Source organism: Pollicipes pollicipes, unplaced genomic scaffold (genome assembly GCF_011947565.3).
Source record: "Pollicipes pollicipes isolate AB1234 unplaced genomic scaffold, Ppol_2.1 Scaffold_4881;HRSCAF=5763_pilon_pilon_pilon, whole genome shotgun sequence".
NCBI lineage: Eukaryota > Metazoa > Arthropoda > Thecostraca > Pollicipedomorpha > Pollicipedidae > Pollicipes > Pollicipes pollicipes.
Genome location: NW_023596576.1, coordinates 42,946,974 through 43,011,048, shown reverse-complemented (window position 1 = coordinate 43,011,048; position 64,075 = coordinate 42,946,974). Strand labels below are relative to the sequence as shown.

The window sequence follows — 64,075 nt, the reverse complement described above, 5'->3', positions numbered from 1 at the left end:
TCGCCGCAGGTGGCCAAATAATTGGCACAAAGACTCCAGTTCGTCTCAACGGGCCCATGCTAAAGTTAAGTTGGAGGGCCCACCGTTCGGTACTGGGAGCCCTGACTGGCATACGACCCTTCTATTGCCTCGATGTGAGCACTAGGGTGTGTCATCAGTAACAAAACCAAATGAGACAAAGAAATTCTTTGGCGCCAGATCCCAAAAGTACACGACATAGCAAACGTTCTTCCCAAAAACTTAAGTTCGTGAGGCGCGAGTCCATCGAAGTATCACCGAAAACCGACGCCCGGCGTTGCAGTCACCCCATGCTGAGCGGCGTCCGCCGTAGCAGGTAACACCAAGCTATGGGCGACAAGCGACACAAAGTACCTTTGCGTATAGAAACGATGCCACCGAGCGCTCCTTAAGCCGTGGTACGAGAATGTCCCGGTCTAAGGCCTAATATGCGGATAAGACATTGCCCGGTTAACTGCCATTTGGCGGAAACTTTATGTGCTGATGAGTATGGACTCGTACGAGTATGGTGGTTAGTATTGTTTTAAAATTTCACTTCTCTAAGACAACTCACGTCATGCAAACAAAAATTTGTATAGCATATCATTCAGAATATATTGTCTGGTGTACAACACAATACATACAAGCAAGTTCTGCAGCCTGTACCACAGGACGTAGAGCGGGCGGGCGGAGGGGGCGGTAGGGTGACTCCATGCACATCTTGCTCCTTGCCGAGCCTGTGTATTCGATGCACCGGCCCAAACAGCAACCGCTCACAGACTGGAAACCCAAAACGCGTGTTGGCTGAGATCGCACAGTGGCAGAAATTCCTTCGCAACTGGGCCCCACATACTGCCGAACCTCCAGCTCCAGCACCAGACGTTCTCGGCAGTACGGCGCTACGTCGCACTCCTAGTGTGAGCCAGATAGCGCAAGATGGCCAGCGGTGCCTGCACTTTGTTCCGCAGCTTGCAGTCGCTGAGGTCTCGCAGTGGAGGCTGTGTGACTGGTCCGTGCCAAGAAATCAGTTCGGCGTAACTCACGGCCTCGAAGTTTAGAAGTTTACCGCTGAGATGGAGAAGACCCTGGGCTGAAGAAGACCCTCGGTTTGCTGCTCACGAGCGACGCGACGATCGGATTGGCTTGTTCGCGGACCATGCGGTTCTCATCTCACACAATTTCCAGCAGCAGCTGTTCCGGACGGACCCAGTACCCGTTACGCTGGAGGACCGGCTGCACCGTGACCTATGTGTGTTGTGTCAGGTCGCGGGGCAGCGCGATGCTCGGAAAAAGTTGCGTAAGCTTAAGTCGCAGCCGCCGTTTTGCCGGATCGCGGACCATACCGACAAATAGTGGCCGACCACACGAGGTTCTTGTGAGCGCTGCTGGAGGTCTCAGTAAAGATGTGAACTAGGAGCAGACGAGCGGCCAGTGTCAACCATCTGAAAACAAAAGCGAATATATTAGAACAGTTGGCTACGAACTGGTCGTTAGATAAGTAAATACTCAACAGTGGGCACATGAAATATCAATGATGAACTTAAATTTGATTGAACTTGTTGAACTTAAACACTCATTACTATAAATTCGAAGATCATGCGTTTTCATATTTACTTGACGTGGTTCGATGGTTCAATTCGCCGCTGGGCTGCCACGTTTCTAACAGGGTCGTTTTGAACGCCGGAGGCCAGAAGGTACAGCAGCTGCTGGTTGGTGCTCAGCTGCTCAATCAGGTCGATCAGCAGGTTTGGTACGTGCCCCGACCTAGGCTTGAATGCCACAACGCCCGCCTCCCAGACCTCTCCGGCACAGGTCCTGCCGATGGGTCCAGAACAAAATTCGATTCCGTGGTCGTGCCGTCCAAGCTCAGCAGCAGATTGAGGGGGAGGGGTTCAGTTTGTTGCCGCGTAGCTGGCAGATGAACCAGTGTACGGTTGACTCGGTGGCCAGCTCAAACAGCCGGAACACGTCGCCTGTCGTTTCGGTGTTGACGGCCGTGCCACCGCAGCCGAGCCCGTTGATGTGACCGTCACACTGCGGGCTCATTGAGTGTAGCTCGTTGAACAGGTGCAGGGTGCGGCCGAACTCGGACGTAAGATGAGTCACGTAGCGGCTGTCTGGCTCAGTGATGACAGTCACGTGTTTTCGACGGCATTCGTCGGGCTCCGTGTGACTCATGTAGCTCCCGCCTTCACGGCCGTCGGAGTGGAGGATGCTCAAACTTGACTGGTGGATTTCCTCAGCATTTTGACGAGCCGCCTCTTTTCTCCCTCTGTCTCTTGCGCGGCAGATCTTCTTAGTATCTACGATATGTAATTGCAAGTAGCCAGTCCGTCTCTGCTGTCTTGTTGAAAGGCATTGGTGAAAGCAGTAGCGGCCCGGTTCGAGCCACCGTAGCTGTCAACCGCTAGAGCGGTGTTTGTCAGATCATTAACGTTATAATCTACATACAGTGACAGTGGTCTCGACCGGAACGGACAATTGGCGTCGTCACCACCTTCTACCATGTACGGAACCGTGTAAGCGTGCTCTCGACTGGCTCGCCAGCACTGAGACCACTTGGTCCCGGAGCAGGTTCGGGGTCAGCACTAGCAGCCAACGCTGGCTCAGCAGGCGGCGCGGGCTCAGCAGTCAGTGGGGAAGGTGATTCAGGTTCAACAGGCAGACACCGCCTCACTGGCGGCCGAGCCACGACGCCCCTGGAGTTGTCTGGCCGTTCTCCACATCTCGCGAGCCTCCCTAGTTACAATCTTATCCCGGTCATATGACCCCCTGGTAAGCTTCCAGTCCTTGCACTGGTCCTTCGTGGCAGCCTCCTGATACACTGTGCAGGCATCTGGGCATGGAAAGCTGTTCTGAGGCTTGCACTTGCCTTTCGCGACGTCAAGAAGCTTGTTGAATTTCGTGGTGGCGGCGTTGCTGTATCACCCTCTTTCTTTCTTTGATTTCTTGCTGATATCTCTGCTGGGATAATTTCATTCCCTCTCGATCAGTTTTGTCACGTATTTGAGATCATGAACAGGGAACGCTTCGTTGGTCCACCTTACCCTGATTTGTACAGCCGCGGTCTTACAGGCGGTATCAGTGAGATTCCTTTTCGATTCGCTCAGCCACATGATGTAGCGCAAGGATTTCCCGTAGTCGGCAGCTGGTGGTGGGACAGTAGAGCCGGGTGGCCTATCACAAAATGTTGTTTTGTGCGCGACCATGTAGCCTTCGGCATTCTTGTTTGCATACAATTGTTCGAAAGAAATGTTTCAGTACCGGCAAAACTAAACTAATAAGCCCATATCTCCCACGCAAAAAGCACATAAAATGCAAATCAGCATCACAATTATGCGTTAGCAACGACAAACTTGAGCCTAACCCGGTGTGCTGGAGCATTCTCATAACTGCACAGCTTTGGGTTTTACCAAAAATTGATGTTCTTTACTAAAAAGTCAGCTTAAAAGCTGGTTCGCAATGTTTTGCTGATATTCTTCACGTTATCTATTTCATACTTTATCTGCCAAGCACCAGCAGTTTCGAAAGTGACAGCTTTGAGGCTTGCTGGAGGATGATTCTAGTGCGTAAGATAGGTGGCGCTAGTATCGAGTGTGAATTTCTCGGCCCATCAAAAGCAAAACTGCTTTCGCCTCACGAATATCAACATTAGTGCGGTGCGACAGACCTCAAAGTTTATCATCATTCTGTGTGCCAAGGAAACACTTTGTCTCAGCTGATTCCAAGAGATTCACCCCCTCGATGACACACCCTATTGAGCACCCATAAACTCTCATGTTCCCTTCAGTTGCCAGAGGGCCACGACCAACACAAGAGTCCCTCTGTCATTCGGGGTCCCATATCCGTCCCTGTTGAGCAAATCTTTCCCTGACCGACTCTAGGCCCCTTGTTGGCACAGAGTACCCTCTTAGGTAGTGTGGGCCACTGAAGGGTAAAGGAGCCCCGAACAATGTTAATCGCGGTCCTGTATGGTCCGCGGTTCTTTATGTAACCTTCAGGGAGTCCTTCAAGCTCTTGCGCCGTCCAACCGGCTCCCTAATCGTCGGTTCTGGTGGGCCATCCGGACCCCTTTTCAGGCCTCAGCCAACATTTTATTTGGCCGGCTCAGAGCCCCTTGCGAGCACAGATTAGGCGCTGTGGACCCCTGAGAGATGCAGGGGCCCCGACCAGTGTAATTCGCTGGTCCCAGCCTTATAACTGGCTGGGAAGTGGGCCTATAAACCCATACCGACAAGCAGTCGACTGTGCGGTATTGGTGGTGCCTAACTGACCTATAGGCCCATATCGACTCAGGGGCCTCAATCGGCGCAAAGGGCCCAATGACAGTTATTTAAGGGCTCGTCCCCGTAGACCGGGCCGGTGAATAAAACTCCAGCCAGCCCTTGGTGCCCTTAGACCCTCCATGCGGGCCCTTGATCTTCTGACTCGGTGAGTTTTCTAGGTTCTCCGGGCTTCCCCGAACACCGCATCTGGTCGACTGCGTCCCTTGCCAACACAGGGCCCCTGTTAGGCACTTTGGGGTGCTGACAGACGCTGCAGCAGCGACCAATGTACATCGCTGGCTCCGGTTTTGTTCCTGCCTGGGAATTGGGCCCTCAGGCTCGTGCCGCCAAAAAGCTGACTGTGCGTCGCTGGTGGCGTCTGACCGACACAGAGCCCCTTTCGACACAGCGGGTCCCTGAATGGCGCGAAGGGCCCTCAGGCCGACATTGGAGATGTCGATCATTGTGAGATATCGACAACAAAGACTTTTATCCTTTAACATTCTGATCTTTCTTGTATCCCTGTATTCTTCTGTCGCCTTCCATTATCTTTGCTCAACTGTCTCCATTCGGCTTTTTCCATTCGCCTTTTCGTCCGGGGACCCCTGCCCTTTGGGCTGAAAGAGCATATTCCATGGCGCGATTTGGCTGCCTCTTGGGCGAAACCCTGTCTACATTACCTAGATACTTAGATTTTGTGCTAAAAAATATTTCAGTTTTTAGACCTGCTTAACAAGTTTTTGTTTTTATTTCCACTCGTTATCAGACAAATATCATACAACCAGCAAAGCTTATACGTGACGTAAAATAACTGTTAACCACCAGCCAATCAACGAGTTTCCTAGATGGCGCTAGTGCACTCGCTCTTTCGAAGAGTTTCCAGATTTGGCTCCTGATATTTCCACAGCCTTGTTCCAAGCAACAACATTACCGGCTGTTGGTTCACGTGCAGGGGGCGGTGACGCGTTTGGTGGATGTGCTTGGTTCTGCTGTCGTTTCGTCGCATTGCCAGCAAAGGAAGTGAGTGCAATGTGGAAATTTGACTGTGTGGTGCAGCAATGATCCATTCATGTTGTAATAAGGCGCTGCTGTTTCCCCTCGCATCAACCAAATTTACAAGGAGCGCAGGCGCTATTGCAGCGCCGATGCATGCTTTTCTTGCCATCTGGCTTTATTCTTCTGTTCTTACAAACCACAGCCATCCTCAGAAGACTTAGGCCTCACGTGGTATCCAACCACACACATAGGCAGGCCTATTCATTATGCTGTTGGTTTGCCCTCACCAGCTTAACCCCTGCAGTTGACCAATACACCTATTTCCCCCCACCCCTTTTATTGTTTGACCTGATATTGTTGGATCAGCATCAGATCCTGGTGACATCCCTGGTTCCTATATATTTTGATAGGTTGCCACTTGCTTAGGTATTTAGCCCCACACCCATGCCAATGGAGAATATCCTTTACCAAACAGCAGGGTGACCTGTAATCAGTAAGGCAATCAGTGAGGATCTGACACAGCCAGATGGATGAAATCCATTTGATTCTAAGCTGTTGGCTCAGCAGTCAAGGGAAAATCTTTTGGATGGACAATGCATCAGTAGGTGGGTGTTGGTTATGAGCCTCAGTAACATTGTTTGTTTTGGCTAGGCTTGGAAAGGTCAGCTGGTAGCTGGTCAAAGAGAGTGAACCTGGGCCTGACTGGAGCAACACATTAATACTGAACAGCTGAACAACTCTCCACAGTTCTTTCATTGCAAAAGCTGGAGGTGAAATTTCCTAGAAGCACAACAGATCTATCTTGGATGGTGTGTTAGGGTCAAACATTGCAGGCTTTGCTTAGCAGGCTCTCTGAACCACAAAGACACCCATGTGAACAATTTAAAGCATTTCATTTTATATAACAGATGTGGTTAGCCCGACCATGTCTGGTTCAAATTATATTGTGCCTGAGACCAGATGACTTGGCATAACTAGATTGCTGCCTAGTTCATTTTTAAATGTGTGTATGCCAATTACTGTTCATTTATAGATAAGTTAAAAAAAAACATACTGGTCAAATTAGGGTGCAGGCAATTCACTAAATTTAAGCTCAAGTACCACCCATATTCAAATGCTGCTCAAAGCAAACCAAAGACCTGTTGTTTCCATTTCCATTCCATGCACCATTGTGATCTTGCTTTTACAATTAGTTATTAATTTTCTCCTGCTGTGCCAAATCAAACCATGCATTAAACAGTCACCATTTTATCTACCTCAGTGGGCTGGCTGCTGGCTGACATATCTCCAGGTATTTTCTCACCATATTGGACATAATGTATCACATTTTCCTCACTGTCTGGATAATCAACAACTGCCAACACCTAGCAAATGCTCTGAGCCTCTGAAAGTGTAACTTTTCAGATTAACATGGGAATTACAAAAAAAATGTGCTCACCAGCACAGATGGTCTGATTATCACTACACTGATATTGATGTTTTACCAAACATACCAGTGTGAAATATGGTGGGTATCCTCATCCAGTGTCTGCACTCGACCAGCAGGCTGCCTGGTCAGTGTTGTATGCTGTGTTTGTATGACCCACCTAATGTTCAGATATGCCTGAAGTGGCCAACCAAAAGTCCATCAAACCCAGACCCAGGTTAGTCTGGGCATGAATCCCACCACAAGCATTTTTACTGTCTCTGGTTGTTACAAAGTTTCAGCATCACTATCAAGGTGGGCAGTGGTATGTGTCAAGAGTTAAGCTTAGATTGTTTTATTTTACAGGATATAATGATGTAAAGAAGAGGCAGAGGTGGTTGAGCAGACCGTCAACACAGATCAGCAGCTATGGTGTTTGAGTCTGTAGTTGCTGATGTGCTGAACCGCTTCCTGGGAGACTATGTGGAAAATTTGGATGGCTCTCAGTTGAAACTAGGAATATGGGGAGGTAAGTGAATGTGAGATTGAGTTCTGTTTGATGTTTGCTAGTTCCAGAAATAAACATGAGCACAAACATGACACACTCAAGCATGGCTATGAGCACGAATGCAATGCTCAAATTCTCCCAGTTACATTCCAGAAATAATCCAGTCATGAAAACACGATGTCACTAGAACTTTTCAACTTTCACTTGTCTTGGATAGGTTGTTGTCTATGACAAAACCCCAAAACTCAGTGTTTTTTTTCTCACCCATATTTACATCTGCAGGTGATGTTGTCCTCAAGGATCTCAGGCTGAAGGACAGTGCTCTACAGGACCTGGATTTACCAATCAAGACATTATCAGGCTACCTTGGTAGGTCCATCAAGTGCATATTATGTACTTGAAGTGTTGTGAAACAAATAGGTGTTTATGTAATAAAGGTAAGGTAGAAAGAGCAGGAGGATGGATGGTGTTTTTGAGTCCCATCATGAGATACTATACTCCTTTCCCAGTGTTTGTAGCAGTTTACTTGCCATGCTTTGGTACTCCTGGCATAGTATCTTGAAATCCTGCTAGCTGGCATGAGGTTTAAGCCTGATGTCTCACGCTAGAAATGTTGAACACTGATCTGCCAAACAGCCCCAACCATGTTCATGATGTGGGATATTTTTTAGTTCAGCTGTGCCGAATCTCTGCTGCCCTCCGCTCCGGCCGCTGAGCCGCTGCGTAATCCGTCCACAGGCAAACTGGTGCTGAAGATCCCATGGAAGAACCTGTACACGGCGCCGGTGGTGGTGCTGGTGGAGCGGCTCCACCTGCTGGCCGTGCCCAGCCAGGGCGTGGCGTACAGCCGTGAGCGCGAGGACGCCATCGCACGCGACATCAAGCGCCAGCATATCAGCCGCTACGAGCAGGTCCATCAGCTGGCCAGCAGTGAGTGTCCGCCGCCGCCGCCGCCGCCGCCGCCGCCGGACCGCCGGACCGCCTTGGGCAGCCGTGTGGCTGCCCGAAGGCGGGCCTGGGCTCGCGGGTGTCCGGCGATGGCGCGCCCCCATCTTGCGCAGCGTACCCGTCTGGGGGTTGGCTGGTGCGAGCTGGGCGACTCCACTGCTGTGCGCCGAACCTGCAAATGTGCGCTGTAGTGCTCCTGCTCTCTCATATTTCCCCTCCTTGCCTTCCTTTACCCACTGCCTCTTATCGTTACAGATCAGTCTCCCCCGTTGTCTAAGTGGATTAATCCACGCCCGGGTGGCCGGTTGGATACCACGCGCCCAGATGGGGGTGGGGTCAATTCTCCGGTAGAAAAGCATGTTAGTTTTGTCGCCGGTCTGACATTATCTGATCCAAGGTCTATGGCATTCGCTGTTACCCTAAATTGAATCGTCTAAATGTCTAAGACATTGTTTCAGAGATGACTGGCTTCCTCGAACACTCCCTTGTCGCATCAAGATAAACTATTTCCTAGAAATTGCGTTCGCTGACAGCTAGGGTCTTTGCTTTGACCTGCCATAGGTCAGCAATCTTACAGGGTGCGTCTAATGTTGTATGCGCTATTGAGATGCGCTATTCAGTTACGTACAGCTATATAAGGCACGGCGCAACTACGCCGGGTTCGGAATTTATTCTGGTAAAGCCTTCGCGGGCTTCAATCCAACTGACCCCTCCCCCACCCGAGCGCGCGTTAAAGCACAGGGCAGCCGTTGGGCTATCGTGGCTGATGACTGTTTTGATGTCAACTTACAACAGACACCTGACACCATCGCATTGTCAACAAGCGCAGTATGGTTTCCTACCCAGCACCTGGTTATGACGCGGTGTACGGCTGTGTGGCCATCTGTGCCGTGTGTTTCGGACTCAGCTGCGCCCGGTGGTTCATCACGCGGCGGCCGGTTTTGGCCGGCTTTTTTGCCCGCCACAGTTTGTGTTATTCCTCACAAGGCAGACTGGTTTGGCAACACTCCACAGACTCTAAACGGTCTGGCAACTAGCCGTCGTGGTCCTCTGCGTTGAACGTCGTCTGAACGCGTCCGGCGCGCCGTGTCCAGAGTTGCGCACCTGTGCGCCGGGCCGATTGGACCGGCAGGACCGGCACAACAATGCCGCGATTTTCCATCTGCTCTCGGCGGCCGGGCGGGGCCGGGAGGGGGGGGGGGGATCGGGAGGGATCGGGAGGGGCCAGGAGGGACCGGAAGGGGCCGGACGGGGTCGGGAAGGGGCCGGGAAGGGACCGAAAGGGGGCCGGGAGCGGCCGGGAGGTGCCGGGAAGGGCTGGGCGTGGTAGGGGCTGGACAAGGGGGCGTGGCGTGGCGTGGCGTGGCGAGGCGAGGCGAGGCGAGGCGAGGCGAGGCGAGGCGAGACCGATCAAGGAGCGGTAGTGGCCGCGAGTACGCACTGGCGGATGTTGGTCGGCTTCTGCCGATCGCGGCCGCCACCGGTGACAGACGGGCCTGGTGCCGTTCCCGTACACAAATCAGCACAGGCGCCGGTCGGTTGGCCGATCATCAGTCGGCGCCCGAGCCGAACCGCTCCGGCCCTGCTGCGGCGCTGACTCACCGCCCGGTATGCCCGGAGCAGGCCGTCTCAAATGCCAGCCGCCGGCGCCGCTGTTGCTTGGCATGCGTCGGCCTTGCCGAGGCCAGCCGACGCGGTGCACCCGGCCTCGACCGATAACCGATTGATGGCCGCGAAGTCACAAACGCTTTGCTGTTGGGAGAACATGGGAGTGACGTCAGAGACTCGGCCTATCCCGTGTTGGACGGGAACCAAATGGCGTCAGTCGTACGCCGCTGAGGAGGTGCGTGACGCCGGTGATGGTTCGCTTATCCCTCAGCTGCCGGCCGGCGCTGAATCGCCCGAGAGCGATACAGAACAACGAAACCCGAACTCAGAACGCCTAAACCAAAGACCATCAACCCCGAACCGCAAACCCTGAACCCTGAACCCTGAACCCTGAACCCTGAACCCTGAACCCAGAACCCTGAACCCGGACCTTCCAACCTCAAACCCCAAACCCCAAACTCTGAACCCCGAACCCCGAACCCTGAACCCCGAACCCCGAACCCCGAACCCCCAACCCTGAACCCCGACTTCCGAACTCCGAACCCCGAATTTCTCACGTCCGGCCCTGGTCACAAAGGCCGTGCGGTAGCCACATGTGCGCAGCGTGGAGGTTGCGTCCCGTGTACCCTGTGGCGACCGTCCCGTGTCTGGAGGCGACTGTTCTCCGTCCTGTTTCTGGTGGCAACTGTCCGGTATCCTGTGTTCTGTAGCGACTGTCCGGCGTTCTGTGTCCCGTGGCGACTGTCCTGTGTTCTGTGCCTTGTCTGCACGCAGCCTGTTGAGGGGCCATGGTCTGTTGGAGCCTGTTGATGGGCCGGGGGTCCCTTTCAGCCTGTTGACGGGCTGGGGTCCGTTTCAGCCTGTTGACGGGCCGGGGTCTGTTGAAGCCTGTTGACGGGCTGAGGTCTGCTTTAGCCCGTTGACGTGCCGGGTCTGTTGCAGCCTGTTGACGGGCCGGGGTCTGTTTCAGCCTCGGACGCTCTCAAGCAGAAGGATGACACGTTTGTCGAGAAGCTGTTCACTCAGATTATCAAGAATGTGCAGGTGACCGTCAAGGACATCCACATCCGATACGAGGATCAGGTGGGTCGTGCAGTCTGTCTGCTCGTGCCCGCGTGGACCACTAATTTGTCGGCCAGCTAGGAATAATGCGATGAATCAACATCTTAACCGCAACCCTCGCGAATTCGGACGGCTGGTTGAAAACGAATCGCCAGTGGAGCACTTTGTTTAGTAACCGGCTCGTCCTCGTTTTTACCTCACATTTGAAATGCTCTGGTAACCCACGGCAGATAAGCATGTGAACATTCAAGATTAATATTTACGCTTGGTAATTTTTGCACAGATATTGGTATCGGTCTACCATCAATGATCAGGTTTCTTTTCAACCGTCTGTGGCGGCCGCTCCTCGTGCAGTGCTGATCGATCGCCGGAGGGCACGTGTGGGCTCTCGGTGCGGCTCGGTGGGCGCCGGTATTTTCCGGTTCGGGGCGGCCGCGGAGCGCGCTGGAGCGAGCCGGCGGCGCTCGTCATGGCCGGTCACCCTCCGCTGCGGCGGCGGCCCCCGAGCGGCCGGTGTCGTGGGCGGCGGGCGCGCCGAGCGGCCGCCGGCCAGACGGTCAGCTGTGCTTCCACGCCGTCTGGCTCGGCCAGCTGTGGCGGCGGACAGCAACAGCGGCGCCGCCGCGCTAGCCGGCCGGCCGACGCCCGACGCCCCGGCTGTGGCCGGAGCTGGCCGGAGGGAGAGCGGACACCGGTCGGCGTCCGGCCGGCCGGCCTACACTCCGACCGTGGCCGTAGCTGGTCGGAGGGGGGGGGGGGGAGGGGGAGCGGACACCGGTCGGCGTCCGGCCGGCCGGCGTAGGCTCCGGCCGTGGCCGTAGCTGGTCGGAGGGGGGGGGGGGGGGGGGAGGAGGGGAGCGGAGACAGATCGGCGTGCGGCGGACGGCCGCGGCGGTGATGCGCTCGTGGTCTGGCCACTCCAGTCCACCGGCCAGCGACGTACAACATGGCCTCTGCATGCAAGTGTCGATCATATGCGAGGGCCGATCCCATGCAAGTGCTGGTCCGGCTGTGCCGTGAACTGAGGACATGCAGTGACAGGCCCAGTAGAGTTGATTCTCGACAAGACGGTGCTTCACCACATGGCTATCGCGCTCCACGCCGGGTTTGGTTTTCCGGCGCAAGATAGGAGCGGGCTGTTTGCTGTTGAACAACATTGCATGGCTGGTACGCTGTCCTACGTAGTTTTCCATTGTTACGACGGTGGTGAAGGGGAGGGGCATGCGTGGTCTGACCTTGCGCCACGTTTGGAGCCGAATCCACTTCGCTTGTGCTGATTCGAGACCGCCATCGCCGTCGTGGAATCACATTGCGAGTATGAAGAGAGCAACGCGCACGCGCCTTTTCCGACCACGCACAGTTATTGCAACGCTCACGTAGCCCTAGTACTGACATCATTGGCCTTAAAGTCCAGTATTTGCGGTCGTCCTGCTGTTTCTGATAAGTCGCTGGTCACTTACCACGAACCATCGAATCATCGAACCACGCATGCATTTTATATCCTTTGGGGGGGGGGGGGGGGGGCAGATGCCAGGCCACGCCAAGCATGAGGAGCGACAGCTGATGCCGTCCGGCAGTCCACATTGTTCGATATGTCAGGTCCAAGAGATTTTATATGGATTGCGCTGGTAACAGGGTTTCAAAAATCGATGCTGCATAACGAAGATGCTCGATGGTAGAATAAAAGTTAATTTTAGACGTGTTGGCTTCTGAAACTAACCCCGCGAGGCAACCATCAGGTGCCATGAAGTCGTCGAGATTTGATTTTTGTATGTGCTTTTTTGATTGTTTGTTTGGATTATATGACTGTTGCATCTGCACCCAATTTTACGTAACTGAGTCAGAACGCAAATATTAAGGCACCATAGATATCAAACACCCATACAAGTCCGCCCGTGGTTCAGTCGGGGAGAACGCCTGCCTCGGAAGTTGGTCCTACCCGTGGCGGGGTGGGTGAGCTCGAGTCGTTTCGGCGCTCCCTATTTGCCCCCTGACTGTGATGGCCTGCGGCTGGTGACTAGCGGCCGCTGAAAGTTAGATGAGGTCAGAGGGCCGGGTGGACCGTGCCGAGTATACGTTTCGCCACAGAATTGCGCCGTTGAACTTGAATTTCACGATCGGGTGGCGTGGTCATGGTTCACGCAGTAAGCACTGCTTGGTGTGCACTGTGATCCCGGAAATTCGTCTTATCAAAATATGCGGACCAAATGCTGTTTTAAACGTCAGGTGAACAAAATGTGGATAAGGGGAAGATTGCGTAGAGCAGCATAGGTGCTGGTCATCTTTGAAGGTTCAAGCTAAGCCTGAACGAAATAGTAAGTGCTTTATGAACACTTCTGCAGTTTTGTGATGTCAACCTTGGCGAACTCGATGTCGATGTTGTCTTTTCTTCAATTGCTTAGTCCCTGTTAAGTCATGCTAGTGGGCTGTTTACTTACGCGTTTTTACGCACTTATGACGCGCGCAAAAACGGATGAAAAAAAAACAGATGTCAAGGGATTGAGAAGTGTGACGTGAAATACATACCCATTGGTGCTCCAACTGGGATCCAAGATGACGTGTTCATAGCAATGGCAGTGGTACTTCATGGTTGAAGTGCAAAAGTCCGCTTGAATCTTCCTAAATATGCAGACATGTGAGAAAACAGCGATCGACAAACCGCCGCTAACCGACGACAGGTGAAATATAAATAAGTTGCGTGCGAGACATTCATAGAACAAACCAAAATTCCATGGACTCATCTTTTCCGAAAGAATATCTACCGCGCTCATGATAAGAGATAACCTGTGGATACTTTTAGCTGGCACCGGCTGATCTGTACGGTCTGTATGCTGCCGTGCCGGCTGGTTTGTACGGGCTGTGTGCTGCCGTGCTGACTTATCTGTATGTGCTGCCGTGTCGGCTGATCTGTACGGTCTGTGTGCTGCCGTGTCGGCTGATCTGTACGGTCTGTGTGCTGCCGTGTCGCCAGGTCACCGCGCCGAAGACGCCGTTCGCGCTCGGTGTGACGCTGCACACACTATGTCTGGAGAGCACCGACAACCACTGGAAGCCGGCCATCGTCACCGACGCCGTCAAACAGATCTACAAGGTGAGCCGACCCGCCGTCTCCCGACCGATGGGAGTCCCCGGTCAGGTCACTGTCGGGCTGAGGTCGCCTCTTCCCGGCGGCCGTGGCCGATGGAGGTCCCCGGTCTGGGCAGGGTCACGCCCAGGCCATGGAGCCACAGCCCACCGGTCGGACTTGTCGCGTGGGCTCGCCACTGGGGCGACGCAGCGGAGCGGAGCGGCTGCCCTGCCGTCGCTGGGCTCCACTGCGGTCGCCGAGGCCCTGCTGTTACGATGGTGTCACGTGTCGGGGATTAATGGGGTCTTAGCCGCAAACGCTCGGCGTCCAATACACGGCGGTAATGGTGCCAGAGGTTTACGGGTGTAGAAGTTACGAGCGAGCGAAACGAGAGCTTTTAGTCGGGAACAATTAAGGGGAGCGCAATGTGGAACACAGGAAATCCGAAAACAGCGGAGGTACGCAAGCCTTTTTCATGGGAATTCTTGCATTGAAATCCACCGCCTTTAGTCACTGTCGCAGTCGAAGCCATGCGTTTGGTGCCTGTCGGCTCTTGGTACGTGCGGAATTGAACAAACAAACAAACAAACAATCAATCAATCAATCAATCAATCAATCAATCAATCAATCAAACAAACAAACAAACAAACGAACGAACGAACGAACGAACGAACGAACGAACGAACGAACGAACGAACGAACGAACGAACGAACGAACGAACGAACGAACGCACGCACGCACACACGCACGCACGCACGCACGCACGCCCGCCCGCACGCACGCCCGCACGCACGCACGCACGAACACACGGACCCACGCTCGCACGAACCAACGAACGAGCTTTGTCCATCATCTAGTTTTATCACCATGTAGCTTGTCTACCATCTATGCGGCCGTCTGCACACATTATCAGCGATGCTTGTTGCGGCTACCGTCGTATATCTGGGACAGTTCTGCCCACATTAAGCTTTGAAATCCACACGAGTGGTGCGACCATAAAGTACATTAATAACGTAGGCATCTGTGCTCTTCGTCGGATAAATTTGGCAATGATTTGGAGCATTTATCCCGGCCTTCCTGCGTCGCATCGTCTTTCAGACCTTTGTGCGCGTTGACTGTCTTTGTGAAGATTGACATGGATGGTTTTCTGCGTAGTTATGAATGTGCTCGGCTATTCTGTGGTCGACGACGTTGATAGGCCGGTGGTGTCAGCCGTGCGATGTCTGATGCGGGACGTCAGTTCGATGCCGTGTCCTCGCTGACCGATGACGTCATCGCTGACGCCTCTGCCGCTGCTCCACAGCTGGTGAGCCTCGACAGTCTGAGCGTGTACTGGAACAGCAGGACCCAGCTGTATAGCCAGCTCAGCAAAGCTGAGCGGGAGGAGCGCTTCATGAGTGATGTGGCCACTTCCACCTCCACCCCGGCCGGCACCAAGTACCGTACGTCGCCCCCAACACCCCGCCACGTACTCTGGTCGTCCGCAGGGGGCCGCGCGGCGATATCAGCTCAGACAAACTTGCGAGGCCTCTATTGACGCTGAGCTATATCTGACGTCGCATGCCAAGGTGGAAGGTGGCTTCACCTGGTGCCCGGAAGTTTTTCATGTCAGCCGTTTTGTCGAAAACGCAGGAGTTAGCCCTGCTCCCTGGAATGGATTACAGGTCATCGATGTCCACATGCGAATGAAAAACTTATCCTGTGATTCGCATTGGATGTCGCGCTAATGTTTTATGCACCTCGACGTCCCATATGATATCAAGTGCCTTTATAGTATTGCCGTGGCGAAGCGTCAGTCGTCCGACAGAGACATGGGTGCCAAGTCGCCTGTCACGCGTCTTCGTCCGCAGTCGTGGGCCCCATCCACGCCAAGGCCCAGCTGAAGCTGAACCCGGAGCCAGAGTTTGACGGCAGCGGCTACCAGATCCCCAAGGTGTGGCTGAGCCTGGTGCTGGAGGAGCTGTCGGTTGGTGAGTCTCTGGGGCGGTGTCGCCCCGCTCTCCCGGATACAGGCCCGGATTGGCGAGTGGCCCGCCGCAGTGTGCGTGTCCTCGCGGGCGTGTGGAGCCCGACTCCCGGTTTATTTTTGTTTGTTTGCGTATGGCGGCGATTTCGTCGGTTTGTTTTCATGTCGGCGCCGGTGACCCATTTGAGTGATCCGCATACGCGCGGCAGCTTTTGGCGCGGGAGCGCTCAATTTGTTCCGAGATGTGCCAAACGCGCCTAAAGCCACGTTTAAACTAAAACTGCTCGCTTTTGTATGTGTGTTGTGATTAGGATTTGTGGTCCTACGCAGTGCTTGTCGTGGCATTTTCACCGATCGCGGCATCAGTCGATCGCAATAGGCTGTTGATGCAGAGTGGCATTAATCTCACGACGCGTGAGTCTGCACACTAATGCTGCACTACACACAGACCTTGACGCATGTGTCGGTGCCGTCCACAGGTCTGACCAAGTACCAGTACCGCGACCTGATGGAGCTGCTGCAGAGTATGGAGCGCATGACACTGGCCCAGCCCTACAGAAAGTACCGGCCGCAGCTTCGCGAGTACAAGGGCCACGCCAGGGAGTGGTAGGTATTCTGCGCGGGTGGCCTGTTAGCCGCGCCGGTCATATGGTTATGTGTTATCGAGTGTATTCGTATTACTTTTCCCTATGATCTCCGGCGAACTGTTTTCATTCATACCTCCCCTTGCATGACATTGGCGGTTGATAGGACATTTTGGCGCCAGCAGCTCGTTATTGCCCGACTTCCGACCGATATTGGACCACCAGGGGCGTCTGTGAAGACTGCCCGACAGTGCCGTCCTATCTGTGTGTTGACTGGACTGGAGTGGCTCATGGAAGGGTCTGGTTCAAATCCTGGGTTCAGAAGGTAGGGGGGTCGGACGAAAGCTGGCCCAGGGGCAACTCTGGTCGTAGTCTATTGCACTCGAGCAGGTCTGTTTTTTTTTTGTTGGGGACTTCATCATCCAGTATCTCCCATCGCCGTGTGGAGTCTCCCGCCACAGACTACGTATCTTCGGCACGAGCAATCTCTCACCACGGACCACGTGTCTGCCGCCCTTGCAGGTGGCTGTTCGCCTACAAGTGCGTGCTGAACGAGACGGTGCGCCGCCGCCGCCGCAACTGGGCCTGGGTGCACATCAAGGCCTACCGTGACATGTGCAGACGCTACGTCAAGGTACCGTCGCGCCACGCGGCTCCGCTCGACCCCCCGGTGTACGGAGCGGGAGGACCGGCGGAGCCGTTCGCTATACCTATGCACTTTAGGCTGGTGAAGCGAGCGGTTACGGGGCTCGGAATGGTATGGTGTACAGAACCTTGCTTGCAGCGTACCTGCCGGGAGAATCGCACGATTCGTTGCGTTTTGCGCTGTCCTGAGCTTGACTTGACGTCCACGGCTTGTTGCCCGCTACGTTGTTCGTAGATTTGTAGGAGTTTGAAAACCACCTACGGATATCGCAAAGCGGTCTCCGGTACGACCGTGTCCATCCTGCTCAGGTCTGTTGTGCCCGTCAGTGAGCAAGCATAGATCGGGTGAAACTTATGTAACACGGCTGGGCAGCTGGCATAGGTCCGAACAAATCAGTTGTTCATGTGAGCAAGAAAGGCCTGGAGCGCACCATTACAGTAAGGCCACCTGAATCAGTTGCGCGTTGTGACGTCGATATGACTGGTGTATCGACGTTTGTTGCGTCATGGTTATCTTTATTATTCATTTCCACTCGTCAGTCGTCGCAAGACATGCAACGACTGTCCTGCGACGTTGTGCAATTGATTCAGAGCTATTTACTGTAACCTTGTGTGCAAGGCCTTTCCTGTTCACATCAGTAACTGACGTTTTCGCACCTAATTTGCTCGCCGCCACGCCGTATCACATAAGTTTCCATCCGATGTTTGTTTGCCTGCTGATGGGCATGCTAGATCTGACCAGGACGGACACTGGCGTGCTGAAGGCCGTTTTGCGGAATCCGTGTGTGGTTTTCAAATTCCGGATGATCTGCAAACGTCGTGCCGAACAGCAGTAGGCGTCGAGTTAAGCCCGGAACAACACCAACCGTAAAAAATAGCCGATTACATTGGTAGGTCACATAAATGTTTTTTTTTGGGAGGTAACTGGGCCGCATTTCGCATAGTGTGAAATCACACCGCTTTAACTGGACAGCCGTTATATCGCCGACCGGCTGGCTGCGTGGCATTACGCCATCAGGTGACTTGCACGGCGTCGCGGGGCCCTTTATTACTGAAGTCCTTTCGACTGAGGGTGAAATTCGTAGGAAAATAAGATTTCCACGTATGCGTATCCGACCGGAGACGCTGGCCGGCTGGTTGTTTTCCAGAATTCGTGTTACAAATGCGAATGATGTGACTTGAAAGAGGGGCTGTCAGGGCTTCTTCCATGCTTTCGGATTTGAATATTCATCACTATTTGAAATATGTGGTTAGTATACATAGGTTTCCCTTACGTTTCACAAGGTAAGTACCACGAGCCAGCTTGGCCGCAGGACTACTTAATAGGTAATGGTCTGTAAAAGATGATATCGATCGGATAAAACAGCCCTACGCTATCCTGGTGGCAGTCCAAACCGTCACAGTCATTCTGGCTGTGCTGTTTGCTGCAGATTAGCGCCTCTATGAAGGCGTGCGCGAAAAGTCGCCATGTTGCAGTGTGTGGAGTTCGTGCGTTTGTTGGCATGGGAACCGCCGAGCCCGCCATAATTGTGAAGTGACTTGTCGGGATATGCAGGTGCGCACAACGCGTGACAAATACCGTCGAGTTCTTTCAAAACGGATGACAACGGCAGCCTATGACAAAGGCATTAAGACAAGTGTGGCAATATTGGGCTGCTCGGTTGACGTCGATGTGAATGCTTTTTCACACTATCGCACCCGGCTCGGGTTCACTACCTGTTGCTGCTCCCCGTGCTCATGATCGGCCAATCGGCATCGAGCCGGGCGGCGGTCAGTCCAGCCTGTAGGCGCCTGGGGCTATGAAAACCGGCCGGGCTTGCCCAGGGTCAGGGTTCAAATAGGCGGCGGATTAGCAGCCAACAGAATGTGCGTGCAGAAGTGGCCGGTGGGCCATAATTCTGGTACCATAAATGAGTTGTATGTACATCCTGCGACCCCAATTGTATGTGTTATATCACACTGCATTTGAGGTGTTGAATACACTATGGCCTCGGGCTGTTAATGACGTCCACAGCTGGCCTAATGGAGGATATTGGCGAGCATTTGAGTGGTACTTCAAGTGGACACCGGTCTAGGTTTATCATTTCCGTGAGTTTTTGGAACATCGGGTCAGTCTGGTTAAGTCTAGTCTGATCCAGGTTTGACGTATGTTGTTACGGCAATGCACCCTTGCCTGGCTAAAGTAATTATATTAATCAGCACTGCTCGTCTACCGAAGAGGGTACCAACCGCCTTTGGCAGCTGCAATCAAACTTGGAAAATGAGGCAAAACGGGCCCGGTTGCAACTGAATTCCGCACGTGGCGTGGTTGGACTTTAAATGGGCTCGTGCTTTCGGAGACGATGTCTGAACCCCAACATTTATACAGCGTCTCCGTCTGTGACTGAGCCTGTACCTGACGCCGGTCCCGCTCCGGCCCTTCAGGCATACAAGACGAAGCTGACCACCAAGAAGCCGCCGCCGGACGTGCTGAGTCGGATCGAGGACTACGAGTACAAGCTGGACATCGTGAACGTCATCATGATCCGACGGCAGGTGCAGATGGAGGTACGGTGGGCCCGGACCGCGCTCCGTCCGCTTCGGGACCGTGCTGTTCACGACCTGGGCCAGCCCACACCCCCGGCTGTGCTCGTTTGGTCGGATCTCGGGACGTGGTGAATGTCTGACGGTTCATCGGATATCTCTTGATTTAGGTTCGTGAGACGTGTGATGACTGAGGTGTGTTGTCACTGTCAGCTTACGAATGCGTTATGTTGTTAGCGGTGGTCACTGTTGTCGAGCAGACACTCATTGGCATACCACCGACGCTGCTCACTGTCACGGCGCGCACCCGCATCCCGATTGCGCCGGCTTTAGCCTCTTCTTTGCTGTTGCACTGGCCACAGAGTGTTCGCCATCTTCCGTCTCTTTGTGAGGCGTCGGGTGTGCGCAGAGGGACCGGATGTGCGCAGAGGGGCCGGATGTGCGCAGAGGGGCCGGGTGTGCGCAGAGGGACCGGATGTGCGCAGAGGGTTCGGGTGTGCGCAGAGGGGCCGGGTATGTGCGGACACGGCCGGCGCCGCGACCCGCGCTGACCGGGTGGGCGTCCACCGTGCCAGGTGGACAAGCAGGCGGAGAAGCTCAAGAAGGACCAGAAGAAAGCCGGCTGGTTTGGCGGCTGGTTCAGCAGGGGTGGCGGCAGCGAGACCGCCTCCAGCGAGGAGGACATAAGTGAGTCCTGGTCGTGGTACTCGGCAGCTCCCACACGGCAGCTACCGCAGACTGATCAGGCATACTCCGGAAATGTATTTGCAGTGGCCCTATACACAACACCGAACAGCATTGTCTGTGTATTTAGGGGGGCAGATTGCGCCTGTTGTGCCTCATCGTACAAGGGCATGACCATCCGTCAGCGATGGTACGCTCCGTCCGCTGACTCCACGCCACTGACGGTCCGCCCACCCCCGATTCCCCACAGCTGACTGTCCTCCCACAGCCGACTCCCCGCCCGCTGACTCCCCGTCAGCCGACTCCCCACCCGCCGACTCTCCGCCGCCGACTCTCCGCCCCGACTCCGCCCGCCCGCCGACTCCTCCCGCCCTCCGCCCCCGCCCCCGCCGACTCTCCGCCCGCCGACTCTCCGCCCGCCGACTCTCCGCCCTGACGGTCCGGCCACCTATTGCTCCCCTCGCGCTGACGTTGGCCCGTTGCTGTTCTGACACGGTGCTGACGCCCCGCTGAAATCCGCGTCGTCGACAGCCAAGCAGCTGGAGGCGGCCATGACGACGGAAGAGCGACAGAAGCTGTACGAGGCCATCGACTATCAGGAGAACGCGGCGCCGACCGTGTACCCGGCGGAGTTCGAGGCTGTCCAGCTGGCGTTCCGGCTGGGTCGGCTGGCCGTGAGCGTCGAAGACGAGGAGGCGACGCCGCAGCGCGTGCTGGCGCTCAGCCTGCGCTCGGTGGACGCCAGTCTGGTGCAGCGGCCGGCCGCCAACGCCGTCAGGTGAGGTGGCTCGCCGGCGACGGCCGAGTGGTGCCGGTGCCGGCTGGCGACACTCCCGGGCGGGTGAGGGAGTGCTCCACGCACTGACCAGTGCTAGCGTATGCTTTTCGTGATGTCTGGGTGTTCTCGCGCGTGGAACAGCCGCGCACTGCCGTGTTGCGTTGTGATGACGGCCAGTGGGGTTTCCCTGACAGGGTTGAGGCGTGCATTAGCGAGCTAAGGATGGATGGAATCCCGGAGAAAGGGAAGGCGCCGGACATCGCCACCACCATCGCCAAGGTTGGTCAGCGCGAGATACCCGCGTCTCCACGTCACCTCGCCAACTATGGTGTGGTAAAACAGCGCTGGTGGCTTTCGCATGGATTTCGATTAAAAAATGTTTGTCCGAATGATGGTATTGTTTTACAATAATAATGCTATGCTGCCGCATCCACTCCAATTTGGCGTTCGATATCCACTTGGATGAAATTCGTATGACGAATAGCTTTGCCAAACAAACAGTAGATGTTGTGCGTACAATTATGGGGATTTTTGACGTGATCCGGCTCGGGATACAGCTGCCACTCTGGCGGAAAGTGATGTCTGTGGCTGTGCTCATCTGCCGGCATTGTTGTCCGTGCCGACGAACATTTTTGCGATAGCACTGCGGCTGAGAGCTCCGGCGACGGCTGTATGTCGGTCCCCGTCACCAGCGGTGCGCCACGCCCGGTCGGGTCTGACCGCCGCCACCGCCACCGCCGGCAGGAGGGCTCCGACAGCGCGCTGCTGACGTTCATGTTCGAGACGAACCCGCTGGACGGCGAGTGTGACCAGCGGCTGCGCGCGCGCAGCCAGCCCGTCGAGATGGTCTTCCACGCGGCCACGTTCAGCCGGCTGGCCACCGTGCTCCGGCCGCCGCGCCACATCCAGCTGTCCCAGTGAGTCTCCTATGTGGCCACGTCCAGCTGTCGCGATGAGTCTCCTATCTAGCCATGTCCAGCTGTCGCGGTGAGTCTCTTACGCGAACACGTCCAGCTGTCGAGATGGGTCTTCTATGCGGCCACGTCCGACTGTCGCGGTGAGTCTCTTATGCGGACACGTCCAGCTGTCGCGGTGAGCCTACTATGCGGACGCGTCCAGCTGTCGCGTGGAGTCTCTTATCTGGTCATGTCCAGCTGTCGCGGTGAGTCTCTTATGCGGACACGTCGAGCTGTCGTGGTGAGTCTCTTATGCGGACACACCCAGCTGTCGCGATGAGTCTTCTATGCGGCCACGTCCAGCTGTCGCGGTAAGTCTTGCATGCGGACACGTCCAGCTGTCGCGGTGAGTCTCTTATGCGGACACATCCAGCTGTCGGGGTAAGTCTCCTATGCGGCCACGTCCAGCTGTCGCGATGAGTCTCTTATGCGGACACGTCCAGCTGCCTCAGTGAGTCTCCTTTGCGTCCACGTACAACTGTCACGGCCCGGGCATCTCAGAAGTATATGAGAAGCCTACGGATGTTTTGGGCCACCGGAGTAACGTGTGAGTACCTACCGTAAATGTGTATTCAGCGGTGCTTATGTGACTGAACCGTTTTTGAAACGCTCGATTTCGCACCAGAAATGTACGCTTTGTGATCGAAACTCGCGCACTTTTCTGTCCATGTGTCTTGCGTGGAGAGCAGCGAGGGAAGTCGCAGATCGACGCGGTTTCTGACGGCGTGCGTGCTGCACTTTAGACTGCAGGCCGCCGCCATCAGCAAGCTGCACGAGCTGAAGGAGACGTCGGCACTGAAGATGCAGCACGCCATCGAGAACCACAGCACACTGGATCTTGAGATCGACCTGATGGCCTCACGGGTGCTGGTGCCCGAGTTCGGAGACGTCACCAGGTGAGCGCCAGGCCGCGACTCGGCTGGTACCGGACCCGGCGGCGTGTTCTTACGGGGAGTCGTCGTGTTCTGACGCAGCCACCAGCCGCACCATGAGTACGCCATCGGGTGCGTCCGTCCGTGGTACTTTCTTTTCTTTTCAGCCGGTTGCATGTCGATAAGGAACGATGTGTGTTGGACAGGTGCCAGTCATGCATTCAGTATGGCTTGCCAGCTATGGGATCGCAATGCTCGATCAGTCATCGTTGTTAGTGGCTTTCAACTTCTGGTAGAAACAGCTGGTTGCAATCAAAGTCACATGAATGTGGAAAACATAGTTGTTTCCATGAACCATGAACCTGAGAAGCGATTAGAAGATTGCAAAATGTCTGACAAGCCTGGACCACTTCATTTTTGATTATTTAGCCCAACTGACCGCAGTTGGCGGTAATGCAACTCAGACATCTCGTGCCCGCACACGGCATCCGCCGTCGGCCTCCTGTGAGTCGGCCCGGTGCGTCCGGCCGCATGGGTCAGCCCGCGGGCTGGTGCCCTCCGCCTGGCGGCCAGCCGCCCAACTAAAGCTGACGGTGCGCGGCGACAGGGAGGGCCGCAGGCTGGCGCTGAACCTGGGGAGCGTGCGGATCCGGTCCGTGCCGCGCCAGGTGGCGTCGCTGACCACCGTCCGCCAGATGGCCAGCGAGGGCACCTCCAGCGACGACATCTACCAGAAGATGGCCGGCCAGGCGTACGACCAGTTCGACATCGAGCTGCAGGATATCGAGGTGCGCCGCCGACCGGCCGCTGGGCGCGGAGCCGTCCCTCCCCGCACACCTCGGCATGTGCTGGGAAACACCCACCGTAGTTACCAATATTGATGGACACACGTGTCGTCGGCATACGCGTTGTGATGACTAGCATTGAGCGCGGTCGCACTCTCGCCGACGCGTTGGCGCGATTGTTGATGACTGACGAGCCGGCGCGGCCGTGACTGCGCGTGACGGCCGCCGCCGCCGCCAGATGGTGCTGGCCGTGCGGGGCGAGTCGTGGCGCGAGGCGCTGGCGCTGAGCGGCTCGCCGCTGCACCTGGTCCGGCCCATCAGCCTTGCCATCTGCCTGAAGAAGTGCCTCATCACGGACGACCCCCGGCTGCCCGTCGTCAAGGTGGACGCTTCCATCGCCAAGCTCAGCGTCGGCATATCGGGTGCGCATGATCCCGATGGTGTAGTCGTCTGCGTTTGCTGTGTCTCCTTGTGTAGCTCAAAATCGCGTCTTTTTTTGTCTCCCCCTCTCTTTCCCGATTCTCCTGCGACGTTAGTTTCGTGCCCTTGTGCGGCTTTGAGCGACCGCGAGCGCTTACTGTGACAAAGAGACTGGAAGGAAGTCGCCGCTGCGCCGCCAGTCGCCTATCCATGTGCGACAAGGACATTCACCTAACCTGTTGAGCTAGGTCACGCTGTCTGGCTGGCGCCGAGTGACTCTGCGGTCTAAGAGCGCTGACGGGTTCGGTTAAGCGGCCGCGTCGCCGGCTCTGCGCCGGCCGCCGGACTGCGCTGACCGCCGGCGCGCCGCGTCCCGCAGACCACCGCCTGATCCAGCTGGCCGTGCTGGCGGACAGCATCCCAAGCGCGGCGCCCGAGGACGAGGACGACACGCCCGCGCCGGCCCTGGTGGGTGCCACCGCAGCGCCGGCTGAGCCGGCCGAGCCGCGCCCGCCAGCGCCGCAGAGTAGCCGTGCGGAGCGATGTATTTGTGCTTCAGGGAGTCATATCCGAGCGTCGGGTCCACCAGTGCATCTCTGCATACAGGTTTGGCGGTGGGCGACGTTGTGCGTAGCTGTGCATGACACGCTTCATGCCACTGCCTTGCATTGTGGTGCTTGACGAGCCGCTGCTTCACATGCCAATGAACCGCCGGCCGCCAGTGACGCTCGTCTGGACGTTTCAGGACGGCAACGCCAACGTCCTGAACGTGGGCAGGCCGACGCAGGGGCTGGCGCGGCTGCAGGACAAAAAGGCGTCCTCCAGCGCGGCCACGCGGGCTGAGCAGATGACCAACCTGCTGCTCACCTTCAACATCCAAGGTCGGTCGGCGGGGACGCTGCCGCCACGGTGGAGACGCGTAATCGGGGCTACCCTGTGTCTTGTTCTGTTTCAGTGCTGTTTTGCCCGCTGTTTGAGTATGCACTCGTGCGGTGTTGTTGAGCGTAGCGGCTCATTTTTGCGACGGTAAACTTTCTGGCCGGTTTTGTCCACGCTTTTGCGCCATGTTTTTCAAGATTGCCCGGTTTCAGACATAGTGACGGGCAAGCACAAGGTGATGTGCCAGATAACCTCATGGCCATGTGAAGACGCGTTCCCAACAGCGCTCAGCTTCATACGTGTGTGACCCGTCATATTTGAATGTTATTAACGAATGCGTATCAGCCTGTTTGAATTATGTATGTACAGACGCATAACAGTGATAACTTTTACTACCAGCCTGTTTCATAGATGTACCTTCAGCTATAGGCCGGCTGCTTACCAGTCACATGTACGCTTCTCCGTTTGGCACTCGTGTGATGCAAACCGATCGAGCTGATCGTCATAGACCAGCTATGTGCCGGCTGAGTACCAGTCTCACATGTACGTCTCTCCGTTTGACACTCGTGTGAACGCGAACCTCTCGATGTGATCGGCGCGCACCTGGCCCTCAGAGCTGTGTACGGACGTGTACCGGCGTCAGTCGGCGCCGGACAAGGCCGCCGATGAGCAGATGATCTCGCTGGTGATCGGGGGTGTCGGCTGCTCCGTGGCCGCTCGCACTCACACCCTGGAGGTGACCAGCACGCTGGCCGGTGTTACGCTCAAGGTAAACACCACCGAGACGTGACCTCCCGACGGCGACAGCTCCGATTGAGAAGTCGACGGAACGGATGTTGGTCTTTTGGTGCGTGGTGAAGCTGCCGGATCTAAACCAGTGCCATTTTGGAATGGAGGCGTCTCATGGGACGTCCAGCGACTTGGCCCAGAACCTGTTTGATGTTGCCATGTGCTGTACCCTGACGAATATTGGTATCTCAACGGTGGATCATAAGACAATGCGCCTGTGTTCTCTCCTGGCCAGTGCACTTCACAATTCTTGAACTATCTCACGATAACTTCCATAATTCTCTGTACGTTGTGAAATGTGTTAATATATTCGCTAGTGCCTGTCAGATGATGGAGAGGCAACTCTTATTGTCAGGGTAGTCCTGTGTCAAGCCGAAAGGACTCCAGAGCTTTTTGGTCACGCGTAACCCCAAAAATAACCATGGGTGATATTTACGCCGTTAGACGTGCTGGTGTTGTTTCTATCCAATTCACTTGCTATAAACGCTTCATTGCTTGTAAACCTAGCGCCTTGACCATGCGTCATTTGTATCCGTGGGAAAGCGCCGCGCTAGTTGTGACGAATTGGAATGTTTGTCATGCCTTTTCACAGGATTTTAGTTCAGTTGCCGGATAATCCATTTTTTTTTTCAACCACTCGGCGGCAGCACGTGAGATGATTACCTCGCAACTCAGCCGGGAGGTCTTCACAGTCCCGAACGCTGAGGCCGGGACGGCGCTGGGCCGTGGCAGTGACCGAGTCGTGTGGTTCGCAGAGTCACGAGTTCCGGGACCCGGACGGCGGCGAGCTGTTCCTGGTCAGCACGCCGATGACTCACGGCGGCTCGGAGCCCCTGCTCAGCTGCACGTACACCAAGGTAAGGTACTGGCCGACGCGGCTGCCTCCGGTCGCCGGGCCGCCGCCGCCGCCCCAGCGCCCCGTGTGGCCGGTTTGCCGAGATCGCCCTGCGACTCAGAGGAGTCTGAGCTGCGCACAGGGCGCTGTGTGACCCTGGGTCCCCTGTTTGGACATGCAGATGGCGCTGTCCGGTGATGATTTGTCGTGCAATAATGGTCTTGGATCGGGAGGTGAACTGGCGTGTAAAACGGTGACCATCGCAGGCCCGTTCGTGGGCGCAAACCAGCACGATTTTAACTTCTATGGTCTCCGTTCAAATCTACGTCATGCTGTGACAGCACGACCGGTAAGGTCCCTGTACTAAGCGAGGAGGGCAACTGCGGCATTCGCAGCATACTGTGCGGATAGCGTGCATGGGGCTTGTGCCCGAGGTGGCGCGTGTGAAGAACGCCCCGAACCGGCCAGGTGGACCGCGACTGGGACAAGTTCCGCTCCGCGTACGGCGGCGTCGGCCAGCTGCTGGAGCTCACGTTCAGCGAGCTGACGGTGCAGCTGCACCAGGCGGCGCTCTGCTCGCTCATGACGTTCGGCGACGCCATCAGCCGTCAGCTGAGCAGCGTGGGCCCGGCGGCGGCGTCCCCGGCGGCGGCCGGAGCGGCGCCGGCCGGCCCCACCGAGGCGGCGGCGCCGGCTGCTCAGCGTACCGGTCAGTGCGCCCGCCGGCGCTGGCCGCTGCCGGCGTCACAGCCACTCGGCGCAGTGCGTGCTCGCGTACCACCAATGCGAAATCCATGCGCTTATTCGCTCCGGATCATGGCAATTTTCACAAAACATGTACACAGTATAATTTTGTCAAATGCGGCTTCAACATTTGCATGCAGTCGACGCGTGGCACGCACCACGACGGGGTACTGGTCGTTGACTCTCCATTTCAATTTCATGCGGAAAAACGTTAATTTCGTGTCGCTTTGACGGTAGGTTGACAAAATGCCGCTGAGTTGTCAACCTCATTGCGCTTATTTAGCACGATTCGCATTGTCATACTACTGAATACCCAACCCATTGAAAAGGCGCCGCGTATCCAATTGTGCTGCGTGGAAGTCTGTCCAAGTCATGCTCCTCACCAGTATATTTTACGCTGAATGGCTTACTCTTGCAAATTAGTGTCCCAGGGTCATCGTCTCTCGAGCTGCGTTGCTCCCCACTTGTCTGTTAAAATGCGCGGGCGCCGAATCTACATGGTGCATCGATCGAAGGGGCCGTTCCCGTGCTTGGGGTGAGGGGGAGGGAGGGTTTATTTTCGCCGGAGTTTTTTCATCAAGCTTTTGGGTCACGGTGCAAGCGGGGCTCAGTCCGAGGCTCCCACGTGGAAGCGGAAGGCGCTGACAGTTCGGCCGTCCCCCCGTGGGGAGGATTTCGCTGACCAGATCCGTTTCCCTGTGGGTGACCCTGGGGTAAGCAAACCGTGCATTTTGTGAGCCTAAAGTCCATGGCTGTTTTGCTTTGTCTCGTTTGTTGAGTCGGAAGAATCGGTCGTTTGGCTCCGAAGGCATGGGGTGCAGGAGGAGAGGAGGAGGGGCGAGCGGGGGCGAATACCCGTCGTACCTCCGAGGACGAAACGGCCTGATCTGTGCCGAATTAGGGATGGGATGACCTGATTCCAAGGACTGGTCTCATGGGGAGGCGAAAGGCGAAACGTTGTACGGGATTTCCGGATTTCCTTCAGCATTAGAAGTTATTGTGCTTAAAACAGCCAATCTTTAATGCACTGCGGATACGGGATGAGCGACGATATCAATCAGAATATATTACGGATATGTCATGAGCATTCTGATATATCAGTTATTTTTTAGCTTCCATTAATTATAATATAATAACTTAGCATATTTTAACCTTTTTATCTTTTAGCTTATTTCATGCTCTGACTTCGCCAAACGTTGCCTGATATTGTCCTTCAATCGATATCTTTTGCTGCAATGAAAGTCTGTTAATTTCCGCATAATAACTCAACGCCGAAAAGGTCAGGAACTCAGGGCTTGTTTTGTGTATCAAGTATTTCCGTGAGGATCTTTCTTGTCCGAGGGATGTCTTTAAAATGCAGAGGTCGAAAAGCATGCTAGAATGTCCCTCAGTTGCCCTTTTCAGGCCCACAGGCAGTCTCCCCAACCCATTCAAGAAAGCAGACTCTTAAAAGTAACTTTTGAGCATTTTCAGAGTCGAGTTATCTTCCATACACAGTACCTAAAAGCTGTATTGCTACATATTTACTCCATTATAAGCGCTGTGCTTTTGGGTGTGCTTAACTACTGAGATTCCTTCAACGCGAGGGAAGTAGACGTAGCGACGCATCTCACATGTCATTTGGGGCAAATTCGTATTGTGAACGGTAGTTGGACACCGAAATTACCTAAAGCAATAGGCTAACAATATTTGTACTGCTCCGCCACGTACTGCAAATCTCATACACAGCCCACGGCGTATACGAAGCTGAGGCGCACCGTGAATACTGCTAGTAAAAAACCGAAGTCCCTCGCACCATCAATAGACATTTTTGACCTCCAAGACAAACGACAAGAATATGAAGAAATTGCTGGCGTGAAATAAACCAATTTTGCCAATAATTGGCTGCTCACCATCCTGTGACGTCCATGCCTGCCATCTTTCTCCGGGACCAAGGCCGCAATTTTTCAGCAAACACGACTAGAGCCATGTTTGCTGACCGTGTGCCTTTTGATGGTTTTCCACATTTCCTCGGAAGAGACATCCATTATATCCACACTTCACTTGGTGCTGGGAGATTTCAACATCCTGGACTGGAGTGCAGAGTTTGTCTAATGGTCAGATAGTCACAAAAATACTTTTGCGTATTTTGAATAAAATTGCAGTAATGTGTACATAAACCCGCAAGGGGAATAAATTTTGGATTTTTCGATGACTAATGAAGAAGGGCTGGTAGATGCGGAGAAGGGCACGACACTTGGTGAGACATTGGGAAATAGTGATCATAATATTGTAAGGTTTTCATTGCATCTAGGCTATTTAGGTAAACCTAACCATACTGTTACTCCAAATTTTGCTAGGGGTAAATTTGAAGAACCTGCGGTCTTTCTTTGCTAACTTCCAGCGGCAAAATTCTCGAACTGGAGTAACTGCACATCAGATGTAGGCAGCGTTCAATGATATTTAAGAAGAACAGGAAAGGCTCATTCCCTTTAGGAAAATGCGAGAAAATATATCTGGCAAGCCCCATGACTGGCGGAGACGGTGTGCAATTTGATGGCAGTGAAGCGGACAGCATATGATCAAAAGTTTAAGGCACATCAAGCAGGATCGCATCGCAAAGGAGTGCTACAAAATAGCTAAAGGACAGGAAAGCAAAAAGGTTATCAGAAATAAGGCTAGCAGACTCTTGCGCTGGCGATGTTAAGAAACTTGTAAGCTACTACAAATTCAAATCTAAGAGATCCTCTGTCGGCTTCCTTGAGGAAGATCGACTGTCATAGTTGGAGGACAGGGGCATTGTAGATGCGGCGCAAAATGACCACAGTAGTCGACGCGCCCTAAAAATCCAATCAACAACATATTGTAGGTGCTCTTAGTAGGCAGTTTTGTTCAGTTCTTACAAAAAATTCTGTGTGTGATCTCCCTGGTGATAGGCGACATGTGACAAGGCGGTCTTGAAGATTTGACGCTGACTGAAGGTAAGGTAAGAGATAGCTTGAAGAAAATCGGGGTAAATAAGGCGGCTGGACCTGACCAGATATATGGAAAAGTGTTGAATGAGAGTGCTAGTGCTTAAGCTTATCCTCGTACGCTAATATTTGATAGGTCGTTGAGTTTTTCAGAAGCACTGAGGACTGGCACAATGCCAATGTAGTACCGATCATTAAGAAGGGGGCCAAGAAGAGTGTCAGCAACCACGAGCTTGTCAGTCTTACCTCGCTAATGTGTAAAAACGTAAAGAAGGTCATTAAGGCTAGCATTCAATTACACTTAGACAGGCATCAGATGATAGATAATATTCAGCATGGTATTCTCTCTGGTAGATATTGTTTGACAAATCGTCTGGAGCTCATGGAATATGCTACTAGTCAGGTAGATAAAGACAATAGTTTAGGTGTTCTTTATCTATATTTTATTCAGGCGTTTGGTGAGGTGCTACACCAGCGTCTCTGATATCAGTAAAGGTTGCATGGTATTGAGGGAAAATTATTGGCTGGGAAGGGGCTTGGCTGCAAGACCGGAAACAAATAGTAGTGCTCAATTGTACTTGTCATTTGTGTGTCATTGTGTCAATGTCATTTAATTATGATAAGTGTAAGGTGATGCATATAGGTAGTTCTGGCGGCGAGGGCATTAGCTATAAAGTGTGAGGCCGAGAATTGAACCAGATCGAGGACGAAAAGGACGTATGGGTTATGATTTCCAGGGATTTGAAGCGTGAAAGCAATGTGGGACCAGGAATGTCTATTGCAAGAGAAGGAATGTTGTCAAAAGCTTAACTTGCTTCCGCCAGACCACACCTAGAGTATTGTGTACAGGCCTGGTCCCCGCGCTTTCAAAAAAAAAATATGAGCAGGCTGAGAAGAGTACAGCGAAAAACAACAAGGATGATAAATGAGATTGGCGACTTAGAATATTAGGACAGGCTTGAAGTCTTGGATTTGCATTCACTGAAATATCGTAGACTTAGAGGGGGTCTGAGGGAGGTATTCAATATTATGAAAGGAATAAACAAGGTAGATCTACAATGCGCACTGGCAATTAGGCCGAGACTTAGAGGAAATATGTTTTAATTAGCAAAAGGTAGGTCAAAGCAGTGAATCTTTGGAGTGGACTGCCAAGTGAAGTTGTAGGAAGTCCTTCCCTAGCAACACTTCGAAAGCGTTTGGACAAGCTCTTTCGGTCTAAGGATTTCCTTTAAAGCTAAATTCAGGCAGGTCAGGTGGTAAGATTAGTGTCAATGATGGGTGGGGAATCTGGGGTTGAGCAACCTCGATCGGTCCTTGTAGCTCTTTGTTGGCCTGATGTCTATATGTCGGTATGTTCGCTTTTTGACGTGATGGATGTGGCATCCAGGGCTCATGCGTCTGTGCCCTCCACGAGCTAAGAGGTGACTAAGAGACTGAGAGGTGACTAAGAGGTCCTGGTCCTCATCGTCAATGGACAAAACATTAATTATATTCTTAAAAACAAAAGGTTGACCTGGGTCATGTAAGGTCAGTGGCGTATTCTGGCATTTAATATATCCATGAAAGATGTATAATGCGGCTCCCGTTGTCAACGTCGCATTGAACTCCAAAAACTACCCCCATACAGTAAGCTCTAGATAAATAAAACAGGTTGGTTTTGACATTGGTCTGACCTTCGCACCTGACCTTAGGTCATTGGAATTTGTTGAGTCAATTGTTGCGTTGCCTAAGAAACTTGGAAGTGTATGGCTTCGTCTAACACTCCGTTATTGCATCAGATTGAGCGATTCCCCTAGAAACTGTCTTCGCTGAATGCATAGCATTACAGTCTCCGAAAAGCAACGAAACCGAGCACAGAATTCATGTGCGTGCAAATCCGTGCAAACACCATTGAACGTCGACCATTTGGCGTTTAAGTCTCTTGCAACTTCTGCTGCTGCTCCGTCCGAGCGACTCCGTACCTGTCTCCCATACAGCCTTCGCCATGCTGAGGGGAAGGGACAGAAAAGGGAGCGGGGCAGGGCCGTGGAATGTGCACGGGGACCGAACCGTCCGGCTGTTTCCACAGAAGAGGAGGGAGGGGGGGGGGGGGGGGCATACGGGAAAGGCACGGGCACGGGCACGGGAATGCGATGGACGATCGGGCCGGCTCCGTCCCCACGTTAGTCAAGGGGATGAAAGCTCGGCCATGACCGCAGAGAGGACGCTGTTCTGAAAAGACCACATTGGTCCGCATGAAGTCCATCCCTTTCTGACTCGGATAACTGTCCCCCTGACAATTATACGCTCAAATATATGAGCCGCAAGAAGCCTGAATGAACTCTTCGAAGGACCAGCTTGTGGTATTGGAACATACACCAGTCAGGCGGAGTTGCAAAAAGAGCTGCAGTCTGATGAAGCGGTTACATAACTGATAAAAACCTTATCGGGATGATGCAACCAAATGTTGCATCTCGAGCCACGCGAGTGATTTACTTTGTAATGAATGGGGGGGAGGGGGGGGGGGAGGCGCTCCGAACCATTTTCGTGTCCATTTTTTCGTAAGGTAAAATGCGTGCAGATCTCGTGGTCTGTACTACACAGAGCTAGGTCGAAATGTACTTGAGAGGCGTCATGAGCGACTGAAAGTTGTTACGCGTCACCAAAAACATTTTCACCGTAATGCTTTTACGTTGCGAATCCTTGTTTAACAAGTCCAGCTTCACTAGTCATTTGCTCAACTTGTGTGTAGGATCAGGTCCTCGGTAAAGCATAGTTACTTTGTGTGGGGTGGAGCACTCAAGTAAGCCGAGCTGTGATATGATATCGCACTATAAGCATCTTTTTCAGATAGCCCGTGGATTCTCCACCGCCATGCAAGGTCATGCCACTTTCGGCCGCGGCAAAGCATTCCTCGCTTCGTGGACTAAATTCAATACATTTGATGAGAATGGAACCTACTATCGGGCATATGCGGTGAGAAGAGGCCTGCGTTCTAACCATTGCACAATCGGAAAGACGCTGCGCGGCAAATCTTGAAAGGTGTCTTTAATCATGAGTTTGAATTATTTGCATCGCATTATGCACCCAAATGGCGCTTTTGCACCAGGTATGTTTTGTTACTGTTGGAGTCTTTTGAAAATCAGGTTCCTCCTATGATGATGAACATTCTCCTAGTTATTCTCCTTTTTCCTAACAATCTTCCAGAACCCTCCTAGCGATTCCTCTTTGTGGGAATCCCCCGTGGCGAAATCTTGGGCATGCCACTTAAGCAATTTTCTGTTTTCTGGTTCTAGTTGAACTGTAAAGAATTGTTGGCAAAACACGATGCGGGCAAAACAAAATTACCAGGATGGCTACTACCCGGCGAGTGTTAACGCCATGATTCATATAGTGGTTTAACTGCGCAATGCAGCTCGACCCTTTTAGTAATCCGTACGCGACCAAAAACTCGTAGGTTCTCACCGTGTTCTGTATTTGTTTCCTATGATACTGGGTGAGTTCGTTAGGGTTACACGTTTTCCCATCCACCGTCGTGCGCACTTCTTCTGCACCACAACTCTATCATTACTTTTGCTGGACAATCATATTTTGTTGAGGAAGCGGTGCTGTTTCGTACCCACGACCACGCTTTTTTTGAATAATTGATGAATCGCACCAAATGATGAGAAAAAACATGTAAACGTCTCGTTTAGATAAAGGGCCGCAGCTACGGGGAAAAATCGAGACTTCGTAACTAGGGTAATCTTAACATGTCTGTCACATCTATGGACTTTTGTTGACTTGAGTTGTTCCAAGTTTCATATTCCGTCTTGGTAATCGTAGTGACGTTTGAAAAGATAATCTCATTTTTGAACAGGAATGGTGCTGTGCAAACACCGGGCAACTTTCTGTCACAAGGGGTTCTATCCAACACGACAGAGTCGCTACTGTGCGATTCGCTCAGTCTTGACATGTCCAATGAGAAGCACACCTCTGAGCTGTTCCCAAGACGGTTGATCCAGACTATCTTCGCATTGCCGCCCTTATGTTTCGTAAGGTGCTTCAGCTCGCTCCAAATCAGTGAGTTGTTTTTGCCGAATGTTGCTAGTTCGCCTCCATATCGGTGGCAGAAATTATTCATGCTATGGTGGGAGCCTTCGTGATTAGACTGCATGAAACAGCCGGATGCCATGGGCAGGAACGTTTCGCCTTTCATTTCCGGACATATGGTTGATTTTGTCTGGCACCTTGATTGACAGTTCACCAATTGACCATTCAGGGTAGCAACTTCTATTTCCTTCACGTCTCTGTGTTCTCTGCACCTTTGCAGCTGATCATCAACATGCTCCCTCCGTAGTTCGCAGTGCTTATGTCGTTGCGACCAGCTATTGATGTCGTGTTGCAAGTTCTTATTTATGTTTTGCAGTCCCACCATTCTGCGATGGCCCAGTTCATAGTCATGAATACATCGGACAAGCTCAGCGCGCCTATGTGCACTAGTTTTCTTGCACACTTCAAGGCCTAAAGCACACTGTACATTAGTGGCATTGAAAAATGCTAGTTTTGATTCGAGGTCTCGCAATGCTTTTTGGCTTAAGTCGAACTGAGCTTGACTGTTTTCCAGTCTGACGTGACAGCTGGTCACCTGCAACTCCGTTTCTTTGTAACACAATTGCAACTTGTGGTGCCACTCGTTCAATTCCGTCCTTGTCATGGTGCGATTTGTGGTGCAAATATTCAGTTGTTCACTCAATAGCTCTTTTTCTTTTATTTGGTTGTGATACATGGTCTTCGTATTGTTAAGGATGGTTTGCAGCTCCCTCAGGTGTGCTTGACAGGCTTTGTGTAGAGTCTCCTGATCCCGCTGATTGGCTTCCGTGTGCTTCAGTTTTGTGCTGAGCTCCAGTGACTTTGCCTTTAGGTTCGCGTTTTTAGACAATACATGCGTTGCGTTGCGTCGCAACGTGGTCACCAAAGACAGAGTCGCGTTGTAGAACTTGGCGCAGTTCTCGTAACGATGGTCTGCCGCTGCTAATGCGCCTTGACATTTGATGAGCTCTTCATTGAGCCTAGTGTTCTCTGCCACGTGGCTGGCAATTGATTTTTGCATGTGGCCAATGCTCATCGCCATTGTAGACAGGCTGTTCACAGACATATTCAGACGGTGGTTTAGGTCATTGTTCAGCGAATGCAATGCGTTAGCCTCGTCTTCCAGGGACTTGAACATTACTTGGATTCCATTCAGGTTAGATCGGCATTCAGTGAGGCTGATGTTGGTCTTGAGTAGCTGCTTATTAGCAGATTCGTAATGGTTTCTCCATTCATCAATGCGATGAATGCCGTAATTATGGTCTTTGAGGCACGAATCCCTTTGATGTTGAACTATAGCAAGTGTCCCGCTTACGTTGCCGAAACGTTCCTGACAGAGTGTTTCTATTTGTTGTATCTTTTCAGACGATTTAACACATTTCTCGTTGGAACTCTTACATTGTCTGTAGTGACCTTTTATGACTTGGTACATTTCTGCTAACCTGGTCAAGTTTGTTACCAAGTCAGAATGTGTGCGTTGGATTTGGGTATATTTTTCTCGTAGATTACTGAGTTTTTCCAACGATTCTCCCTGTTTGTCACGTTGCATGGAAAGAATGGTTTCCAGCTTACCCAGTTTAATTCGGCATTCATTTTTATCGGCCCTGGTTTCGTCATGAGCATGTTGTTCATTTTCAAGCTTTTTTCTCAATGCTTTCATGACCATGACATGCTCTTGGTGCGTGTGCTGCACCTCACGTAGTCTGGTGTGTAAGTGCTTATTTTCCTGTAGTATGCGTTTTTCTTGTGCTTTGCATTGTTCCAGCTCGTTGTGCATACTACTTTTTTCGGTCTGACATTTCATCAGCTGCGTTTTCAAATTCGACGCTTCCTCAGTGCAGGTGTCACGTGCCTCTCTACAGATCCTACTAGCACTCATAGTTATGTTTTGCTTTCCATGACACCTTTCGAGAGCTGCGTCACAGAATCTCTCTTTAGTTTGTGCTAAACCTAAAGATTTTAGGCATTTGTCTCGGCTGTCTCTGATTTCTTGACTAGCACTGGAAACGGATTCCAGCCTCGCACTGCACGCCGCCTTTGCAATTTCCGCTTCACTAAGATCAGTTGTTAACTTGTCATAATCTGCTCTACATTTTGCGGCGTATTTGTCATGTGCCTCAGTTTCTGCTTGTAACGTTTTGCGAAGAGACGACTCAGATGCCTGGCTTACTGCAATGTTTACTCTGCATTGAGACAACTCTTGTGCAAGCTGTTTCGCCTTTTCATCAAGGGATTCCCTTTGTTCCTCAATGTTTTTTCGGTCCAGATTGCACTGCTGCTGCAGATTTGAGTAAATCGTGTTTTGTTTCTGCAATTCTAAAATGTGACTTTGAGCAATGCGTAAAGCCACGCTGGATTGATTATTTTGGACATTCATTTTAGCTGTGCATTGCTTGTGACCCGCTTCCCATCTGCTCACCTGTACTTCTAAGATTCGTATCTTCTTTTCTTGTTTTACACTGATGGTTTTTGTCTCCGCGAGTTCTTTTTCGAGTTCTTGGTTCTTGCTTTGTAGTTCGTCTATTAAAGCCTTAAAATGTTTAACGTTCATCTCCGCCTCAGCATTTTCCTTCAGCAATTCTTCGATTCTCTTCAAAGATTTTTTATCGGGGGCATTGGTTCTACATGGGCTGCTGCCAGGGAATAGAGGGTTGTAGAGCATATTGCTAAAATCAACTGCAAATGGACCCATTCCGAAAGAAGCAAAGGTCTGTGCACTTGTGTACGCACCGAATGTATCGTTCACACAGCGCATATGATGCCATACCGGTGAATTGTGGATACAAGGACTGTTCGCTGGCAGGCCTAATGTCGACCCGTTCCCGTCGTGGCTGCTGAGGCATGGCAGCCAGCCATTTGGTACTGATCTCTTTCGTATGCGTATGGTGCCACTCAGATGATCACTCAGCTCTTCATTACCCTCGGAACTTTGTTCTTGCGTTGCGCTGTCTTCAGCCACCACTAATTTAAGAGCGATTAAAAAAATGAATGTTTGGAACTTGTACTTGAATAACGCATTTGCTTTTGCCATGGTCATTCAGAAAAAGATTATCTTAACGTGATTTACTTATCGGACAAGTTATAGGCCTTAACTGCCGATCAAATAAACGTAAAACATAATATATTATAAACAATGTGGGCATGAAAAGTGACTGTAAAATGAAAAGGTGTGTTAGGTTTCTGGAACGCACAGACTTTGACAAAACAAATGATTTTTTGTTTTTCGCGTGGTCTAGCGCGAGGAGCTTCTACAAATCAACGCTACTTGCGTTTTACAGAATTGCGGCGTTTAAAGATCTTCCGAGGCTAGTAGTAGTCAGAAGTAAGGGGAGATAGTGAACACGGAAAACTCGGCTTGAAATCACTCCAAACCACATCCTGTAACATTCCGAGCTTGTGGCTCTGTAAGGTGCGTTTGACCTACATGGACATTGGTGCTAGTTTTTATCACGTATACGTGGCTTCTTTAGACTCAACGTAGGTGTCTTTTGAATAGGTTGGTTGGAGGGGTTACGTCATGGCTGCTGATGCAAGCGCAAGTTTCTTTATTTTTTCTGATCCTAATTACCGTGCACATTTCTGCTAGTTCGATGCGCTGTCAGTAATGTGGGCAGAATATGCATTCTTGTCAAATAACGATTTAATAAGGAATTGCTGCGAGGTACGAAAGAGAGGACAACAATCTCTGTTTTCAGATATTTAGGCTACCAATGCGCTTATCACATAATTGGTATAAGCTGTCATCAGATAACCAAACCAAAGAGGAAATGGGGGTGGACGTAGGCACGCCGACGCGAACACTCATATAAAAGTGCGGGCTGTGGACACGAGCACATGGAAAGACAAACACATGAGGTGCGTTATTTGATCTGATGCATCTTATTTCCGTAATGGTTAATGGGGCCTCTTAACAGGTGTGACCCGCTTGGCAACGCTGCGTAGCTCTGCTGGCAACTGCTGACATCGCTCTGTGTGCTCTGTATGCTTTGTGCACTCTGTGTACCGTTTTCATGGTGTGTTTGGCGCGTCATTTTGTCCTTTGTATAATGTATCTGTTGAACCGTCGGTTAGATCGTTATGTAATTGGATCTTCCTGAGTTTGGATTTGTGTACACTTAACCCGAAAACCGTTTACTTCTTATCGTGACCATACTTTGTTTCCAAGGATCTAAACTTCGAAACATGGAAAAGTGGTTGTCCACTATGCCTTACGATGCATTTTGCGCCGTTTCCACGTGTTGTTCACGAGTGACTTTGACGGTGTCGAGACACTGAAATCGCATTTTAAGTGCCTCAAATTCTTGCAATGATTTTTCAAGCCAAGAATACGTTGGGACCAATCCTAAAATGACGGTCGGATTGCCCAACTCAAGCGTTCCAATATATCGTGCTCGATATTATGCTCATAAATGTATTGCACGATGGTTGTTTAATGCGTCTGTGTATCAGTTTTACGTGGTAGCTATCACATGATTCAACCCATTGGCGGCGCCAGGACGCTAAGATGCGACTTCCAGGCATCTTGAAGTTTAAGATTTCGCGTATGGCACTTCACGGAAAGAATGGACGCAAAGTACCATATGTCACCTGTAATCTCTTTCTCTTCTTAAATTGTGGACGGCTGGTGCCACCCTTCGTCATTTCATGAACAAAAATGACTGACTTGTGAAATATGCCCGTAGTGCCATTGAAAGCAAGAACGTCTTGGGTCCATTATTGAAATAGCTTACAGTATCATGATGAGACATTTTGCAGGGCGCCAATATCATAAGCTTCTATCAAAATTTTAAGTTTAGGGCCATCCCCGGCCATGATCTTGATATATCTAGGATAACATTAGGCGGCCACCGTTACCCCTTAAAAGCGAATGGTGGCAGGCTTGACTTGAACCATTTGAACTCTGTGAACACACACAGGGCTCCCGAGAGGTGCTTAAGAGCAGCAGCAGTGGGAAGTGATTTCCAGACCAGGATAGCGAGACCGCATTTAGGGAAGGGCATTAGATCATGCTGTTAGGTCACTGTGTAAGTGAGGTCAGATCAGGTCACGTCAGATTGGACTGGACCACTCAACGGGATGACATTTTCTGAAGATGACCGGGCGGCAAGGCGCCCTGGAACGCGTGTGTCCGCGTCAGTGTGAGCACAATCAGTGACCGGAACAGTATACCAGCTGGGGATGCGCCGGGCAAGGATTTGTGCCGCCCGGCCTGAATCCGCATTTGCCGGATGACGCTATCAGTCGGGCTAGATTCCATTGCATGGAACGGTGCTTACAACAGGAAACACAAACAGCAGTGTCATGTTAGGGGTACACGCCGTGTAGAACGAGGGGCGTATGGCGCAGACGTGCCTACAGGCTACATCTGGCCTCGGAGACGTACGTCTAGTCCGTAACAGTCAGGAGCGGGAGGCGCGATCAGCCTTCCCGAGTTCCAAACAGCCTCTTTGAACTTAAGGGACAGCTGTCTGGGCAGCTCCTTTAAACTTTACAGACAGCTGGGAAGTTCGTTTGTAGGATCAACGTATGAGTACGCCGGTGAATGAAACGCCCAGACTAATATTTTAACGCTATGAGTTTATTCAAAAAGACCTTGAAAGGCATTGGCACCAGCTCATAGCCGTGCTCACGCGCCTGGCACCAATCGCCCATCGCTCACCCGCGCGCCCCGCGGGGACTGCAACGCCAGGCATCAGTGTGATTGCTCCAGTGATGATGATGAGCGCGTGTGGGCAAGACTTTTTGATATGATTCGTTTCACCAATCGCTTTTGAAACAGGATTCAATTCAGTGGATGTCATGAAGCCAAGATGAATTGGCAATTTCAGTACAAAAATGGACCCCGTATTGACTACCCGATTGAGGACCTTTCGGCGCAGAGGGCCCCGTTCATAGAACACGAGGAGTCGCTACCTCTCCCAGTCAGGGGCTAAAAGGTTCGCCTTCCCAGCCCAGGGTACCTACCGGCTGTCATTCTGGTGACACGAGATACCGCTGCCCCTTGGTTGGTCCGCAATCATAAGGCTACCACACATTGGTCCTCTCCACGCAGGACCCGAGGAAAGGGGATGGAAAGGGGGCCCCTCGTTGGGTCAGGGGTCTGACCAATTTAGTGGGCCTCCTGAACAACGATAAGACCTTCCGTCTTGGCCCTGCCCGGTAAACAGGCCCTCAGATCAACGTGGAGCCGACTGTCCGGTATTGGTGGTTTCTGCCCAACGTAGGGGCCCTCATTGTTCTAGGGGCCCTGGTTGAGGCATCATGCCCTGTAGCTGACGTTTGAGGGTCCAGCACTGCGGGCCGGGTACCTTGATACGACTTCCGACCAGGCCATCGGACCATTCACCCCCCCCCCCCCCCCCCCTGCAATTGGCCACTTGCTAGCCAGACCCGTGGACCGTCGTCTTCCTGCGTCCCTTCCCTTAATAGCCGGTCCTGAGTGCCCACGTATCCCTGTGCCCCCTCGTAATAACCGGTCCAGAGGCCCCTCGCTTCTTGTGCTCCCTCCCTTGATAACTGGCCCCGAGGGATAGCCGGTCTGGGAGCCCATTGAAAGTCAGGCCCATATGGCTGCGGAAGATCTGTTAGCGGAACGGTTTTCAAAAGGCCCCTGGATACACGAAGAACCTTCGCTATTCTCCAGAATGTCCAAAACGAGTCTGGAAGGTCGTGGGACTCGACCAAGAACTTCGGATACATTCGATGTATTTAGAGGTGGTCAAGGCCACTGCCAGGCCAAGGCCACCTATGTGTTTTGTTTTTTACTGATATTCAGGAAATCCTGCAGCTCCGTACCCTTGGTCACTAATCAGATATGTGATTTTCTGGGAGTGCGCGAGTGCTTTGGGTTTCAGTATTGATGTGTGCTGATAATATGCATTGGTGTATACACATGCATGTTTGTATGTGCATATACATTGTTGTGCATTCATACATTGATGTATACACAGACATGTTTGTATGCCCATATACACTGTTGTGCACACATACATTGATGTAATACGCACGCCAATGCGTTTACTTCGTTCTATTAGTGGGTGCGCTTTCGGAGCCTTCATTGAGCCTTTTCCAGACCTAAAACGGACCTTTCCTGATCACAGATGAGACATCTTCAGACATAAAACATACATGGTGGTTTCTTGTACAATGGGCCATTTCTAGACCTGTGGCGGGCCCTTTCTGATCACACCTTGCAAGAAGGGCCCCATTGTAGCCTCAGAAAAGGGTCCATTAGATCTGCAAAAGCGGTCACCGTACACTCAACGAGGCTCTTTTCAAGTCAGGGCGGCCATTTTCGGGCCAAGGATAGTCATTCCCAGACATAAGCGGAGATAATAATGAAGATATGATAATATGAATGCTTCCCGCACCTGGACTACCCACGCTCTCAGTTGAAAATTTACTGCGCCAACTTGAAAAGAGCCCAACTCCCGAGTCTGCGATGGACCCTTTCCAGACACTTAGGGCCCCTTTCTGAGCCTACGAAAGTCCTTTCCGAACCCTAGACGGGTCATTCCTGAGCTTGTGTTGGACGTTTTTCGGACCAGTGATATGCCCTTTCTAGGCTTGTGCAGTGAGATATGCCTTTCCCAGACCTGAGGTGCTCATTGAGCATCTCAGAAAGTGAGCTGCGCTCATATTCATGCGGACTCATAAAGTGCATTTCTCACCTTCTAAGCGTAGAATTGATCCCTAACTGACTTAAGACGTCTCTGACATGCATTCATGATCCACGCATTTCAGTTCACAGATCTTAGATGGCCGTTTCTGAGCTTGCGATGGGCGTTTCCTGATCAGAAATAGGCCCTTTTGAGTCTACAACGTACCTTTTTAGACCAGAAATGAGGCCTTACCGTGCCTGAAAGTATTGAAGGCGTTTTCCTATCTTGAAATGAACACTTTCCAGCCTCAGATGAGTTCTTTCTGGACCGAGATGACTCCGTTAGTGTAGTCAAAATGAACTTTGGGGGGGGGGGGGCGGACGGGGGGCATCCCCCGAATGAAAGGTTGGGGACTCGTGATGCCGAAGATAGGCCCATGCACTTTTTGGTAATTTAAGACACCCGTAGTACTTTAAAAACACAGACAGGCCCCCGAGACATCAACATAGACCCCGGGCTTATAAAGGTCTTCAAGAACAGGGTCCTAAAGTGACGAAGAGGACCATGTGACTGGAATGTCCTCCCATGAGCCAATCTGGCCCCTCTGGAACAAAATTTGGCTACGTCCCTGGATGACACCTCACGCCTGCTTAAGTGCACACAAAGCGAATTACCTCCGCTTTTCCCGAGGACGCCTTCTGGGCCACCTGACAGTGTGTGAGAAATAGAGGCAAATAGGCAGTTTTGCGTCCATGTAAGAGATGGCGATATTTTACCTTTCCCTGCCCCCCCCCCCCCCCCCCCGAATACGCCGCCAATGAGTGTGCCTGCGTCCAGCACAGCACGAACGCACCTAGAACCCGCATGTTCAACCAAACAGGATCTAAGATGATCTCATTGTGCACCGTGTTACTCGCTCAGCTCGTGAGTGACCGAATGATATCCATTTTTACGCCAACTAGGCCTACCATTTCGAGACTAGGTTCATTCGGAATTTCTCTAAATTAGGCTTGAGCCCTGTTGCGCTGTAGGTTGTCAGAAGTATGGCACTGTGGGGAGCAGAGCTTTGACCTCACTCCCATCAGAGATCTCCAGACCCGCCATCCAAAACCACCATGATTAAAACCGCCGTTCAGGCAGTATCGCATTTTATGTCGTTTGGACTCAAATACGGAGTGCAAAATCGTAAGCGTCTCCAAGGTGAACAAGATGGAGTGTTGGTGTGATAACGATATTATAAATGTTGATTGTGCTGCATGTGTAGGTAATCAGAAATATTACGGTAGATACTTTACAAAGTTGAATATGAGGAGGTTGTTTGAGCACCTGAGCACCCGAGTGTCCCGGCAAATTTTGTATAAATAAGCCGTCTTTGTGATGTAAGGTGCTCCGAATCCCATTCTCAGTTTGTGTTGTACCACGCAAATGCGGTGGAAACATGTCGCTCGCGTCTTTAAATATGCGGGTTTGCGCATCTCACATACCCTTTTAAGACAAAGACCTGGTGTTGGCCTGGGTTACCGCAAAAATAACGTTGACATTACGTACACATCAGGTCTATGGAAAGTCCGAAAACGTTCATTGCCCTTCACGGACGGTTTTGAAATTGCAGTGGAATAGGCTGACTTATGTGTTCTGTGAATAAAGCTGGGATATGCGGTTTTTTGCATGTTTCTCTTTCGGAGAAGTAGTAAGATACAGCATACGAAATGCTCACTCCACATCACGTTTGCGCGAACAGGACCTACAGGAGTCACATTGAACGTGTGGCCGCCGCGCTAAGTGTTTCAATACTGTTCTGCGGTGGTAAATGGACCTACAGGAGTCACGTTGAACGTGTGGCCACCGCGCTAAGTGTTTCAATGCTGTTCTGTGGTGGTAAATGGTTTTACTGGCCGAAAAGGAAATGCTCTGTCAAAAATCATTTTATAGATTGTAGGTAGCGTGTGTATCACCGTCTGGAACGTCCGTTCTGTAGCGGAGAGCCAGTTGCATTTGATCCACCCTCTGAATACGTAAAAATTATATGCTGATCCTAGTAATTTCTCCACACAATCCATTTTTGTTCGACTACGTATGACCTGGTCTTCGGTCTGAAATAATTTTGCAAATGATTAGAAAATAAATGTTAAACTATCGAAAACATCCCAAAATCTCATCATGAAATTTTCCCTTACAGTTGCAATTGTCGCTTTCCTTTGTTACGGGCATCACGATCAACAACTCGTTACTTCTCCGCTGTGCATTTCATCCTGCAATGTAGGGGCAGTAATATATGCAACGTTCAGACATGCATTTTTATTTCATTAGCTATTGCACACCTCATGCGTCGATAACATGTTGGACTTCTATAATTTACAGTGCATTTTTGTTATAAGTACATTTCTTTGCGAGACTTGCGTTATATTTGTTCTTTAAGCTCGCGCTGAGGTCGACGTGTTGGGTGGAAGATGCTTGCAAGTACATTAACGGAACTCAAAGTTGTCTCTTTCGTCGGGTGCCTGGGTCTCGAAGCTTGACCAGCATATGGCGCCAAATTTCCCCTCCGAGCACTTCTCGTGCGACAGCTGCTGCTTCAGCGGCTTGTCCGCAGCTTCGTTGTCTACTGTGTAGCACACGGTCTCGTCGTGGCCGTACTGGCTAACATCCATTCCAAGTTGGCGCACAAGGTATCTGCTTGGGTCTACTAAGAACTTTCCAGTCTGATGTCGTACTGTTGAAAAACTGGATGCGAATGATAGTTCCTCCACGGTGGAAATGCGAAGCATCGTCCCGTTTTGCTCGTTACAGAATTCGTGCATGGCCAGGCCATCTTTGATTGTTTTCGATAGCATTATGCAGCCCTCCTCCTTACTATTTCTACGGGATTGCCAATACTGCTCACCATGGGTTGCTTTGGGACACGTATGCACCGGGTTTCTACATTTGTCGAGATCTTTAGTGCATGTGTTTAGGAGTCGACCAGTAGATTCTGTTTGTCGTTTTTGGGCCTCAAGCTGTTTGCAACACTTGGTCAGCTCTGCGTCGCATTGTGTTTTTGCGGCGACTGCCTGGGTGAGATTGTAGTGGCATTGGGCTTGTTTCATGCCGCATTGGTCTCTTTCCTGTGTTACCTCTGCCTTTTTCGTTTGACATTGACGCAGTTGAGCGCTGAGGGCGTCAGCGCGCTTCTTCTCCTTTTTGCTTTTACAATCATCTTTCAAATTATCAAGGGTATGTTGTAGCTGTACCTTTTGTTCGGCACATTCGTCGAGAAGCTCCTTCCATTTGTGTAAGTCAGCCTTTTTGACTGTTTTGTTTTGCTTGCATTTGGCAATTTCCTGTTCCAAAATTGCCTTTATACCCATGGTGTCGTGTAACGCATTTTTGCAAGAGGCCGCTTTGCCTTCTGATCTGCTCAGCAGTGACCTCGCTTTCTCAAGCGTTTCCTGACAATGCTTCAGCTCTCCCGTCTTGTTTTTTAAGGTCCCTTCCATGCGATTACTCTTAGCTTCTAGATATCCCAGCTTTCCTTTCGCCACTCCCAGTTCGGCGGAGCAGCGGTCTTTGGCGTTTTGTGTGGCCGCACGAGACGCATTGCATATGTTTAAGGCTGCTAATGCTCTAGACAGTTTAACTTTGCAGTCGGCGCTATCCAGAGCTAATCGTTTTGTTTCCTCCATGAGACTGGCACGCTTGGCAGACGTGTCTTTGAGTGCGTGGCTGAGCTTTTCATTGGTTTGACGACAAGCTTCGATGTTGGCTTTTGATGAAGCAAGCGTTTTCTTACACGCTGCAGATTGGTCCTGCAGTTCACTGTTTTCTGCGGTCAGCTCGGCATTGCGTTTATTTTGCTTTTTGTTATCTGATTGACATTGGCGATGAAGGCTCTTCCAGTTGTCTAGCTCACTGGTGGTTGGTTTTTTGGAGCAGTCCTTGCTCGCATTTTTGGCGATTTTGAGCATCAGATCACATTGTTTTATATCATATTTGCACCCTTGGAGGTCTTTAGTTTTCTGTTGGCTGTCTTTTCTGTCTTCATCTCGTAACTTCAAACATTGTGTTTTCGCTTCCTGCAGTGCCTCTGCTTCGCCCTGCAGGTTTTCTTTAGCTTGTTTTTCAGAAAAGGCTTTGTGCGTTTGTTCCTGTAACTGAATTTTCAATTTTGAATTGTCTTCCATTGCTTTAAGTAACCTGGCATTGCTTTTTCGGAGAGAATCAAGAAGCTGTTGCTTAGCATGTGTGCAGTTGCTGTACTTTTTATTTAATAGCGTTTCTTTGTGTTTCAAGTCAGCGTTATGTTTTTTCAAGTCCTTCACTTCACGAGCTAGGCGTTCGTTTTCTCTCTTCAAGTGCTCATTATCAGTCCTCAGAGTTCGTGCTTCACCTTCGCAGGCATCGATATTTTTTTCAGACTTATTTAGCCTTGATTCCGCGTTAGTTAGTGATATTTCAGCATGTTGCAGCATCAATGTTGCTTTTACCAACTGGTTCGAGCAGTTGTAGTACTTATCCCTCCATTGGCCAGGGTTTTGCGCCTTGTTTTCTTTACAAAGTGCGTTTTCCATCTCACAGTCACGCAATTTTTGCTGTGTTTTTGCGCAGCGTTCTATCCGCGCATCCTTGTGTTTCAGTTGTTTTTGGCACTGCTCTAATGTGTCATGTACATCCCTAACCTGACCTTGCAGCTGTTGTAGCTGACCTGCCATGGTGCCGATCTTCGATACCGACACCTGCAATTCAGATTGTGCATCTATGCACTCCTTCAGCTGTTTCTGTTCCTTTTCGAGGGCTGTGTTCAGAGTAGAATAATCCCGTCTGCAGTCCGATAGATCGTCGTTGACATATTTGTTCTTCGTTTGACATACGGCGAGTTGAATGGTCGTGTTCAGTGCTGAACTTTGTTCCTCACTGCGTAGTTTTTCAGTCTCCTGACGTTCCTTATTTGCTTCATCCAGTCTGCGTTCGCTGACATTATGCTGTCTTTCTAGTTCCTCAATTTCATGCTTGAGGTACTGTTTTTCAGTTTTTAGTCTTTGTAAAGCATCTTTGATAAGCTCGAAGTCTTCGTTTTTAGCCTCATTCGCGGCAGTTATCGCTGTGACATGTATGTTGACCTTCTCCATATTATCTGCACACTGAGACTTTTCCTTTTTGCATGCGTTAAGCTCAGCCTTAATCTTGTTCTGCTCTTGGATAGATAAGCCCCGCTGTCCGTCGTTAACGTCATGGCTGTTCTTCTGCTCTCTTAGTACTTTAAATAAAGCGTTTTGAACATCGTTACCGATATGCACAATTTTAGTTTCTTGTTGAATAACTGACATCCCATTCGCTCTGGCTCCTTGAATTTCCAGCGAGAGACAGCACTGCTTTTCGTGGTCAGTGAGGTTCCGGTTTTGACGACATTTTTCTTTCAACGCTTTTATGGAGTCCTGTGTGTAGACTTGCGTGCCGTTGTGTAGGGTAATCGTCTGATGGCCATCGTGGTGATAGGTAACGCGGACATTGTTGGATTTTTTGGTTAACTTTGAGGCTCGAGAAAGTTGTGCACAAAGCGTAATGCTGAACAAAATTAAAGTGGTATGTCTTACACATGTTTCGGCATTAGAATGTGGTGTCTGGAAGCAAAAAAGCTGACATTTACGCAACAATTTTTACGGAGAAACTCAGTTTGTTCTTAACTTTTTATGAAAGGTCGTGCCGGATGAATGTCAAGGATTTCTCAGCATCTTTTCAAGCCCGTTTCATGTCTCATGCCTTTGTAGGGAGCAGGTCTCCTACTGCAAGACACAATGACCGCGGACATACTGCTTTTACATCATTGCTAACGTTGGTTGCGTGCCAAACATTCGCTAGATACACACACTCGATAAAGCAGCTGTGTAGGATCGGAACATGGACTACATTCCTAACGTGCAACCCGCACGTACATGCGGGCATGCTGAGTGGCATCGTGGCACGCACATGGGTCTGGCCATGGTGGTAGCTAATTGTCTGCTTGTTCACACTCGGCGCGACCGCTCTTGTTCGCTCGTCTGACCGACTTCTGCGGAGGCTCACCACTGCTCCACGTTCTAAATGCCGCACGCCACCACTTCTGGTCTAGTTCCGCCCGTCCACCATTAACGTGAGCCAGAAAGGGCGCCAGATAAGGCTGATGGAACCAGTGCCGGGCTCCAACCACTCGTAGCATTGGATTCGCTCAAGTACTTTTGCATCCTGCGACGATGGACGCATCTAACTGTCCAATGCGATTGTTGAGTCTCATACTCAGATTACTCAGATTGTTGTGTAAATAGTCTAAGCTTTGGCTGCTGCGGCGGCCATTGCACACTGTTGCGTTTGAGACTCACAAGACATCGTTTTAGTCATATGGTCGCCGTCAGATAGATTCCTTTTGCTTACCTTATGCACCTCACGGGAAGTCATTAACCTCATATGACTTCGAACAGCACTCGATTTTCTGGAACGTGCCGCCTGACATCTTATTACAATTTAGTTATTGCCGGTCCATATGGTTACGCGGTACGGTTTTCAGTCGGCCTTCCCAACGGCGTAAGTTGTAGTTTGTTTTGCTATGAGAGACCGGGTGCAGGAGCCAGAGGACTATGATGATAATTCACACAACGAATGCATCGGAAGAACAGCAGGGTACTGATACAGTCGTTCCCGCACCGGTTTGAAATGGGGACGGCGGTCGTGGCGGTCCGGCTCAAAACCCAAACGTCATAGGACTAAGATGGACAGGCTCTGTACATGACACCCGCAATCGCCTGCGTAGCATTATATTAGAATATCGAAAGATTCCGATTGATATTCGCGCATGAATCGCACTTCACTGACAGCAGGTGATTACAGAAGCATTACGAATACATCCTTTTAAGGGATTTATTGCACCACTAACAAGCCAAAGAGCTGAAAGAGGCAAAGGTTGCCTACCATGCGCACTGCTGGGAAGTCAATGTGCCTACCCTCAAGGTTTTCCAGAAAACTCCCGAAAGATACCTTTGGGGAGCGCTGACCTGTAGCAGGTCAGAGTTAGGCCTTGGCTGTCAGCAAAATTGATTGTTTGGATATTTATTTCGAGCTTGTGTGACAAAACAGTTTCAAATTCATACAATTGTGAGATGGTTCTTAGACAAGAAGACGATTGAGATTAGGATCAAAGCTAGTTTTATTGACCTTGTATCAGTCATGATGGTCAGATCAAAGTCGAATCAAAACAGCTTTTTGATTAGAAAAGTTGTCTTGTGGAGCCGTTTTGACGTTGTTTTGGAATTTATTGACCGGTAAGACGATAGCTAGATTCATATCGCTGTATAATGAGGATTATGGGAACTCACTGACCTAAGTGACCTATAATATTATTCTCTAGAAACTTCCTGTCTGGGGTAGTTCTTGACCATGAAAAGAACTATCGCAGTACATCAAATACTAAAATGGTCTCAAGGTTTTTATCATGTTGACTTCAAAATTCCAGGTAAGGTCACTGACCTGAAGTGGCCCGAAGTACCTGTTGCTCTCAAGTGGTAGAAGTTAGGATAAAGTTGGTTGCTTGAGAAGATCTCAGGGCACTTGGGGCATCGATCTCGAGTTTGACCCCGTTTCACTAAGCGTAACCCGAAAGCCTAAAGCCGTACTTGTTCAACACAGACGAGTTTACATATCAGTCATACCTACCCTATGAATCTGATACCAATCTCTCTTGCTTTCATATCTCGGAGGAGGGGGTTGGGGAGGGGGGGGGGGGGAATCGCCCGAGCGCCTCGTATTCACCTGACCACCGGAGCGCGTGCAGTGGCTGTATTGGACGGCGGTGGCGCGGTCCGCGGCGAGTTGGCGCCGGCAGTACGGAGCGCCGTGCGCCGGGCGGCGCGCGTGACCGTGCCGTGTGCCGTGTCCGGCAGCGGTGCAGCGCCGCCCCGGAGCCGCGCCCAGCTCGCACGGCGACGAGATCGACGTCAAGCTGCAGGCCCGCTTCAACGACTTCCGGGTGCAGCTGTCGTCGGGCAGCGCCTGGCTCGCCAGCCTGAGCATGGCCGACCTGCACGTGGGCGTGGAGATGCGCCGCGGGCACACCCAGGTCACCACCGGCCTCAGCCAGCTGTCGGTCGTCGACCTCACGCCGGCCATCAAACACGACAAGGTCAGCCGATAGGGGCGCCAGCAGAGATTTTAAAGCCGTCCCTAGAGTTGAGTTAGTTAGTTAAGAAGACGTTTGCAAGTGCTTGAAACACTTTCGAGCACAAAGCCTGCTTTGGGACAGCTTTTGCGCCGTAGAGACAGTTGTTCGCTTGTGCGTCCGAGAGAAGTGAGGTCACTTCTCTCGCAGGTCAAGGTCACTGACCGGAAATGGCAGAGCAATGTGTCTGATGGTGTCTGAGATTTTGCATTGTGGCCCATGTTTGTGAAGGTGTGGACTGGGCTTGGCGATTCCGTGAACGTGTAGAGAGCGAGGATGTTACGAGGCGCTGGGAACATCTTCAGCAGCGCATGGAGTGCTCGGCCGCCAGTCAAGCTGGTGTATTATACATTTAGATGTGCGACTGAGCGAAGGGTACAAACGTGAGCGCTAGTGTGCGGAACTGCGAACAGAGGTGAGTGTGCACACTTGGGCCAGATTCTCTCCAGGACTCCGTCTTTGTTCGCTGTGGCCAGATTCTCCCCAGGACCCCGTCTTTGTTCGCTGTGGCCAGATTCGGTCCAGGATCCCGTCTTTGATCTCTGCGGTCAGATTCTGTCCATGACCTCACATGCTCGCTGCCGCTGGATTTTGCCTATGACCTTGTGCGTGCGTGTGTGGCTGGAAACTGTCCTTGACCTCGTGTGATCGCTGTGGCCAGGTCCTGTCCATGACCTCGGACGAGGTGTTCCGGGCCGAGGTGAGCCTTTACAATCGGACGGAGCCTGTGGAGCAGGACTTCGTGGACCTCGAGCTGTCTGCTCAGCTGGGCGGCGCGCGGCTTCTCTTCATGAACCGCTTTATCGCCGACCTGCTGGTGAGTGTCCGGGCCGACCGTGGCCGACGCCCGACCCGACACGAGCTCGGTCGGCTGCCAGCGGGCGAAAAAAAGCCGAGGTGCGCCAGCGTGTTGTGTGCCGTAGAGATCGAGGTTGTCGATCGCATGTGCGTGCGGAGATGTCGACATCTTCGCACGCACATGTGATCACGTCATCAACACTTCGCGCTTCATCTTCGCACGTGCGAAGGTGTCGACGAGGGGTGCCGGCAGTGCAGTGGTTGACGCGTCTGCTTTAACCACTACGCGTCTGGGAAGCCAGAGGTACGGGGCTCGATTCCCCGCGGTGCCCGCCCTTCCTGTCAGGTTGAGAGGCAGGCGACGCCATATAGCCTCAGCAGCTGAGTGCGTCGTAAAGCCCCAATGACACAAGATGTCGGCGACGGCGTTCAGTCCAAGCGTGACGCGCTTCCCGCAGGTCGTCACTTAAACCCTGGGCTGACAGCCTACATGCTTGTGCCTTCAGCCGCGCGGCTGGTCTCGGACGCTGCTAGGGAAGCTCCGTAAGGCAGACGCGCATCGCCTGCTCTGGTGCCTCTCCCCATCCCAGAGGTCGGTGGCACGCGCGACACGACTTGATGCCGTGTCCGTTGCAGGCGTTCATGGCGCCGTTCTCAGCCACGCAAGCAGCGCTGGCCGAGGCGTCGCAAACGGCGGCGGACGCAGCGCAGCAGGCCATGCACAACGCCTACGCCCAGGCGTTCAGGGCCAAGCTCAGCGTCACCATGAAGGCACGTTGCTCGGTGACGCGGCGAGGACGTGCGTCTTGTGATGCGAATGTGTTGAAACCATGTTACGTGGGTGTTTTGGACGCAGAGTAGATACCAATGGAGCTTGAGCCGCCGGCAGCGGCAGTCTCAGCGACTGCTGGGCGACGAGCTAGCGGGACGCGTTTGTGGTGTGCATGGTGCCTGTGGATTTAATTAAATTGATCGTCTTGTGAAGTGATTTCAATGACAGGACGAGTTCGTAATGAGTCGTTTCGGTCAGCGTGATAGATGTTTTAGATACAAAAAGACAAAGTTTGATCTGACAAGTAGACCCGTATGTTTCTGTGATGGTCGCGACGTTGTGGGAAACGAGTGGGGTTAGCTTTGTGGTCCAATTATTTATTTAAGCAAGAGGCTGATAATTTAACGATCGGTGTTTCTGCGGCCGATTTGAGTGCCGTTTTGTCACATCGGACACCTGGTCACGTGCTCTCACAGGCCCCTGTGATCCTCGTGCCGCAAAGCTCCCGCTCCGACCGGGTCCTGGTGGCTGATCTGGGAAACCTTAATGTCAGCAACCGCCTGGAGATGGGGCCGTGGAGCCAGCTGAGCACTCCCGCTGTCCTCGACAAGATGACGCTGAAGCTCGACAACCTCAAGTTCTACAGGTGGGACTGGCCGGCTGCTGGCAGATGTAGTCCCCGGCTGGTTGGCAGCCACCGGCCGAAGCAGGCATTACAACCCGGGTTTAAGCTCAAGGCGGCTGGGAAGAACTCCTGTGGCAAACTCAGAAATCCGAACGCCACATCAGTGTTTATGGCACTATTCAGATAAATGAAAGCGGTGGACTATCATGGCAAAAATTACAATATGTGAACTTGGCGTCATGAGACTACACTGAAGGAACATAATTGTATGACAAGTGGACTGGCGAGGGGATCATGGTGCCTGCTAGCCACAAAACATATGACAGACGATATTTCGTCAATGGTGTGAAAAGTACCGCTGTGGAAACCTCAGTAACATGCAAGGAGGTCCTGATTTACCACTCTAATATAGTAAAGAATGAGTCGACGTCTGCAAGTCGTAGCGCATGACATCTCTTTGCCTGTCGTCGGCGCGCGCAGCGTCGCCTCGAGGTGGAGCGCTGCGCGGTCTGCTGACGGCTGACGGAGGGCGTGGCCGTGCGCTGACCGGCGCCATGTCCGCCGGCAGAGGTCAGCTGGCCGCTGACGGGTCGGTGCACTCCGAGTGTCTGATCCTGCAGCCGGTCACGCTGGCGGTGCAGGTGACGCGCAACCTCAGCGTCAGCTGGTACAGGGACGAGCCGGAGATCGACATCCTCGCCACGCTCGGTGACCTCACCGTGAGTGGGCCGGCCGGGCCACCCGCCCCCACCCCCGGACCGTTCTCATGTGCCGTCGGCGGCCTGTAGTGGACGGGGGCTGCTGGGTAATGCAGCGAAGCTACAAGAGGGAAATTGTGTTATGTTTGGAAGGCCTTGTGGGGCCTTGGATTGAAAACGCCCCATAGCTTGTTGAACCACGCGTTATTAATTATCGATGGCTCATTTTGTTTCTCGACTCGGTGATGTTAGGAATGCTCGCTGAAATAAACGTACAGAATTGGATGGGCTTCGTTTATCGCCAGATGTGAGCGAACACTGTCCAGTGGAACCCGTGCGATTCTTCTCGCCGCCACACCCTCGTGCCTCCGACGCCGCCCGGCCCTGACGCTGGCCGCTGGCTCTCCCGCCGGCAGGTGGTGCTCAGTGAAACGGACTACGCCCAGATTATGCGCACGCTCAACGAGAACCTGTCGGAGAGCGGCACGGCGGAGCTGAAGCCGCTGCCGCCGCCGTCGCCGGCGGCGGAGGCGGCCCACGGCGCCTCGCGCTCCGGCGGCACCACGTCGACGGCCGTGGCGCACCTGGAGACGACGCTGGCCAGCGCCGGCGCCGCCTCCCCCGCCGCCGGTACCGCCGCCGGCGCCGCCGCCGGCGAGGTGTATACCAAGCTGCGCTTCAGCTTCGACTGGACGTTCGTCGGCGTCGAGCTCTTCACCAGCAGCGCCGAGGAGAAGGTGGGTACCGCTGGGAGCCACGCGAGGCTCAGCGCCGTGGAGAAGGTGGGTACCGCTGGCAGCCGCGCCAGGCTCTGCGCCGCGGACGCTTGCAGCTGTCGCTCGGCGCGGCTGCACTCTCGGATGTCCACGGCGCCAGCTGGTGAGCGCCGCTGGAACCAGCGTAGAGCTGAGCCGAGGCTGGGGACGTGTGACCCTCTTCCAGGAGCGCGCGCGACGCCGGGCGTCCAGGACCGGCCTCCGGCGGCGCTCATCTGCTGTCGCTGTCAGCTGCGCCGGTCTTAGACATCTGTCTTGGGCGCTGTGGCGCAATGGCACTACATGGGTGCTGCGGTGCGGTGAGTTGGCCCTGCGGCCGCCAGCGCTGCCCCGTCCTGTACTGACATCTGTCTCCCGTGGCCACCAGAGCGGCGTCGACTGCAAGAACGAGCAGCTGGCGTTGGGTACGTTCGGCCTGCACCAGCTGGCGGTGACAGGGCGAATGGAGTCGGACGGCGCCGTCGAGTGTCGCGTCTCGCTCAGCGATTGCGTGCTGCAGGACACTAGGCCCGGTCAGTGGCGGCCGGCACCTCAGCGCGCCCCCTCAGCGGCCCGCTGTCAGTGCTCGCCTCAGCGTTCCCCCTCAGCTCTCCCCTCAGCGCTCTCCTCAGCCCTCCCCCCCCCCCCTTCAGCGCCCCGCCGTCAGCGCCGCGCCATCAGCACAGCTGTGTAGATGCGACTCTGTTGACACGACTGCCGGCGCAGCCCTGCTAATGTCGCCAGCTGTCTGGCGTGCACCGGACCGGCGGGCTCAGGCCCGTCGTCGGGGTGCTGCGCTGCTCTCAGGGCTGTCAGCACGGCGTGATCCGGAAGGGTCCACCGCGTGCCGAGTTAAGACTGCACGGTACTATTTGTGGAATCATCCGGTGGCGTTTGGACCTTACGTGGTGAAACGAGAGGTTTGGCGGTGTCCCACGCGTGTTTGATGTTTGATGTTTGGTGGTGTTGATTGAGACGTTTCCTGCACTCCGCAGACAAGGAGACATGTTTCCCGCGCCTCATGGAGAAGGTGACGCGCGTCGGCAAGCCCACAGCCGGCATGATCAACGTCATGTTCAGTCAGAAGGCCAACCAGGACAAAACTCGTGAGTTGTTGACCATTGCCTCGCTCATGGCCGTTCAGATTCTTTCGCTAATTAGACCACATACTGCATAACATACTGTTCATACGTGTTTGTGTCAACTATGTGCCCGCCTGGAGACACCGTTTAGCGGGGTGACTCAGGCTTGCCCGGCACTGGTGATACATCTGGCAGTGTGCAGCTTTGTACCTTAAATACCCGCCATATGAATACTGCTGTCACCAGGGTCTGCTGGATAATTGGGATATCGTGTTAAAATATTTGGCTAGCTGAAAAATCTCGGGGCTAGTTTTGGAAGTTCTTCAGCCTTCAACACTGATGATGAAGCTAGGCACACGCATTGACAGTAAGCGATCTTGAATGCATCAGGGGGTGCTGATGGACGAAAAGGGTGTAAAACATAACACATAAGCAAACAGTCGGATCCGTCCTGCGTCTGCTTGTTCCTTGTCACGCTGCCACAATTTCTATTATTAGCACCCCCTGGTATACTAAAGGTCGCTTACCGCCCTTGTGTAGCTACAGTATCATCAAGAATGCTGAGGGTGCTGGAACTCCAAGATCTGGATGCATGTCTTAATGACGCCAGGCATGGTTACTTCAGCGTCTGTCTTGCAGTGGACCCAAGCTTCCAACTAGACCTCAGCTGGATCTGACTGATTGCCCGAGCGTGGCCAGTGAACATTCACCCGCGTCTCTTTCAGTCGAGGTCAGGGTATCGAGCGTGTCGCTGATCCTGTTCCTGCCGTACCTGATGTTGCTGATGGAGTTCTTCACCAAGAACATGCCGGAGGCGCCCAAGAAACCGCCGCCTTCGGCGTCCAAGCCGTGAGTTTCGGCCGGAGACGCCACCATCGGTGCCCTCCCCCTTCGTCCTCTCGGGGTGAAGTCCGCTGACGACGCCGGCGGGCGCTCGGTCCCGCGCTGCTCTGCTCTCTGACGCTCGGGTGCGGCAGACGGGTTTGCGCCTGTTGGTCAGGTGGGAGGGCGTGGGGTGCAGGGTTGAGGCTTACTGATCCGATGGAGGATTGGTCGGGCTAGGCGCGCTCGCCCTCTGCCTTGAGCGGCCGGCCCGCACTGACCGCTGTTGGGGTGTCAGGCGTGTGAGGGTGCCAATAATGTGGTGGTTGACGCGCCTGCGTTAACCACTGCGCGTCTGGAAGACCAGAGGTACGGGGTTTGGTTCTCCGCGGTGCCAGGTCTCTCCCTTCCTGCCAGGGTGAGAGGCAGGCGACGCCTTATAGCTTTAACAGTTGAATGCGCCATAAAGCTCCAATGATACGACTGACTCACGGAGGCGTCAGGTGTCGTGGCGAACTGACGCCGCTCTGACCTGATCCTCTGAGCTCCGATCGTGCCCTCTGAACTCCGACCCGAGCCCTCTGAGCTCCGACCAGGGCCACTGAGCCCTGGCCGGGACATCTGAGCCCTGACTGGGGCCTCTGCGCTCCGACCGGGGTCTCTGCGCTCCGACTGGGGCCTCTACGCTCCGACCGGGGTCTCGGAGCTCCGACCGGGGCCTCTGAGTCCTGACCGGGGTCTCTGGGCTCTGATCGGGGCCTCTGAGCCCGGACCGGGGCCGGTACGCTCCGACCGGAGCCTCTGAGCTCCGACCCAAGCCCTCTGAGCTCCGACCGGGGCCCCTGAGCCCTGACCGGGGTCGGCACGCTCCGCAGGGCCGGCGGGAAGCCGCAGCGGCCCACCACGCTGGAGCCGCCGCGGCCGGCAGCCAGCGCGCCGGCCAGCGGCCGGCTGACTCTCCAGCTGACGGTCGAGCGGCCCGACGTCGCGCTCGTCGAGGACCTCAAGGACATCAACACGCGCGCCGTGGTGTTCGACGTGAGTGGCGCCGCCGGCCGGCGCTGGGCGTGCGCAGCGAGCCGGTGGAGCCGGGACAGACCCCGGAGCGGAGCCTGTTCCGCCGATGCTGCTCAGCGGGTGTGGGCCAAAGGGTGTCGGCACTGAGCGGGGCAGCCGCACTGGCAGGCAAGCCTGATAGCCGCCGCACACGCTAATGAGGCGACGACCAAGCCCGTAGCACCACTGACGAGTCTGCTCCGCTCCAAAATACCAACCCCGGTAACATTTGGCGTAAATCTATGGGCGTGACAAGGGTATTGGGGAAATACTGGAGCACATCCGGGAGACGTCGAGGCGACACGATTCATCGCGCAGAAGCCTAGCTCGTTACGGCCGATCGCTCCGTCTCATGATCAGCCTTGGTCTGATCTGGCGGTGTCCAAGCGCCATACCCGCGCGAGACCGCGGCTGACCCGGCCTACGCTCCCCGGCAGAACGAGGTTCGTCTGAAGGTGCAGCAGACGGCCGAGAAGACCAACATCATGGGTGACATCAGCCGGGTCCAGCTGTTCACCTGCGTCTACAGCCCGGAGCAGCGCGAGAAGACCATGAACGAGGTGAGCAGCAAGCGTGGCCGAGCCGTTCCCCGGCCATGACGCCCCGCGACCCGGGACGGCGCTGGCCCCGCTCCGACCTCTCTGACCCTGCCTCGACCCCGCTGACCCTGCACCGAGCTCGTTGGCCACCGCCGAGCAGCGGACTGGGCGGCGGCGCGCGGCCCACCGCGGGCCGCATCGGTCGCTGTCCCATGACTACGCCAGCCGGGCCTGCTGGGAGAGCGTCTGCGCTGTGTGTGACGCTGAGGCCGAGGGTTGGGCGCGCCACTCTGTGTCCGCGCTCACGGCACATCGTAGACAGAGGCCCGCTGCGGCTGGCTCGGCCCACGACGCCGTATGGAATCTCGCGAGTGGCCGATGCGGGGAGGGGTAGGGACAGAGGGGGAGTGGAGCGCGCGGCTCATACGTCGCGCAACACTGGCGCGCCGGAGCTGATTTGAGCCTGACGGTCGCGTGAGGTAGCGTCGTTTACATGCGCTGTAGTGGTTCAGTATTAGAAGACGGTCCTGTACATGCTTTCCAATGCTGACCTCTGATTTTTGCCAGATGTTGTATGCAAACGAGACATAGATCGGAATTTACTTCGCTGTTTTTTCGCAGACATGTGGCTTTAGTTCCTGATTCCCATTGGCTCTTATGCTAACACCAGAGGCTGACTTCCTTTTTGCGCTGTGCAATGGAACGTTGGCGTCTCGCGTGCGCCCTCCTGTGCGTTTGTGGAGTAGGTGGGGCGTCATCTCACCGGTGCCGTCGGTTACGTCTGTGAGGTGAGGCCGGCGTTGTCTCCCCTGAGGCGAGAGCGTGACGGCTGACGGCCGGCGGTCTCCCGTGCTGCAGATCGTCAGCCCGTTCTCGGTGTCGGTGATTGGCAGCATCACTGAGGGCCGCGGCACACGGCTGCAGGTGGAGGTCACCGATGTCAAGCTGCATGTCAACGCAGGTGAGCGGCGCCGCGCAGCACACGCGGTGGGCGCATCTGACGCTCTCCGATCCGATCCAATCCTATCTGATCCGATCCGATCCAATCCGATCTTATCCGATCCGATCCGATCCAATCCGATCGTATCCGATCCGATCCGATGAGATCTGATCTGATCCGATCTGATCCGATCCGATCCATTCCGATCCTATCCGATCAGATCCGGACGGATCCAATCGGATCCGATCCAGACCGATCCGATCCGGTCCAGACCGATCCGATCCGGTCCAGACCGATCCGATCCGGTCCGGTCCGATCCGATCCCGTCCGATCCCGTCCGATCCCGTCCCGTCCCGTCCCGTCCCGATCCCGTCCCGTCCCGTCCGATCCCGTCCCGTCCCGTCCGATCCCGTCCCGTCCCGTCCCGTCCCGACCCCGCAGCCAGGCTGTCTGGGCGGCGGCGAAGCCTCACTGACGCTTGGGACGTCGGTGACCGGCGGCGGGACAAACGCGCCTCCCGACACGGAAGACGGCGCGGAACGGCGGGTGGCGTACCAGCGGGCGCCCAGTGCTCCGGCCTGCACGCATCCGTGCCGTCGTGATGCCCTGCCCGGTGCTGGCGGTGTGGGCGGCACGGGTTGTTGGGCGCGGAGGTGGTCTAGATCGCTTGACTACGAACGCTTGTGGGCTCTATGCACAATGTCGTCTGCGGGGAATGCGTGCGGCGGCTTCATGGTGAGGACCGGGCTGGGGTTCGAGCGGACCGAAGGTGATTGTATCAGCGCAGCATCCTGCCGGGGATGGTTGGCTTGGGACTGTTCCATGCGACCGTGGTCGGGTCAGGGGTTTTCGCTCCGCGCTCCGACACCGACCGCTCACCCAGCATTTGTGTGGCCGAAACACCGTGAACCCCGGCGCTCCCAGACTGCCGCATGCTCGTTATCACACAGACCTCGCACATGGTGCAGTCGACGGGATTTTTGCTTTGTCTGAAGTCGTCGCGCACCATCAGCATGCAGTGCGCACTGCGTCTCCGGGCACCATGGAGGCGGTGCCGTGTCGTTCTGAGCGCTAGTGTGCCGGCGCTCGTGCTTCTGAGCGTTGATGTGACGCTCGTGCGGGAGCGCCATGGTGACGGATACCGCGTGATGCCGAGCGGAAGCGTGCCAGCAGCCAGCGGCTCCGAGAACCAGTGTAACCACACCTCGTTTGGAGCGGTTTGACGAAGTTCCTTATCCCCGGACGGCAACGCGACGCAGACCTGACGGGTATCACTGGCGCTGGCGTGGTGAAAGCCCGCGTCTCCGAGCGGTAGCCTGGCTTCACCCCGTGTTCTTGGATGTCAGGGTCGCAGCCTCTCGTGCCGTGCCTCTCGGGTAACATGTCCGGCCCTGTGTCGCAAACGGTGTTGTGGCAGCGCCCCGCGCGCGGGCAGCGGCGGGACGTCACCTGCGCGGCTGTAACGCTCCGGCTCCTCCCGCAGCGGCCATCCACCTGCTGACGTCCATCAGCTCGGGCCTGACGGGCTCCAGCGTGCGCGCCGAGGCGCCGGCGGCCGGCCCGCCCAGCTGGGGCAGCCTCTGGGACACACACCAGCTGCGCACCCTCGACTTCTGGTTCATGCAGACGGGTGAGCGGCACGCGGCGGCGCAGCGGCCCGCCGCTTCGGCCAGCCGGGCGCAGGTGGCCGGCTCGTGCGGCCGGCGCTCACAGTCGGCCCGTACCCCACCGGTCACCATCCTGACCGTCGCCGCCGCCAGGCTCTGGCGCTGCTCGGCTACGGTCGGTGACGGGCAGTGTCTGCGCATGTCACCGGCCGTCGTGATGTGACCATGACGCGGGATGTGACGGACGGCTGTTAGGAGCGGGCAAGCTGGGGTGCGGTTTGTGGGGGTGAGACGGGAAGGCGTCGAACACCGTTGTTTGTGATCGAACAACAGCGCAAGGTGTTACCCACCACGGCGTTATCTGTCGCGACGGGCTCCGCTCCTATTGTGGGCCTTCACCCAAAATGTGATCTAGAAGTAGGGGCGCTGAGTTGCATATTACATATTACATGTTGCATATTACAGTGCTTCAGGAAACCACGCGTGATAGAAATGCGAGCTTTCCTTATACTGCGATCAACTTATTACGGAATTGTGGTACTTGTACAACCCCGCGTGCCTGCCGATGTGGGGTCAGCTGTCGCCGCGTGATCCTGGGTCAGGAGATGGCCACCCAGCTGGTGTGGGACTTGGTCTCGTGGGACAGTCCTTTGGTTGTTTGGTTGAGAATGTCCAGTCCCACATATCTTTTAATAACGAGTTTTACTCTCTCGCTCATAGCATTTGGCAGGCGTACATATGCTGAAAAATGCATCTAAAAAACATCTAAAAACATTAATTTACGTTAAAGCGCAGGCCTCTTGATCATATCTGAACTTGACTGTCATCATGCTAACCGCAGTCATACGGCGGACATATTTGATAGGGCTTCGGGGAAGCTAGGGAGCGACAGCACCGACAGTCGGGTTCCCGTGATATCTGCGTAGTGTTAACTGTCGCACCCAGAGCTTCCCGCTCGTACTAGCTCATCATGCTCTTATGCGCTTGGGCGGGTGCAATCGCGTTTTTCCCGCCTTCTCCAGGTGCGTAATCACGGTTTGGTCGTATGGCACGATGGACGGTGAAGGCACAAGGGGCCGGGCCCTGGCATAGGGAACAGACGTCTTGACCCCTGTCCTAGCATAACAGAGCCTTGCCTCAGCACAAAGAACGGACGGGGCTATTAGATATGTGTTCATTGTGGACGCCTTCAAATGAGATAATTGTATTACTACGATTTTGTTATTTGTATGATGTGATTGTGATGCGTATACAGCTTGCCTACACTTTTACTAATGTGTGTTATATCGCTGCCTCTGGCGATGTTGGTGGTACCTGCCCTGGAGCACGTGGTCCCGCTCGCTCTCTATCCGTGCCGCCCGGCTGTGCGTGCAGAGGTTGGGGAGGAGATGTGCGAGGAGGTTCCGGTGCCGGCGCTGCCCGCTGCCAGCGGCGGCGTCCGTCAGGAGGAGGAGCTCATCTTCAAGGCGCGCTCGCTCAGCGTCACCGTCGAGCAGGTGGTCGGCGCCCGGAACGTGCCGCTCGTGCTGCTGGACGCGGCGTTCGAGGCCCAGGTCAAGGACTGGAGCTCCAAGGTGAGCCGCGCCGGGGTGGCAGCGACGCGTTCGGCCCAGCCGAGCGGGTGCGTCGGGCCAGGCACGCTGCACCCGCTGCCGCTCGCTCCCGGCGCTGACGTGTCGCGGCCGCTGGCCGCTGGTCCGGCGCCGTGCTGACGTGCCTCCGCTGCCGCCAGCTGCTGGCCGAGTCGTCGCTGACGCTGGAGCTGGCGTATTACAACAGCCGGCTGGCCGCGTGGGAGCCGATCATCGAGTGCGTGGAACGCCGCGAGTCGGGCATGGTCTCCTTCTCGCCCTGGGAGCTGCACATGAAGGTGAGCCGGAGCGCAGACGGACCGTGGGAAAGCTGGTCCGCTCTTGGCGCGTGGATTGTCCGTCACGTGCAGTCCAGCTGGTTGGAGCGTGTGGATCGAGCTCACTCATCCGTGGCGGGGTGAGCTCGAGTCGCTTTAGACGCTCGCTGTGTGCCCCTGACTGAGATGGCCTGCGGCCGGTGGCATCCACCGCGCTGAAGGTTAAGGGACGTCAGAGGCTGGGACGGACCGCGCCGAACATTACGGCACGCTTCCGCCGCCAGGTCGTGTCGTTGGCCCAGACATTCACTCAGGCCCCACACAAAAGGCCCTGTTTGGCCTTATCGTGGGGCTGGCCCCATAATTTCGTACAATCAAAGGCTCGGATTGAATCTTAAAAATCCACCCAGGGCGTTGTGAACGTGGGGAAGCAGCTTTGTACGCAGGTAGAAATTGGACGAGCGTGGAAGTTTTCCACCGCAAAATGTTTCCAAGTGGCTCAGGCGCACTGCTATAGTGGTGTTAACCACGCAAACGCAGCATGCATCAAGCCTCTTGTTGTGTTTTCCTATTTAATAATTCATCGAATTGTGCAGTCTAGCTACTTCGGTAATGATTGCTAACACGTTATGGACCCTAGCATGATCTGCATTTTGTTTTGAAACTACGATGGCGATGTACGTGGTATAATGCCCTGTGTGCAGCTTGTATGCATAGAAAATCCAACGGGCTAATGGGTCTGGCTGCAATGTAAGTCGCGACTCCGCGGTGATTCCTAGCGCACGTGTGGAGGCGGCACGGCATTGCCTTGCGGGTGTCTGAGCAGGCTGTGTGCGTTTAGGGCGGTTAAAACATCTGACGGGATTTCAACTCCAAAGCTCAGTGTGTTGAATTATTGAACACTTGCCACCCCACGAGCTACCTACTTAGAAATCATTGGACGACTAGAGCCACGTCGGCTGGTTGCCTCTCCCCCCTCCCCTAACTGTACGACACTTACCGCCATTGGGGACACCATTGTCTCCAGAGCAGGGTCTCCAGAGCACGGACCGTGAGTATTGGGTCCCGCTCCACTGGGTGGGACAGCCTCATCATCATGTGCTCGTGATAATGCAACGTAGTCGGGCTTGCCCCCGTGTTTCGCCATTTGCCAGCGGCATTCAGAGCAGGCGGTGCGGCACGTCAGCCAGCGACTCCGGGAGACGAGTTCTCCCGGCGCTGGCAGCTCTCGAGATGATGCCATCCTGTCGGAGGTGTCCCCGGCAGCACGACACGCCAGTGTCTGGTGACTTCGCCGCTCAGTGCCAATCTGCAGAGGTCACCGAGCGTCACGTGCCGACCTGTGTCGCAGCTGATGTGACGCCTGTGCCGTACCGAACTTTCCATCGAACCTGTGCCGTACCCAGCTGTGTACGGACATGCGCTGTACCTCACCCTGTACTGGACCCGTGCATCGAAACTGCGCCGTACCCAGCTGTGCATCGGACTTGTGCCGTACCCAGCCGTGTACTGGACCCGTACATCAGCCTTGTGCCGTACCCAGCTATGCACCAGACCCGCACATCGGACTTGTGCCGTGTCCCGCCATGTACTGGACCCGTACATCGGACTTGTGCCGTACCCAGCTGTGTACTGGACCCGTACATCGGGCTTGTGCCGTACCCCGCCATGTGCTGGACCCGCACATCGGACGTGTGCCGTACCCCGCCATGTACTGGACCCGTACATCGGACTTGTGCCGTACCCAGCTGTGCACTGACCTGTACATCGGACTTGTGCCGTACCCCGCCATGTACTGGACCCGTACATCGGACTTGTGCCGTACCCAGCTGTGTACTGAACCCGTACATCGGACTTGTGCCGTACCCAGCTGTGTACTGGAGCTGCATTGCGTCGGCTGACGCCCGGCCGCCCGGCAGGTGGAGAAAAACGACGACGTGCTGGACGTGGCGTCGCCGCTGTCCCCAGCTTCGGAGAGCGGGGCCGACTCCGTCAACTTCCTGCCGCCCGTCATGAGTGTGACTGTCAGCACTAAGGTGGGTCGGCTCGGGCGCGGTGTCCGCTCCTAACGGTGAGCCGGGGCCCGGTGTCCGCTGCTGACGGTGGGCCGGGGCCCGGTGTCCGCTGCTGACGGTGAGCCGGGGCCCGGTGTCCGCTGCTGTACGGCTGGGCCGGGGCCCGGTGTCCGCTGCTGATGGTGGCCGCCCCAGGAGCAAAATCGGCTGGCCCGTGCCCGGCAGTGACTGCACGCGCCGCGCACGGTGGACGGGGTGGCACCTCACACCACGTGAGGGGTGTGGGGCTATCCTGCCGCCGAGTCAGTCATGACAGGCCACTGACGTCACCTTGTCGCGTGGTCGTAGTAATTGCTGAACTTCCACCCCACTTTTCGCGCGGACTCAGTTCTGCCGCGACGGTCGGCGAGATGCTAAGTTTTACTGTTAAGTCCTTG

At 53.7% G+C, this 64,075-nt stretch overlaps 4 protein-coding genes across 4 annotated transcripts in view; 3 read left to right on the top strand and 1 right to left on the bottom strand.

Moving 5' to 3' along the window:
* Positions 1 to 5,188: 5,188 nt before the first annotated feature.
* LOC119100418 (vacuolar protein sorting-associated protein 13) lies at positions 5,189 to 34,586 on the top strand. Its single transcript, XM_037223516.1, has 24 exons — positions 5,189 to 5,282; positions 7,030 to 7,192; positions 7,454 to 7,540; positions 7,910 to 8,101; positions 10,698 to 10,810; positions 13,761 to 13,880; positions 15,161 to 15,299; positions 15,708 to 15,827; positions 16,303 to 16,429; positions 16,930 to 17,041; positions 19,477 to 19,599; positions 20,151 to 20,262; positions 20,791 to 21,037; positions 21,232 to 21,316; positions 21,782 to 21,954; positions 22,737 to 22,889; positions 23,473 to 23,653; positions 23,889 to 24,072; positions 24,450 to 24,538; positions 24,816 to 24,951; positions 25,564 to 25,718; positions 26,494 to 26,595; positions 27,042 to 27,194; positions 34,560 to 34,586. Exons 2-24 carry the CDS (start codon positions 7,093 to 7,095, stop codon positions 34,584 to 34,586), a joined length of 3,030 nt encoding a protein of 1,009 aa, XP_037079411.1. The 5' UTR covers positions 5,189 to 5,282; positions 7,030 to 7,092.
* A 9,615-nt stretch (positions 34,587 to 44,201) lies between these two features.
* Positions 44,202 to 47,618, bottom strand: LOC119101156 (paramyosin). The gene has a single exon (XM_037224435.1). It carries the CDS (start codon positions 47,220 to 47,222, stop codon positions 44,385 to 44,387), a length of 2,838 nt encoding a protein of 945 aa, XP_037080330.1. The 5' UTR covers positions 47,223 to 47,618; the 3' UTR covers positions 44,202 to 44,384.
* Positions 47,373 to 54,093, top strand: LOC119100417 (vacuolar protein sorting-associated protein 13C). Its single transcript, XM_037223515.1, has 9 exons — positions 47,373 to 47,391; positions 49,827 to 50,044; positions 50,742 to 50,897; positions 51,515 to 51,649; positions 52,127 to 52,296; positions 52,844 to 52,994; positions 53,390 to 53,578; positions 53,633 to 53,755; positions 54,073 to 54,093. The coding sequence occupies exons 1-9, from the start codon at positions 47,373 to 47,375 to the stop codon at positions 54,091 to 54,093; spliced, it is 1,182 nt and encodes a 393-aa protein (XP_037079410.1).
* LOC119100416 (vacuolar protein sorting-associated protein 13) overlaps positions 53,627 to 64,075 on the top strand; it is a 37,758-nt gene continuing 27,309 nt past the window's right edge. The window contains exons 1-11 of the mRNA XM_037223514.1: positions 53,627 to 53,710; positions 54,117 to 54,261; positions 54,724 to 54,834; positions 55,536 to 55,659; positions 56,508 to 56,670; positions 57,126 to 57,248; positions 58,086 to 58,188; positions 59,651 to 59,797; positions 61,149 to 61,348; positions 61,507 to 61,644; positions 63,543 to 63,659. Coding sequence (XP_037079409.1) covers positions 54,192 to 54,261; positions 54,724 to 54,834; positions 55,536 to 55,659; positions 56,508 to 56,670; positions 57,126 to 57,248; positions 58,086 to 58,188; positions 59,651 to 59,797; positions 61,149 to 61,348; positions 61,507 to 61,644; positions 63,543 to 63,659 — 1,296 coding nt within the window. The 5' untranslated portion in view covers positions 53,627 to 53,710; positions 54,117 to 54,191. The remainder of the gene's footprint in view (positions 53,711 to 54,116; positions 54,262 to 54,723; positions 54,835 to 55,535; positions 55,660 to 56,507; positions 56,671 to 57,125; positions 57,249 to 58,085; positions 58,189 to 59,650; positions 59,798 to 61,148; positions 61,349 to 61,506; positions 61,645 to 63,542; positions 63,660 to 64,075) is intronic.

Bases quoted from the DNA above. Each gene is read 5' to 3' on its own strand.
- LOC119100418 (XM_037223516.1), top strand. From the start codon at position 7,093: ATGGTGTTTGAGTCTGTAGTTGCTGATGTGCTGAACCGCTTCCTGGGA. The intron at 7,193-7,453 runs GTAAGTGAATGT...TTACATCTGCAG, and splicing joins GAAACTAGGAATATGGGGAG to GTGATGTTGTCCTCAAGGAT. The intron at 21,038-21,231 runs GTGAGGTGGCTC...TTTCCCTGACAG, and splicing joins CCGGCCGCCAACGCCGTCAG to GGTTGAGGCGTGCATTAGCG.
- LOC119101156 (XM_037224435.1), bottom strand. From the start codon at position 47,222: ATGTCAGTTATTCAACAAGAAACTAAAATTGTGCATATCGGTAACGAT.
- LOC119100417 (XM_037223515.1), top strand. The intron at 50,045-50,741 runs GTCAGCCGATAG...CGCTGTGGCCAG, and splicing joins CGGCCATCAAACACGACAAG to GTCCTGTCCATGACCTCGGA. The intron at 50,898-51,514 runs GTGAGTGTCCGG...TGTCCGTTGCAG, and splicing joins GCTTTATCGCCGACCTGCTG to GCGTTCATGGCGCCGTTCTC.